The sequence below is a fragment of the Juglans regia genome, chromosome 1 (assembly GCF_001411555.2).
Source record: "Juglans regia cultivar Chandler chromosome 1, Walnut 2.0, whole genome shotgun sequence".
In the NCBI taxonomy this organism is placed as follows: domain Eukaryota; kingdom Viridiplantae; phylum Streptophyta; class Magnoliopsida; order Fagales; family Juglandaceae; genus Juglans; species Juglans regia.
In genome coordinates this window covers 11492298-11564386 of record NC_049901.1, presented here as the reverse complement: position 1 = coordinate 11564386, position 72089 = coordinate 11492298, and the positions used below count along the sequence as shown (strand labels likewise).

General features: G+C 36.3%; 5 protein-coding genes and 1 pseudogene across 6 annotated transcripts; 4 read left to right on the top strand and 2 right to left on the bottom strand.

The window, feature by feature from the left end:
* Positions 1-1973: 1973 nt before the first annotated feature.
* On the bottom strand, positions 1974-12354 carry LOC108996362 (histone deacetylase 14). Of its 2 annotated transcripts, none has more exons than XM_018972223.1 (9): positions 12249-12354; positions 10897-11171; positions 9589-9663; positions 8521-8622; positions 6769-6840; positions 4765-4821; positions 4244-4495; positions 3192-3373; positions 1974-2452 (listed from the first exon to the last, which is right to left on the bottom strand). In XM_018972223.1, exons 1-9 carry the CDS (start codon positions 12286-12288, stop codon positions 2152-2154), a joined length of 1356 nt encoding a protein of 451 aa, XP_018827768.1. In that variant the 5' UTR covers positions 12289-12354; the 3' UTR covers positions 1974-2151. The 2 variants fall into 2 exon arrangements, with proteins under 2 accessions (XP_018827768.1, XP_018827769.1); XM_018972224.2 differs by lacking the exon at positions 12249-12354 and adding an exon at positions 12075-12197.
* A 7257-nt stretch (positions 12355-19611) lies between these two features.
* LOC108996305 (ABC transporter G family member 5-like) lies at positions 19612-22024 on the top strand. Its single transcript, XM_018972123.2, has one exon. The coding sequence runs from the start codon at positions 19863-19865 to the stop codon at positions 21807-21809; it is 1947 nt and encodes a 648-aa protein (XP_018827668.1). The 5' UTR covers positions 19612-19862; the 3' UTR covers positions 21810-22024.
* An 878-nt stretch (positions 22025-22902) lies between these two features.
* On the bottom strand, positions 22903-25615 carry LOC108996304 (pentatricopeptide repeat-containing protein At2g13600). The gene has a single exon (XM_018972122.2). It carries the CDS (start codon positions 25391-25393, stop codon positions 23279-23281), a length of 2115 nt encoding a protein of 704 aa, XP_018827667.1. The 5' UTR covers positions 25394-25615; the 3' UTR covers positions 22903-23278.
* Positions 25616-26525: 910 nt separating this feature from the next.
* LOC108996411 (pentatricopeptide repeat-containing protein At2g13600-like) lies at positions 26526-28726 on the top strand. The gene has a single exon (XM_018972301.2). The coding sequence runs from the start codon at positions 26638-26640 to the stop codon at positions 28372-28374; it is 1737 nt and encodes a 578-aa protein (XP_018827846.1). The 5' UTR covers positions 26526-26637; the 3' UTR covers positions 28375-28726.
* A 5877-nt stretch (positions 28727-34603) lies between these two features.
* On the top strand, positions 34604-36473 carry LOC108996412. The gene is made up of 2 exons (XM_018972302.2): positions 34604-35551; positions 35666-36473. Exons 1-2 carry the CDS (start codon positions 34752-34754, stop codon positions 35763-35765), a joined length of 900 nt encoding a protein of 299 aa, XP_018827847.1. The 5' UTR covers positions 34604-34751; the 3' UTR covers positions 35766-36473.
* Positions 36474-40766: 4293 nt separating this feature from the next.
* On the top strand, positions 40767-46020 carry LOC108996238 (annotated as a pseudogene).
* The last annotated feature ends 26069 nt before the right edge of the window (positions 46021-72089 follow it).

Genomic DNA, 72089 nt, shown 5'->3' with positions numbered 1-72089 from the left:
AATATAAGCTTTTGGTTCAATGTGTATGCCCTAAATGAACAGAGGCACTTTTGGAACCCATCCCTCATTGCTTACTGAATCTCCATTGGCCACTTTTACCTGCACCTTCACATCCCCTTCTATGGGTAGCAAGGCCTTCCTCAACACCTCGGGGTCTAGAAAATTATGTGTATTGTCTATGTCAACCAGTACTACAACCCAACAATTCCCAATCATGGCCTTAATTTGCATGGTTCTGGGATTCACTGAGCCAATGATGCATGCAGTAATATTTCAGGATTTCCCTTGAAACTTCCTATATCCACCAATATGCTCTCAAACTCATTCTCCTTTTCTTTTTCCTTATTCGGAGTTTCATTCACATGGGCCTCATAGATTTCTTCAGGTATAACTTGGGTTTTTGACATTTGTGGCCCGAATCCACTTGGATTCACAATAGTAACATAGACCTTTTCCCCTTCTATCTCGCATTTGATGTTGGTTAATTTTCTGGACTGGTAGGGTTCTTTGTGGTTGTTTGGGAAGGTCAGGTGGTCTAGTGGGGGGTTTAAGTAATCCAGGCTCAGGGGTGAGGTTGAAGAATTTGGGACATTATTTTGTAAGGTTAACTGTTTCTTCCTAGATCTTGGCTAGGCTGTATGCAGTGAGTAGGTTATGTGGATTAAACATGCGCATGGGGAGGCGAATGTGATCACGAATTCTGCTAAGGAAAAAGCTCAATTTGCAATTCTCAGACAGTCCCCATAACTGGTTGGAAAAGTTTTCAAACTGTGACTTATATTCTTCTACCGATCCTATTTGTTTCAACCTAGTTAGTGTTTCCATTAGGTCATCATAACAACTAGGACCAAAATGAATGAGTAAGGCCTTTACAAAAGAATCTCAATCACCTAACACTCCAAATTCATCAAGGTTCTAAAACCATGTGAGTGCTTTCCTTTCCATGTGAAAGGAAGTCAGTCGTAGTCTATGCTGGGGTAGGGTATTATGGAAGGAGAAAAACTGTGATACCTTATACAGCCACCCGTTAGGGTCTTCTCTATTGAAAGTTGGAAAATCCAGTCTGACTGAACAGGTCAATACATCACCAGAAGATACTAAGGATAGCTCAGGGTGAGACTGATTACCTGATGAAGATTCCGTATGGGTCTGCTGATTATTTTTTCTTTGCAACTCCAAGGTCAACGCGGCCATCTATAGGTGCACTGCCTCAAACTATTGTCACACGACTGTCATTTCAAATTCCAGGGACTTATATTGGGTTTCTTTATGTTTGAATTGAAATTCGGTGGATTTCTTAAGGGAATTCAATCCCTCTAGTAACTATGTAATACGAGCACCTTCAACCATTAGGATTGTGAACCCAATGTAATGGGGAATCAAAGGCTCTAGATACCACTTGTAACAACTGTGTACCAATTAAGAACATATAGACTCACTTCGAGGGTGAGGAACCTCCAAAATCTGAGAGAAAGAATAACTTTTCATTAACAATTTGCATAAAAGAAAACAGCTCTGTCATGAGCAACAAATATATGACGTCTCTAACAAACTTCAAGTAAAATGACTACTAAGCCCTCGTACAACAACCAATAGAAGATTACTTAATAATTCGCTTATTACAATTATTATAAGAATGTAGCCTTCTAGAACTTCAAGTCTTCTTCTCATCCCTTAAATGCGCTGACACAATCTACACCATTCCTCATCAACAGCCTTCCTGATCCCACGTCCACTTCATCTGCCAAACCCTAACATTAGACAAAACACTTCACTCCTTTACTGCCTCTTCAGCCCGATGTGTAAAATAATGTTGCCTGCATTATATTTTCAAGTAGGGCAGGCCCCCACAAAAGCATTTAATGTTGTGTCTACCTCTCTCAGTATTAGACTATCCAATTCGTTCAAGAAATTAGAATGACATTTTCCAAGGACGAGATACTTCGGTAACTTGTGCTTTAAGCTGTCAATCATATATTTGAAAATGCAATAAAAGAAATTTTTCTTCTTCAATATTTGTATACCAATTTACAGAGTTGGAAGTGAGACATTGTTATGGGAATATCGGATATAGACAACTTCCAAATGTACATGGACCTAGGTGAACAACTTAAAAAGTAGTTAATACATATCATACAGGTTTGGACATCCTCACAAGGAATGTATATGTTTCACCCTCTGAATCGCTTGCTTAACCTTGGTTGATGGTTCCTCATACAAAATGGCAGGGTTGTCAAACTCAGACGCCAAGCTCTGCTCCCCAAGAAAAGCGCGGAATGAATCTGCCACCGAGTATGAAAGTGACTTGAGGTTGTATCCTCCTTCCAAGAAACACACACAGCGACCCCCACATAGATCTTTAGCAAGGAGTTTGATTTTGGATGCAAGCATGTAGTATGTTCCTGTGGTGAACTGCAGACTGGCCAGTGGATCCAATACATGACCATCATACCTAACAAGTTCAGTTGCAAGATATGCAAGTGTCAAATCCCAATTTCAATTCTGGTGAATCTCTAAAATGTCTATCCAGAGCTAAGCCTAAGCTTCATTTCTCCCACCAGCAAAGTCAAGAAAAGGAGAAAAAGGCGAGCCATATTTTGAAAACTGAACTACTTAGTGCATTTGCCTCAGATGTGTTCATTGTCATTGAGAAAGAAAAATTAAAAGTTAAATTGCAAATTCAACACAGCCATACAACTTCGAATCAGATGGCATAGGATAAAAAGTATACTTAACTTTGTTAAACACATTGTAAAATTACTTTCCAGAAATTTCATTATCCATTGTTATTTTTTATTTAAGTGCAGTGGTTAGAATTATTTTCCTTCAACCTCTTTAATAATTAGATAGGTTAGAAGTTGGGGTATGAACAGTGGTTACTAACAGACGTTAATTCAATGAATCAATCCACCATCCTCCCTTCTTTACGAAGGTTCTAGCTCCACCTATAGCCTCCTTTTGGGATTTCTCCCGTATTAATGGGTCAACATGCACAACAGTTTATTTTAGATTCAATGAAATAGAAAACGAAATAATTTAGAAATTCCTTCATACTGACATGACATCTACAACTCAACAAGAGACAGTTAAATATTGAAAAAAAAAAAGGATGGTGGATTGATTAGGTCTTTGAGCAAACATTGTTTTTCATGAGAAGCATGCATTTCTTTCAAAAGAAATAGGATTCTCACCCAGCAGAGACAAGAATTATGTCTGGTTTAAACCTTTGAGCACAAGGTGCAATGACTTCATCAAACACAGTTGTCATGGCAATGTCACCTGAGCCTCCTGGTAGAGGCAGATTTAGTGTTGTTCCTTCACCATCTCCGCGGCCTACCTCATCAATTTTACCAGTACCAGGGTAGCTTCCGTCCTGTATTAAACAAGACCAAAATTGGACTAGATTGGTTGGTGAGAAATGAACTTTCAAGATGTTAGCCATCCAACGGAAATAGTAATTATTAAATAACTGAAAACAGAACATCTATTATGCAGTCTTATTCGGATCTGGATAGTATAATAGAACAGAAACGTACAGCAGAAAAGTATTTTGAAGATGGAATATTTTGGAGTCAAGAAGAAGTTAGCATGATCCTTTTCACCACAGTCACTCAAAGATGCATATTATTTAGACTCTTATATATGCATAGCTACATATGTACCATTATCAAGGGTTGATCCAGATATATAGAACCTTCCAACAAGATAGTACCTTCTCAACTCTCTCAAAATAGAATCTATCTAAACACATATGACATGGTTCCTTACTTTGACACGGTACAAATATCATTCCTATTTTGGTAAGTTCCAGGCTATATATATCTAAATGGATACTTTTATGTACTTTTTCTTGCCGATACTAAGAGGCAGCCAAATTTTGGCATTCATTTTTTCATATTAGGCATGGAAAGATATACCATGGAGAATTCTTCACAAGAAGTTGTCTTTCACAATGGAATCTGGAATTTTAAGTGTTTACATAATCTTCTTCTGTTAAAAGAAATGATTCATTGAAATAATGACTTCAAACAATGGCCACTCTATGGACACATACAAATATATTTAAGTCCTATCTAAGAGTCTTTAGACACTGCAACTGATGAAATTTCATAATTGGTGAGAAATATGAAGCTGCTCAAAGATTAAGCAATTAAGAAGTATCAAAGATTAAGCAATTAAGAAGTTTGGGACCAAATGGCAGGGCAAAACATAAAAAACAGTTCAAGGCCAAATTATTGCTTACTTGGTGAGTTGAAAGGAAAAATATATCTGGATCATCATAAAAAGCATCATTTGTCCCATTCCCATGGTGAACGTCAAAATCAATGATAAACACACGCTTTAACCCATGTGCACGTTGGGCATAACGAGCTGCAATGGCCACATTTCCAAAAACACAAAACCCCATAGGCCCCAACGGAATAGCATGATGTCCTGGAGGTCTTATCAAAGCAAAGCCCACAGGTGGATCCCGGCGGTTCTTTGATGCAGCAACCTGAAATAAGAAATATAAAAATTGGAAACATCGCTAGAACTAAACTGTCCAACAATCTAGAAGAACTTAAAACTAGAAACTACTTCCACAATCAATTAAACTCCAGTGCAAGTATAAACATTTGAAGGAGCAAACATTAAGATTCCATCCCCTTCTCCTAAACCACATTGCATTGAAGCAAAAAGAAATGCTTAGTTTCAGCAGAGCGCATAAAATTTTAAATATAATCAGTATCATTAAGAGACTGACGTGCCAGGTCGAGACATCACCACTGAATCAACTAAGGCAATTCCTGCTCCAGCTGCAACTAATGACTCGTGAAAAGTCTGCACCAACAATTTCATCATAAGAAAGAGTGGAATGAGCAACATATTGCTTGCAAATGGATGCATCAATATTCAACTCAAACATACACGAAACAGTTATCAATAAAATCACAAACCATTGATATCAGAATTTTCAAATTCATGGAAAGAATATGGACAAAACGGAGATGCTTAAAACTGAATATGTTATCAGAACTTGCTTCCAACAGCAGCATTTTTTTTTTTTATCTGAATATGTTATCATTGGGAAATGCTTAAAACTGAGCATACTAATAAGAAAACCTCGAATCACACAAAAAGCAAGTATACATCATAAAGTAGATTACTTCCAACCCTTGAAATAAAAATTGCAGACCTGCCTCCCAAATATTGTGAGACACTCTTTTCAATGTGTTAATTCTACAGAAAATTATTACACTTGTAAATCTACTGATCTAATGTAATCCTCGCTGTTTCAGCTCCCTTTGAGATTGGAGTGCATGCTTCTTTAAGGGGAAAAAATCACTGGTATTTGATGTTGAAGTACCTTTGTTTTTATTTTTGTTTTTGATGATGGGGAACCTCTCCAAGGCAAGGCCCTTCGGACCCACCCCTGCAGAGTAAACCCCGATCCCGTGCACCGCACCCTTGGAAGTCTCCCTACACAGAACTGGTTAAATTGGTGGCTTTTCACCGGGGGGTGTGACCCCAAAGGATTGTTTGCACCTATGAGGTGTTGAACCTTAGACCTTGAAGGGAGTGATTCCCCAAGACCAAGGCCTTCACCACTTGGGCCAACCCCTTGGGGTTATGTTGAAGTAACTTAGTAAAAAAGCTTTGCGGCATTAGTGTTCTAGGTTTCTCCACACGAGAGAACTCTCTCTCTCTCTACTGTAACAAAGATACAATTACATATTGGGAAAGCACGAGTTTTTTTATCCCAATGATTTCAAGGGGCCATGACAAAAGCCACTCAAGAGTTAGTTGCTAGAGCATGACTGCAATACAATTGTAAGTTAATATTTCAATAAAATTTAGGGATTTTGAATCAGCTTATGAAGTTTGATTGTCAAACCACATGGCAGTACAGTTTTAACTCATTTTCTTTTTAATATCTTCACCAGTTTTTTTTTTTCTATTTCCCAACATAAATCTAATATATTCTATTCAAACCATTCACTTTTCTAGGGATTGATCATAAAGTTTAACTCAATTCATACTGAAAAAAGTAGTAAAGTTCATCAATTTAACCACATCCTCTTTGAGCTCCATTATATTTTTAACTGCAGATACATTTTCTAGATAGAGAATGCTTGGATCAGCTTTTCTAGGTTAAGAAGAAACATCATTGAATTTTAAAATGAACAGATGCCTAATTTATTGACTTGTGATTCATGTGTAATAGGAATGATGAGTTTGTTGATCATCTTTTACATCATTGCAAGATTGTTTGTGCCTTGTGGAGTGACATCTTCAGTCAGGTTGATTTGGTTTGGGTCTTGCCAAGAAGAAATTGTGGACCTATTTAATCCTAGAGAAGGTTAGGTGGAAGCCCACAGATTGCAACAATATGGGAGATGGTTTCTATTTGCCTCATTTGGTGTATTTAGAAAGAAATGAATCATAAATCTTTGAGGACTGCGAACAGACATTGGAAGAGCTCAAAACTTTCTTTTTCAATACTGTCTTCTATGGACAGTCTCAAAAGGCTTTAATGGGTTAAAATTTCATGGTTTCTTATATCTTTTCTCCTTCAAGATAGGCATCTCTCTTGTACGCACCCAGTGCACTTGGTTAAACCTTTAGCATTTTCTAACGAAAATTTCTTGCTGATCAAAAAAGTTGGATCTGTTCAGGATACCATCAATTAATGATGACTTGCAACTTCTAGAACGGATATCTCTAAATAACCCCAGGCTCAAGATAGAAAAGAAAAAACATCCAAAGTAATCCAAAGTATTCACTTACAGTGGCAGTTGCATATGTTGGTCCAGAACCATCAATGAATATAATACCCTGTTGAGAAGCCTGATCCATAGCCTATAAACACACACCAAGAAAATAATATAGAACTTTAGGAAAGGAATTTTTCCTGATTGATATCAGGTTCTTCTATGTACCATATGAGCATATGATATTTACAGAGCACCAGCTTAACATAACAATATGTACTGTATAGGGAATGTGGAAGAAACAATGGAGCATGGGCTTTGTGGAAGTCAGATATTTGAAACCTAGAAAAGTCAATAATAGAAGGAGCACCAAAAACTTTACGACTCAATGTTAAGGATACTCAAAAAGTCACTTCTATAATATGGTTAATGTCTTCAAGAGATGATACATACAGAGTATCCAACCACTCTAGGAGAAAATATTTTCTCTTAGGTAGGTATCTCTCTTCCTCCAGGAGTCTCCCACCATATTGCTTGACACTTCTTAATAGTCCAAGATACCATAGAGAATAGTAGGTCTTTGCAACAGTCATATCTAACTTCTCATCTTTCTCTAATTCTATGGGCAATGTTCTTCCCAATCTCCTCATTCTGCCAAGTGGTTACCTTTCTTTCTATATCTGTATTCTAAGCTTTATGAATTATTAATGCAACTCAGTATATAACGACCATTACTTTCTACCATCCCCTCATCTCCATTTTTATATTTATGAAACTCACATCTTAGAAGTGGCTTTCAATCTAGACTCGTGAACCTATCAATTAACACATCATCCACAAATAACCTAACTTAAAGGAATGTATCTAAATCAAGTAAGCTCATTTATGACCGACAGAATCACATGTTGTCAGGCAGATTCTCTCTAGGCTTTCCTGTGACCATGAGAAGCATTACTACTATATGAACCAGTCAAAAGATATGAAGATTCAATACTAGATCTTGGTGGGAACCTATTGGCATTCAAAATGCTTGTGATTACTGCACTAGTTTTTAGACTAGTTACTACATTCAGTTTTAGTAAGTCCCAACTCTCAAGCTCGCCATCAACATATGGCATCCTTCCTCCATTCTTTGGACTGAATGCCAATTCAAGAGAGTTATTGCTTTGCTTAGCTAATTATCAAGAATAAATCCAATGTATCCTTTATTTGAACAATATTTCATCACTTTGCTTCTAAAGGACAAAATAAAGGTTCTGAAATGTAACTGTACAAAACTTTTAGGAAAAAAAAAAGAACTTTCATGAAGTCTAAGGCCTCGTTTGTTTTCACAACTCCTCTCAACTCATCTCATTTCATCTAATCATTACAACTTTCCTAAATTTCCACACAAAATAAAATAAACAATTCAACTTTTTCAAATCCTAAAACAAAAATAATATTAAAAAAATATATTCTAAGAATATTTTATTCAACTTTTAATTTTAATCTCAATTCATCTCATCTCATCTGTGAAAACAAACGAGGCCTAAAAGTTGGAAATACATACAAAAAAGTATATGAAGGATCACTGTATACTTCTCATGTACCCGGGTGCAGTTCTTATGCTTTTTAATAAAGTTTAACTATTCATCAAAATAGAAGATACAGAAAGAACACTAGAAGCTAGACAGTAAAGATAAAAAAAAAAAAAAAAAGGGCAAAAAACATATGGCATCATATCCTTCCTTTCCTTGAATCCATATAAAATTAGGCTGTTTTTTGACACATTATAGTCTGATACAAGGAACAGAACCGGAAAAACTAAGATATCAAACTTTGATGCTACCTTTTCAAGGCCTGACACATAGGCTCTGGCATGAACACTTGCAATATCATCTACTGAAGCCGGCTTGAAACTCTGAAGTTCAATAATCTCTGAGCCACGGAACTGGGTTATACAAAAAAACACGATTAAGCATATACAAACAAGAAATTGTCTTATCCATAATATCATTATAATTATAATTTGTTTTCCATAAACAAAAATAGAAAAGATTGAGCTTTTCTCCAGTCTAACAGGATACAGAATGGGAGACGTCCTCACCTACCCATTTACACTCACTCCTTTCTGAAGATAAGATTCGACCATGTCTTTGGAATTCATCTTTAGTTGGGTTTTGTGCATAGAAAGAGTGAAAATATAGCAATCTTTTCAGGGCAATTGAGTTGTGAAGGCAAGAAAAACTTGAGAAATATATGGAAGAGACGAAAAAACGTAGGCAATATATAAAAGAGAGGAAAGTACGTTCTTATAGACAGTGTGGTGATAAGTCGCATAGGTGAAGCTAAAAAGGGTTGTAAACACATATCTATAGAACGCCTTGACAATCCACAAAATCTGAGTTGCACGCATGCCACTCTGAATTTAAAATCATAATCTCCTTGTATGTACAGGCTAATTAATTATAGAGATGATAATTGAAGGTTGGAGGCCGTGGTTCCGTCATTGACCATCAACACCATCTTGTTATCAGTTTTTATTTTATAGGTAAAAGAAATTTTTATCAATAAAATGAATAAATAAGGGTAACCCAAGTATACGGTACTTGTATAAGAGAAAAACACCTAATCAAGAGCAAGAAATAGATGCAAGAAAATCATAAAAGCTTAGCCCATTAAAATCTATAGCAACTGCCAAGAGAAATAAAGCCTATAATTGGGCCAACAGCTTCTCAGTGCTCTCATTTAATCTGCATCTATACTCTTGCTTATGGAGTTTGTTATTCAAACTTGTTAAAGCCTACGAATACTGAAGAAAAATAATTCAGGCATGAAATTCAAAAATAACTAGGGAATCATCAAAGTCCACACAGTTTATGAGGCCTAGCAGTTGCAGGGACTCTAAAATAAATACCTTCGGAGTCATCTCCATCTTCTCAAGGGCATTAACAATAGCAGGAACTCTAAAATGAGATTCTGGATGTGATTCCTGTTAGCAGTTATACACCCAGAGTACAATTAGAGGTATATACTCAGCTTCAAACAAATAAGTAACACCATGACTGATAATAATAATAATAGGTAATAGGATCGGTATGCTAAAAACAAAACTGAAGATGAAATTACTTATTTTAATTATAAATTGAAGTGATTGAGCTTGAGAACCAGTTGCATCAAAAGATCTCTTTCCTCTTATGTTCCTTTGTATGCTCAAGAAAAAAAGAACTGGAATTTCTTATTACTAATTGAAGCGAGCTCGAAATCTACATGAAATAAATATATCCTCCTCTCTTCTTTTCTTCACTCCATCCATTTCCTCTGAAAGTACAAACATGCATATGAAACTTTTTGTAATTGAATACTTTCAACACTGATGCTATTTGAAAGAGCTTTCAACAAGGCGTGAAGACTCCATAATCTACACAATCTGATCTACGAATATAATCCTAGTTCAGGTCCTCTTTCACACGAAAATGGATAAGTAACCTCAACTAGTTTGTAGTGAAAAGCCTCCATGATTTAATCATTATTTTTCATTCGCTAGAAGTAGAACCCTGAGTATCATGTTCCAGCCCTCTCGGCAAAGCAGGAAAAAGAAGTCATATCAATGGTGCTTAGCAGGAAGTACTCTTTCTTGGCCACTCGATCAGCAAGGCGATGAAGGATCAAAGAGGCGATCAGGTAATTTTTGGACCAAGAAAGGCCTATGGAACTTCTGAAATGACGAAATAATCATCCGATTTCCCAGAGTGGTTGATATTAGATACTTCAATAATAGAGCACTTAAGCAACATTTCAAATTTTAGACAAAGTGCATGAGTAATCTTCTGGAATTAGTCTGCAGGAGGAACAGAGAGCAGTATTTTTCCTATTTGAAAAATTTTACATACAAACTATAACTTAACTTTAATGATTTCAGAAGCTAAATAGCTTTTTAAGAGAGTTAGTAGTCCAAAGAATATGGGCAAATAATGATGACAATAATTAACAAGTGAGGCTGATTAGTGAGGTCTTAAAAAACTTCCTACAATGAATGATCAGCCATTCCATTTGTGCTTTCAGAAAGTAGGGGATGTGAATCTATGCTTTCTATCTTTCAATCGGATACCAATTGCTTGGATATATTTGAAATCCTTGAGATAACTTGCAGAATAGGGATCATATATTCTGCTTGTATGATATTATTCAGCATATTAGGGTTTGATACAAAACAGCTACACACCTGGTTATGACCCATGGCAGGAGCTACAGCATAAATCAGCCTTGCATCACTGATCTTTTCATTAGATAGAATATACGGATCCTTCCCTATGCCATTTGAACAAGTAATGGAAGCTCCAATACTTCTTAAAAATCTCCTTCCACTTCTCAAATTCTTTGGGAAAAATTGATCCTCCACAAATTTTCCATCCGCATCAATTCTAAAATGACTCTTCCACTTGTATAAATGATGCCGCACCAAAAACATGTTCCCTGGCACATGCACAATTCCTTGATCTGGAAAAAAATAAAGGTTAGACAATTGTGGGATATTACAACATTATCATATGCATTAATCAAGACTGTTTTATTTTTTTCTTTTTCGGTAAGTACTAATCAAGAGAATTCCAAAAGGTAAATCTAGCAAAAAAGCGTGAGGATATGCCATATCCACATTAAAGTACAGAGAAATTAGTTTGGGAACCATAATATCTGTAAACCTCTTCCCTAGATCATGTACTCAACAAGAAAATTAACAGCACAAATCTGTGCCATAGGCTATCAATATATTTTTTTTCCCAGCTCATTGTACAACTATTCAGTTGCTAACTAAGCCAGGCTCAAATTTAGGTTTCATGCCAACCCTGAGCATTTACTTGAGTGGACAAGTGAACAGTGAAGGTGGTGATCATGAAACATGGCGCCATATCTTTCTCTAACCACCAAAAGAAAACAGTTCAAAGAAGTCAGAATCTGAAAACATTACAAACAATATAAATCCTGTAATTAGATTGGACCATGGATTGCACATATTCCTCAACTAGTCTTAGGTAGAAATGGAAGTGCTCAGACTAGTAATTTGAAATTGGCATCAGGGTAGTCACAGTTCATCAATCTTTTACAGAGTCGTAATTCTTCCAATTTTTGTATATTAATGAGACACAAAAGAGAAGTAATAAAATCTAATCCAAACAATTTCATAACTGCGCCACTTCTTCCTAGCTAGGTGTTTCCTTTTATATACGTCCTGTGTACTTAGACAGTGTTCTTTTAATACTAGTAAAATTCTTACATATAAAAAAAAATAACTGCAATACTTGAACTAACTTCTGCCATTTAAAGCTAGGCTTAGATAAAAGTTATCAATTTTGGATTAAGATTTGCATCATTGTCCAACGTACAAGACTAAATCACAAGAACCTGTCAAGAAAACTAATCTAGTATCCTGCATCACATTTGCACCAGAGCCCACTGTTCGTTGTCCTGCACTATACTCTATGATTTCTTCTCCTAAAAAGCTGTATGACCATAAATCCGGAACACCAAACTATTCAAGTATTCAAAGACACCCTAATGGGGGGTGGGGGTGTTTACCGGCAGAAGATGGAGAACAAGGGAATGCTTGGAGCTGCATAGGGACGAATGAGCAACGAACGATAGAAATTTAGCTATTCAGTTCTAGCTTTTATTTTTAAAAGAAATCATTTTATGTGGACTGGAAATAATTTTCCGCTCGATCCATTTTTGCAGTATAATACATTTAAATGAAAAATATATTTGTGACATAATTTCAATGGTCAAACCTTTTTCACAGTGTCAACATCTCATCTAAAGATTATTGACGCTCGATTTCGATGTTGAGATAAATAAGTTAAGTTGAGATAAAAAAAAAATTATAAATAATAATAAAATTATTTAAATTAAGATGTTTTAAGAGATTTTAAAAAATGAGAGAATATGATTTTTTTTTAATATTTTTTTCAACTATATGGTATTTGTTTTGTTTTCTTATACATGTTTTTTAATAACCTTATGCTTTTTTAATTTATTTTTAATTTTATTTCTGTTTTATTTTTATGTTTAGTTTTTTATTACTCTTACTTCATTTTTTGAGGTTTTTAATGTGTTTTTTTTTTTTTTTTTCAAAATGATTTAGGACTTTAAATGGTCTTTTAATTTTTAATTTTTCTTTAAAAGTGCACGTCCATCCTCACGTGACATATATATGGATATATGTATATGAATATTTTAAGAGAAATAATATATGCAATCCTAATATATAGGGGTATAACCTGTTCGATTCAGCCTAATTTTAGACATATTTTAGAATCAGGCCAGTATACACCAATTTTGAAATTTAAAGAATCGATATCGTACCAATTACACTCATAAATCGGTACTTTCGATTTTATCGATTTCGGCTTAGTTTTTTCGGTATATTATATATATATATATATAGTATATATTATATGTTATATATATTATAGTATATAATAATATAGTGATAATATATTTTAGTATATTATAATATATATTATAATTGTATTATAGACTATAGTGATATATTATAGTATATTATAATATATAGTGATATTGTATTAGCATAACTACTAATACTATAGACTATAGTGATAATATATAGTTATTTATATATGATTTCAAATTTTAATTAGTAATTTAGCACATAATACAATATTATTTTATATATAATTATATATATTAGATATCAAAATTATATATAACATAAAATTTATATAAAAAATATTTTATAGAATAAAAAAAAATTAAAAATATATATATTTATATGAACCGGTTCAGTGATAGAAAAGGAAAAATTGAAACCAGACCGACTTCGACCGGTTTTGAACCAGTACCGAATCGAACCAATTTAGAACCGGACCAAACTCATCGGTTCGGTTCATTCCGGTTTGCCAGTTCACCGGTTTTTTTCATCCCTACTAATATATTCATTTGAAAAAAAGTGAATAAATATAAGATTTACTTGAAATTTTTTTTTAATAATGGACCCCTTTTTTTTACAAGGAATGTGCAGGAATTAGTATTGTATCAAGCATTACTCATTTCTACAATATATATTATCTCAATTTTTTTTGTAAACAATAAAAAGAATTGATTATGCAATTAAGTATTAAACATATTTAAAACATAAACCTAACGATTAAAACAAAACTTTTACAAACCCAAAAACCATTTTTGAACAAGATATGTTCAAAGGCTTGGTTTGGATAGAGAAATGTTTCCATCTCATCTTAATATTTAAATATCATAAATATAAAACAATTTTCAATTTTAAATCTTTAACTTTTTTATCTAATTATTACTTAATTATTAAAGCTTTCTCAAAATTTCAAGTAAAACACAAAAAACAATTCAACTTTTTCAAATTTCAATACAAAATTTTATTAAAAATTATATTCTAATAATATTTTAATTTTATAATATTTTTATTTAATAGTTTCTCTTCCCTTTCTCAAAATCTCATAAAATATTTTAACTCAAATAATTTTTAATTCATCTCATCTCAACTCAAATATTTCATTCTTATTCACAAATTATCTCAACTCATCTCATCTTATCTTAACTCACTATCCAAACTAGGCTAATGGTATGGACCCCCTATTGGCCTGCATTAAAGTCCATAGACTATCGTTAGAGATTATCATCACGATGTGTTAAGAATATATAATATAAATAATTAAATATACATATTCCTATCAATTTCATTTTTGGGATAAGTGGTGATTTCACTTGATATCAAAGCAAAAGTCCTGAAATCGAATCCTAAATCAATACTCTACTTTATTTAATTAAATATTTCACGTGTTAGGTCCACTCATTGATGGAGAGTATGACTCACACATAAAGAGGAATGTTAAAAATATATAATACAAATGATTAAATTTACAACTTATCGTCAACTTAAACTTTTGAAATAAGTGATGATTTCTGGCTAGTGGTTTAGCCAGAAAGAGAAATAATATATACAAGCTTCAAATGCATAAGTCTGGCGCAAGCTTTTTTATAAAAAAAATAGACCCTACCATAAAAAAATGTAAAAAAAATTTACTATTTTTTTTATAGGACCTATATTTTTACAAAAAACTTGTATAAGGCTTGTACATTTAAGATTTGTACCTTGCATTAATTGGGCACAAAATGGTGCCTTTGATAAAGATTGCAATATTGTGGGACACGTGCATGCTAAAATTGGCTAGATGTGCATACATAAGAGAAAAACAAAGGAAAAATACCCCAATATCTTATGGTGTCGGAGGAAGGTGGCCGAGAAGGGAATTAAAAGGGATGACTCCTCCCCCTTGGTGCTAGCAAACTGGATCCTCTCTTATATAAGAGGTGCATCATGGGAGGAACATGCTTACAGGTTCAAATAGGGAATTTGGGTGCTGGACCGAATACAAGAAAGTGTTTGCTTACAAGTTTCCATGATTCCATCCGCTCCAGATCAACATATTTGATTTTTTTTTTGTTCAATACGTAGTTTTTTTTTTTTTTCCTGTCTACGTACTTGCCTCGTAGACTTGTGCACAAGCCATGGACAATTTGCAAATTGTTCTTACACAAGGTTGGAACATATATAGTTACATGCCAAAAGCTTGTTGGTTCTTCAGTTTATATTTTGCGCTTTGGGAAATGAGAAAACCAGCATATTTATCAACCCATGGACACATAGTAGAGAGAGAGAGAGAGAGAGAACTCAAGTTTTTGGACGATTATATGGGGCCTGAAAACAAGAATGGTCAATTATCCAATACACAAATAAAATGACAAGATCAGAAGAAATCGCAAATATCTTCTGCATCCAACAGGTCTGATGACCTTTTATCGCTGCAGGCTTCACTGGAAACTCTTTCAGGCCTCGTGCATTGAATAGCTAAAAGGCCACCACTCATCTTAAACAGCATTAGTCTACATACATGCTGCTTACCATTTTTTTAAGCCTGCATTCTTGTTTTCTTGTTCTCAATGGAAAGAAAAAGAAAGATCTTGGTATTGAATTGGGCTTTAAATATTGCATGGAGGATCTGATTTCGAATTTTCTTTTTTGGGTTCTTAATATGAGTTTAGAAGTACTGGCATTGTACGTACGTACTCTACTAGTTTCAAATGTCCAATGCCATGCATGATCCATTAATTTCAGATTTTAAAAAAAATGAATATATTGAGATTTCAGGAACATCACATGATCACGTGATCATATTCATCGGACATCGATCGAATTGTCATTTCAAGATTGTAGATAATAGTCAATATTAAACAATAAATAAATCCTCATCTCTGTGATCTTGGTATAAGGACTAGTCAATTTACTTGTGATTTAGGGAATCCTCTAACCCAAGTCATGTCAGTAAGGCCATAGAGTTAATTAACTAATAATTAGCACCGTCATGGCTGGTGAAGACGATCTTAAATTAATACATCTTTTCCTAATCCAAATCCGACCGGCCTTGATGAACATGTTATACATCAAGAGGTCAACAAATCGTGGACACCAATACCTACCACTAGATCCCTAATAGGCTAGCTAGAACTATATATAGAAACTTTCGAGTCGATCAATAATGGGAGGAGGCACTAGCCACATTAGGGCCATATTTCAAAATGATTAATTAATGGTATAATTGAAATTAGTTAAAATTATTATAAAGAGTAAGAACTTATTTTTCTCAAACTACACCACTTACGCTCATTTGTTAGTATGGAATATCACACATACAGGCAATGAGCAAGCCAACAGTTTCTTATAAACCTCATCACAAAACTAAAAAAAATAGATCGATATAACAATTATAAACTTGACTAATCATCCCAAGAAGTCTCAAATACTCTTGTAAAAACTTGATATGTATATTGTAATAAAGGGTCTAAGCTCTTAGCTGGGGCAATCAGTAATCAATATGACATCTGATGGTCACTTTGTATATATTCCCTCCTATAAATTTTGACTTATATTTAGCTATTTTTTTCATCGGATGCTAGTCATTTTGTACAATATTGACCATTCACTTTTGTCTGAACGTGCATTACATTTGGGATTTAATCTAAACTCTAATAAAACTCTCTCTTTGCTTATACACAGTGTCCGAGTCTGATCTTGATCCTTTGTTGTAATATATATATATGCTCTATCTAACATCTTATTACTTTTCAAAAAAGGAGAAAAAGTATTTGACACGTAAGTTGAATGATTGGTGGGAGAGAAAATTAAAGGAGCAAGCTACGGGGGTGTGGGTTCACGGGCAAAACTGTGGTAGGAAATGAGTTGTTGAAAGTGGGGTTCACATCTCAGCTGGGCTCTAATTGACCACAGAGATGAGAGTTCACGGGCTACGTAAATAACATAAAAAAATAACACTTGGTGACAAAAAACAGCTGATGAAATCATGGAATAAGATAAATATTATTCAGAAAGAACAAAAAAAAAAATGGAAAACATTACTGAAAGTAAAAGTATAGGACAAGAACAAGAAAGCTCCTTGAAAGCCATCACATACAGAACTTCTCTTTTGCTCTCATCCACAAAAAAGATTCTCCACACGTTAACCATTTGCAGCCACTAATTAAGATTAACCCTCTGGGCCCTAACACTGAAGAAGCTACAGCATCTTTGATGGCCATCACCGAAGTAAAGAGACTTTATTTGCAAAAAATAACCTTGGAAGGGGACTCTAGCATTATCATTGAAGCAATATCCAACTCACATTACAAAGGACTGGATCGTGACTCCTATCATCAGTAATATCAAACACCATCTGCTCTTCTTCAAAGGATGAAAGACTAGAAAAATTCATCGATCAAAAAATCGATACGCACATGATTTGGTACAATGGACAACGACAACGCAAACTTTTTGACAACATTCTCCAAATTCTATTACCACCTTCCTTGTTTAATTTCTATAATGGGAAAGACCGACCTTTCCTATCTGTATAATTCATCACTATTAATTACTGTGTACCTTTGCTTCTAATATATGAAAGTAGTAATCTTGCTCTTAAAAAAAAAAGAAAAGAAGAAGAAGCTCCTTGCAGAAAGCCATCACAAAGCTGTGATCAGCTTCTCTTTTGCTCTCATCCACAAAAAAGATTCACCACATGACGTTAACCATCTGCAGCCACTAATTAAGATTAACCCTTTGGGGCCCTAGCTAGCTAGTTTATTGTGTGGGGGCACTTGTAATTAGAGGCTGTAATTTCTTTGGCTGGCGACTCGGAAAGGTATATATGTTAGCTTGAAACGTGCATTACCTTGATGCCAAAGATGCGCACATCATGATGATTGCAGTACTGCTGCTTGACATGAAATGTCGCGCAATGAGTTGTCTGTGGAACTTACTAAATTGTATAATTAACGTTTGCAAAGTTAGTAGTGTCATAAGAAACATTATTTTTTCGAACACTCGACAAAAGAGTGAAATATGATGTCCTGTATAAATTGCAAAGATCACTTCAAAGGTTTTTGATGGTTTTGAGCCACAAACAATGTTTAATGTGATTTCAGCCACAAGTTCGGGCATGAATGGGGGCCACTGCAGTACTTGTTATCATCCCATACCCAAGCTGGGCCCTACACAAAATGCCAACTGTGATTCACGTAATGACATGCTTAACCCTAATATTCTTTTGTATTCTGATCAGAGATGTATTCAAACCCTTTTTTTCGATTGTATATATGCATCGATCCTCAACATGTTGATATATAATGCATGTTCCAAGGTGGGAAAGAACAATCGTTTGATAATAAAATATCTCTTACGTAGACGTACTACCTGTACTGAAACTTCGATCTGAGTAATTTTGTGTGTATATACATATACATATATATATATATATATTATATATGCTCGCAGCCCAGGTACAGACAAATTAAAAGGAGAAGTGCTGTCATAATAACGAAAAAATTCTATAAAACTAAATTTATAAACTAATAATTAAACTATTTCATATGCTACGCTAGATATATTTTATAATAAAAAATAATTTTACAATTCAACGTACTATATAAATCATATCAATTTATGAGTTTATTTTTATATAATCTCTTTATAACTAAAACATATCTTAATAAAAATAACATAAAAATCCGAACCACACCCTCAAATTACCAGCCACAAAGGTAAAATATTCTACGTTGTACGTACGTTTATAAGTTGGTTTTGTAGCCTAAAAATCTTTATTGTATGCTTCTACATTTCAATTTAAAAGTTAACTTGATTAATCCATTTCACTATGGCTCAAAATTAACCTTGATGGAAGATTAGGACAAAAGACATAATGAGTTTGTTTACCAACTTTGAGATATATATTAATAGTTGTGTCTTAACAAATTGATCGGTAATGCTATATATAATTTTAGATTATATAAATTTCGTATATTCTTTTTGAAAAAAAAAAAAAAAAAAAAAAGATCCGTCATTAATAAATTACTATTTTTAAGTCTTATGTTTATTTTTTTTTAAATACGTAGCGCTTACACAATCTATAATTATAAATATCATTTCTCTAACAAATTAGATGCGAAGGTTTTTCATTGTTCCAATAATCATAGTAATCGTTCCATGCTTTTGGAAACGCATATTTCCCTACCCGACCCATGTAATTTCTTTCAATTTGTACAAAAATAATATAAAAAATAGTGGGCAGTCATGGCAAATTAGGTCCCATGGGCCATGCATGCATCCATAGACAAAGCTCAAAGTCTTTTTTTTTTTTTTTTTTTAATAATCCTCAAAATTTATCAATATAATTATTGTATAAATTTGTATGAAATTAATGTTACATATTATTTGGTTTTGTTAACAAACCTCATGAGTCATGACGACCAGAAACAAGAGGGTTTCTCTTACCATTGCCACGTGAACTATACAATTTTCCATGACAAAAAAATATCTATACAGAAGTAGCAATAACAGGTGCACGTGAACCATATATACAAACACGAGGAGCCAAGTGTCTTTGCAGTTGATCCCTAGCTTTGAACCACTCGCTCACTGTTTACACAGTGCAGTTGGAGCCAAAACCAGGGATTAAATAAAGTTTATAAACAAGAAAGAAAATGAGTTGGGAGTAGTTGTTTTAGCAGTAGACCAGGCTGTGCTAGAGAAGCCAAAGCTTTGAGGTAAAACGAGAGAGAGAGAGAGAGAGAGAGAGAGAGAAGATTGCATCCTCAATGAAGAAACAAGGGTGTGAGATTGAAGCAATAGGCATTAACTACCAGATTCAAACACAAAGTAGAGAGCACCCTTTTAAGATCTTCAGCAAAGGGCCACAAGAGAATCAACAGAAGGTTGATCAAGAACCAGATCAAGAACAAGCCAAGGTTGAAGAACCATGCCCCAGGGTGCGCCAAGTCCTGAAAGGCGTGAACTGCAGCGCAAAACCATGGGAGATTCTGGCCATTGTGGGTCCAAGTGGAGCTGGAAAGTCATCCCTGCTAGAAATCCTAGCAGGGAAAGTCACACCACAAAGTGGCTCCATTTTTGTGAACCAAAAGCCCATAGACAAAGTTCATTTCAAGAAAATCTCAGGCTATGTCACTCAAAAGGATACCCTCTTTCCCTTACTTACGGTGGAAGAAACCTTAATGTTTAGCGCAAAGCTAAGGTTAAGGCTTCCAGCAGCTGAGCTGAGATCCAGAGTGAAGTCATTGATTCAGGAGCTTGGCCTGAATCATGTAGCTGGAGCTCGTGTCGGAGACGACAGGGTTCGAGGGATATCCGGTGGAGAAAGACGCCGCGTTTCTATTGGTGTGGACGTAATACATGATCCGAAAGTGCTGATTCTTGATGAGCCAACTTCAGGGCTCGACAGTACATCAGCGCTCCAAATCCTTGACATGCTTAAGACCATGGCTGAAACCCGGGGCAGAACCATAATCCTCAGTATCCACCAACCTGGGTACCGGATTGTAAAGTTGTTCAATTCAATTCTACTGTTGGCTAATGGCTGTGTCTTGCACCATGGCACCGTGGATCAGCTTGGCGTGAACTTAAGGCTGATGGGACTAGAGCTTCCTCTTCATGTCAATGTCGTTGAATTCGCCATTGAATCCATTGAAACCCTTCAACAGCAGCGAAAGTTTCAACCAGTTCAACAAAAAATGCTACCAAAGTTGCCATCAACACTGCAACAAAAGAAAGGAGACGATCTAGGTGAGAGTAGATCAAGTGGTAATTTTACTCTACAACAGCTCTTTCAACAATCCAAGGTTATTGATGAAGAAATCATCAATACTGGAATTGATTTCCCTCCCGACTTTGCAAATTCTAGATTGCGAGAAACCATAGTTCTCACTCATAGATTCTCCAAAAACATCTTTCGGTCGAAGGAACTCTTTGCTTGTAGGACGATTCAAATGCTGATCTCAGGGCTTGTCCTTGGCTCGATCTTTTATAATCTCAAAGATGACTTGGTTGGAGCCCAAGAAAGGGTAGGTCTATTCGCATTCATTTTGACATTTCTGTTATCATGCACCACAGAAGCTCTGCCAATCTTTTTGCAAGAGAGGGAGATTCTTATGAGGGAGACATCCTGCGGAAGCTACAGAGTCTCATCCTATGCCATAGCCAATGGACTTGTTTACTTGCCATTTCTGCTCATCCTATCCTTTATATTCACAGTACCATTATACTGGCTTGTTGGACTCAATCAGAGTTTCATGGCCTTTCTACACTTCTTGTTGTTAATTTGGCTAATTCTGTATACAGCAAATTCGGTTGTGGTATGTTTCAGTGCTCTGGTGCCGAATTTCATCGTAGGGAATTCAGTGATCGCAGGCGTCATGGGGTCCTTCTTTCTGTTCTCAGGTTACTTCATATCAAAACATGGGATTCCAAGTTACTGGATTTTCATGCATTACATATCGCTGTTCAAGTATCCGTTTGAAGGGTTTTTGATAAATGAGTTCTCCAACTCAGGAAAGTGCCTGGAGTACATGTTTGGGAAATGTGTGGTGAGTGGTGAAGATGTGCTTAGAGAAGAAGGCTATGGTGGGGAGGAAAGTAGGTGGAGAAATTTGATGGTTATGGTATGCTTCATATTGGTTTACAGGTTTAGTTCTTATGTGATTCTTCGATGTAGATGCTCTCAGAGAGGGCTCAAGGATGCCCTCGTCTGATGAACATGGTGAAAAGTTCTCTCTGTCCTCGTTTGTGTTCGTTCACATGTCTTGGTGTTTACTTAAAATAGCACCCGAAGATGAACAGCCATAAAAAATAAAGAGAAGATGTGTAATTTCATTTCTGCCACCAGGTTGTACAGACAAGATATCTTTCTTTTCTTTTTTTTTGTTTTTGCTTTGGAAAAAAACTGAAGGTTGGTTGTTGTGTTCCATATTTTTAACTCTCTCTCTCTCTCGCCATAACACACACAAAGATATCCCAGCTTCCTTTTTTTTTTCTTCTCTTCACGGTTACTGTTTGTTACTCAGTTACATATGCTTGCTGGACACTACAAAATGTGCTGGTTTGTTCTGAACATGTCAAGAAACTGGTCGAAAGAGGTTATGGCAAGCTTGATGGTTCAGGTAACAAGGTTTCTAAAGGATTGGTCCACTTATCTTTCCAAGGCCCCTGAATGCTTAATTTTCTTAATAACAGGAGGCCTCGGAGCATTTTGTAACAATGTGCAACTGTAAAGTGGAGTAAATTGACTGGCCACAGTAATCACCAGTGTGAGCACACGTGATTGTAAATGTAGCACAGATGAAACAATGCAGAACTTAGCGGCACGTAAGTAGTCTAAAACCATAATTAATTTATTAATCTAAGCAGCCGGTCGAATCATACCATGATGTGCCATAGTTAACAGCAATAAAACTGGGCCCAATTGGCTCGATTGCACTACGTACCAACTGCAGATGAGCATGCCACCAAAGCCTTGGAGCTCTGCCCTCAATATTGTGAATTGGCCCGGCGAATGTAAGTGATAACAGTTCATTACAGGATAAATTATACCGACCAACCTCCTTCATGGTTTGGAGGGAATTACGTCTTTTTTTAGAAGAAGAAGAAGAAGAGAACAGTAGCCTATAGTTTTATCAAGAGCAGACTCGGGCCTGTCTTTAATCTACCGTTCATAGAATGTATCTAGGTGTTCTTTTGTATACCTCTTGTGTACACGGGCTATTACCTATTTCATGTGTATCAATAAAATTTATCTCTTACTTATCATTAAAAAAAAAATAATAATAATAATAATAATAATAATAATAATAAAAAGAGCATACTCGGGCCTTCATCTATTTCATGCTCAATAAAATTTTGTTTATCGGCCAAAAAAAAAAGTTTTATTAATAGCCATCACTTATGGTGGAAGAATGACATGGTTACATTAAGACTGCCTTGACAACAAAAAAATCAAGGTCAAGATTGAAACTCGAGGGGAAGTGTGACATTTTCGAAAACCTCAAGGAAGATCAGGATAGTCCTGAATAGCAAGGGAGGATTTTGGTTTGTTGTATAATGGTAAGACACGTAAGTGTAACAATTATGAGAACTACTGATAACTGTTACTAACCTTTTTTGTTCTGCAAAATTGAGGAACAGATCTATCAGATGTTGGTTGAAGAGAAGAAAGCATTTGAATTCAACCAACAGCAGCATCTGCTGGCATATCCGTTTCGTAACCTAAGATTAATTCAGATTCACTGTGCCCATCATAGGCCTCATGATCACCAGCATTGGGCACATAACCAGCTCTCTTCATCTGTCCCATGAGCATCTTCAGAAGTGAATAGATCTCCTTTCTCTGAGGATGCTTTTTATCTTTAGCCATGAAAACATGCAAATCACTCTTGAGTTTAATCCAACTGCAACCTGGCTGCTTGATAACTCCCTCTCGCCTCATCAGCTTCCTTACCTTCCTAACATCCCTCCATTTTCCAAGTTCAGCGTACATGTTTGAGAGAAGAACATAGGGTCCAGAGTTCCAAGGCTCAATCTCTAAAAGCTTATCTGCAACAAATTTCCCTAACATTATGTTCTTGTGGACCTTACAAGCAGCAAGCAAAGATCCCCAGACAACACCATCAGGCTGCATCGGCATTGTGTCTATTAAGCTCTTTGCTTCATCGAGGCATCCAGCTCGGCCAAGTATATCAACCATACATGTATAATGGTCCTTCAGTGGTGTCAAACTATGTTCCGTTGTCATTGAGTGGAAATAATGGCGTCCCTCTTCAACCAGCCCTGCATGACTGCAAGCACACAAAACACCAATCATTGTGACATGGTCTGGTTTCTCTCCAGATGCCAGCATTTTCTGGAAAAGTTGAAGAGCTTCAGCTCCATAACCATTTTGTGCATATCCCACTATCATAGCATTCCAAGAGACATAATCCCTTTCCACCATATTTTTGAATACCCGGCTGGCATCTTCAATTGATCCACATTTCATGTACATGTCGATGAGAGAGTTTCCTACAAAAATATCACTCTCCTCTTCAGATTTAAAGAGAAATCCATGCTTCAAAACATGACAGTGAGCCTGTCTCCCCAATTGCAGTTCAGCAAGATTCGCACAAGCATTGAGTAGATTTCCAAAGGTGTAATGGGTCGGCCAAATGGATTCCCTCTTTAGAAGGAGGAAGAGTCTGAGAGCCTCTTCATTCTCCCCACTCTGTGTATACCCTGCAATAAGTGAATTCCAAGACACTATATTCCGCTCCATCATTTTTGCAAACATTAACCTTGCAACTTTCACACTTGATGCCCTTGCATACCCACTTACCATGGAGGTTTCAGACACCACACTCCTAATAGGCATCCTATCAAAAACCCCTCTAGCATCATTAATTTTACTACATTTTGCATACATATCAACCAGTGCATTTCCCAAAATGAGGTCATCCTCAAAGCATTTCACAACGCGGGCATGAATCTGTAAACCCTCTCTAATTGCTAACAAACTCGCACAAGCACTGACCACACTAGCTAGAGTGACCTCATCTGGTACAAATCCACAAGCCATCATCCTCGCAAAAACTTCCAAAGCCTCACTAGCCGGACCATTTTGCTCATAGCATGTGATCAAGCTATTCCAAGAAACTATGTTCCGTTGACCCATCCCATCAAAAACCCTGTGAGCACAAGCCATGCTCCCACACTTAGAATACATGTCGATAAGAGCAGAACCCACGTAAACATTGGACGAGTACTGGGACTTCGAAACCAAAGCATGAATTTGAATACCCATTTTCAAATCCGTCACGCCTGAACAAGCACTAAGAGCACTGCCAAACGAGTATCCGCTAAGTACAAAATTCTCCCTATGCGTCATAACAAAATACTCTAAAGCCTCTGTAAAACGATCATGTTGTGCAAAACCTGATACCATTGAGTTCCACGAGCACTGGTCCGGATCAGGCATGGACCAGAAGACCTCCGAAGCCTCATCAAGGTAACCCGATCTAGTTAACGCATTTATAATTGAATTCCAACTGAAAGTGTTCTTGTCAAGCATTCGATCAAACAAGTTGCGCGCATCTTCCAAACAACCGCATTTTCCATAAGAATCAATAAGCCTATTCTGGATAAAAATTTCAGAAGAAAACTGGGTTTTGATGATACGGGCGTGGATGCGGCGCACGTCACCCGCCGACCTCGATTTGACGCACGAGTCCAAGAGCTTTGCGAAGGGAGAGGAGTCGAAAAAAGAGAGGTCGCCCACCACGAGGTTCTTGACCAAGCCATGTCTAGCCATTCAAATATCTTTAGAGAAGACAAGTTCGAAGGCATGTTTCGTTGAGGTTTGTAGATGCTCCGAAAGAATATGAAATCAGAATAGAAACAGAGGAAGAAGAATAAGATGAATGAAAGTGTGGCTCTTGAGCTTCCATTTACGTATCGAAAGATTTTGAATTGCCGTTGGCTTTATGGTTACCTAAGAATTAGGATGCTTCAAATATCTCAAAAGATGTTTGGAAATATGCCTCCCTTGCCCTGTTCTTAAAAAAAAAAAAAAAAATGAATCACTGTATATGTTACACGAGCTTTGCTATTCATAATTTTCACACACCTTAAATCATAATTATTTTTATTCTTAAATTTTTAAATGTTTTTATTTTATTTTTTTTAAAAAAATTAAATTATTCTACTCATCATCTATATATCACACATTTAATAAGAAAAAAATTAAAAAAATAACAAAAAAAATAATATATAGTGTGTGAAGTTTATGAATATAATTTTTCATTTTACATATATTCTTCATTAATAATCCCATCATTCCAAACAGTCGTCCTTTTTCTCATTTTTTTTTCTAATTTTTGTCCAGAAAACTTTGATATCTGGAAGATCTGAGGTAATTTCAATCCATTCATTGTTTGGTACCAAAGAAAAATAAAAAGATGGGTTTACGTTAAACATTACAATGGCAAAGACTTCAGTCAATTTCACAAGTGGTTATCAAAAGTGTCTCGTGGAATATGGATGTTGGTCCAATGCACTAGTAATTTTCAGGCTAAATTTCAGGATTTTAATTCTTCTCAAAAAAAAAAATGAAATTCAGGAATTTAATTTGTTTTTGTTTTCTGGCATCAATTTATCAACCTCTAAAACTAGGAAAGATTCTCACTCTTGTTCCAGAATTCAGATTAGCTCAACGAGAGATAATAATTGCATTAAGTCCTGTTTAGATTTATAAATAATTTCATTTCATCTCATTATTATAATTTTTTAAAATTTTTATATAAAATATAATAAATAATTTAATTTTAATAATATTAAAAAATAATAATTTTTTTAACTCATTTAAAATTATTTTATACCCTAAAATCTTATCTTGTCTCATCGTATTAAAATAGTGCATCGTACGCACATGTTTTATCTTCTCAGTCCTCTCCCTTCGATGCGAACTATTTCACTGACAGGCGCCACATTAGCGGTCATGTTCTCTCTCACTTCCCCTCTCCATGTTCCGTCCACCTACTGAAATAGCCATTGCTCATGCTTCCTAGTGATATCGTCTCAGCCGTGGGTCATTGCGCATCACTCATTTCAAGATGCACCACAACCAGGAACCTAAAACTGGGCATGGCCCTGCACTCACACCTCATCAAAACAGCACTTTTCTTCAACCCCTTCCCAATCAATGCTCTCATAGACATGTACTCTAAATGCAACTCCGTAGAAAGTGCCCAAAAGGCCTTTGATGACCTTCCCTTCAAAACTACCCGTTCTTGGAACGTCATGGTCTCCGTGTACTCTGGAAGAGGTCTATTTAGTAAAGCTCATAAACTGTTTTATGAAATGCCAAGACCAAACCTTGTTAGTTATAACTCGTTGATATCTGGTTTATCATATCATGGATTTCACAAAGAATCTATTCATTTCTTTCTAGACATGCAGAAGGAATATCATTGTTTAACCATGGATGAGTTCACTCTAGTCAGTGTAGTTGGTGCTTGTGCCTGCTTGGGTGCTTTAGCTTTATTGGGCCAAGTTCACGGAGCAGCAATTGTTTTAGGCTTAGAGTTGAACATTATTATTCATAATGCCTTAGTTGATGCTTATGGAAAATGTGGTGTACCCAATACGTCATATTCTATTTTTAGTCTAATGCCGGTAAGGGATGTTGTGTCTTGGACTTCGATGATTGTTGCTTTTTCTCGGGCGTCTAGACTCAATGATGCTTGTCGAGTATTTAATGAAATGCCAGTTAAGAACACTGTCTCTTGGACTGCTTTGCTATCTGGGTTTACTCAAAATGGTCATGCGAGAGAAGCATTGATTCTTTTTCAGCAAATGCTGGAAGAAGGAATCTGGCCTGTTGCTCATACTTTTGTTACCGTTTTAAGTGCTTTTGCAGATTTAGCACTCACTGAAAAAGGTAAACAGATTCATGGGCACATCATTCGAAGGAGCACCAGTAGCAACTTTGTTAATGTGTTTATGCTGAATGCTTTAATTGACATGTATTGCAAGTGTGGAGACATGAAATCGGCTGAAACATTGTTTGAATCGATGCCTGGAAAGGACATTGTCTCTTGGAATTCAGTAATAACTGGTTTCTCTCAGAATGGGCTTGGGGAAAAGTCACTTCTTCTATTTCAGAGAATGATAGAAGCAGAGATAAAACCAAATGCCGTCACATTTCTAGGGGTGCTATCCGCCTGCAGCCATACTGGTCTAGTATCTGAAGGAATTGAAATTCTTGACTCGATGGAGAAGGACTATGACATAAGTCCAAGACCGGAGCACCATGCAATCTTGATTGATTTGCTTGGGAGGAAAAATAGACTCGAGGTAGCAATGGAGTTGATTGGGAAAGCGACTAATGGCTCGGATCATGTTGGGATGTGGGGTGCAGTATTGGGCGCTTGTCGAGTCCACGGGAATTTGGGTCTTGCCAGAAGAGCTGCAGAAGCTCTGTTTGAGTTGGAACCCAGCAATGCTGCAAGATATGTTATGCTATCAAATATTTATGCTGCATCTGGTAGATGGGTTGATGTCAATAGAGTGAGAAGGCTCATGGAGGAGAGAGGTTTGAAGAAAGAAGTGGCTTATAGTTGGATTGAGGTGAGGAATGCAAGACATGAATTTGTGGCCAAAGACAAGTTACATAGTCAGATAGGAGAGATATACGAAGTGATTTGGAAGTTGGTAGATCACATGAAGGATGCTGGATATCAGCCTTATATCGACAGTATTTTTCTTCAAGACGAGGATGATGGCCTTTCTTGATTTTATTAATTACGTTAGAACTTGCAAAAGCATGGATACTTATTGCCACTTGCATATTAACTTATCAAAAACATTGCAAATGCATGGATGCAAGCCTACTCAACAAGATTAAGAGAGAAAAAAAAAAAAAAAAAACTTTAGCCAAATGTCACAATCCTTTTAGTATGAGCTGGAGGCGCTGAGGTGTGGCATCCATTGCATAGAAGATCCAGATTTACTGCCGATTCAAACCATGAAAAAAAAAAAAAAAACTTTAGCCAAATGTCACAATCCTTTTAGTATGAGCTGGAGGCGCTGAGGTGTGGCATCCATTGCATAGAAGATCCAGATTTACTGCCGATTCAAACCATGGGGGCATCAGCATATCGCACTGAAAAGGGGGCCTAGTGCATCATGAAGAATAAAGTTTTTGTAAAATGTCAGAGTTTTGCAATAAGTTCTTGTTATACGTTGGAACCAGCCATGAGACTGCATAAATTCCAGAGCATACAACACCATTCCACAGGAGAGTCTTACTTGATATTAACGAACGGTAATTTTTGTCAGGTAACTTTTTATTTTGGAAAAATATACTTTTTCACCCTACAGTTGTCGTATGCCTTACACTCCAAATTAACAAAATTGACTCGTTACATTATCAAACTATCAAAAGGTTTGACTGATAATGTAATGTGCATTGTGCACTCTTGGATAATATCCTACCGTCAAAATTGTATCACATCACCCATTTCGATCCATCTCAATGGATATAATTGGACGATGGGGCTGCTTGTCGCTTTGCAGTGTGTGAGCTGAAATTAATTTTGGGGGGCGGGGGCAGAAAATGTAACAAGCCGAGTAACGTGGCCCCAATCCAAGCCATTACTATCCTTCATTTTACTACTTTTACCTTTGTGTGTTAGGGCCTTAGACTATGTTACTAGATCTTTGAATTGTAATAGGTAGTGAGTTTAGGCCCGTAGCATAAACTAGTTGTAGATTCTAATCTTATTATCTTGTTGTTACTGTTAGCCCAAGCCCAATACGTGGGTTATATGTACTGAGCAAGTTGGCTCTGAAGAGGCATCTAGAACTTTAATACAATATATTCTTATTTCTGATATCTATCTCTTTCTCTTGGAAGTTAGGTTAATCTCGAATCTGACAATTTTCTTTACATTTTCTCTCATATTTTTTAGTTATCTAAACACTACCTATCCAGTGTGTTAAAAGCAGTATCTAGAGCTAGTCTTTCCTTGGCATCGGCTTCATCAATCCATAGAAATAGAAAAAATTATTTCATCATTGCTCAACATCAGAGAATAAGTCGAACAATCACAACAACATTTGGATGTTATTTTGCAAACATTCAAAGATGTCAAGAACAATCTTGAAGATTTTCAGAACAACTTCAATGAAGAGTTCTCAAATCTGGAAAACCAACTCTATTGTCAACAAGAAGAGGAAAAATATACAGCAATAATGGAAGAAAAGGAAGTAGTCATCACCGCTCGGCTTACTCTTTCTCATGTTTTCATAAATCTCGTTAAAAACCAAAAATCATTTCCTCCATTCTCTGATTTCTCCCTTCGAATCTCGTGTCCTTCCCTTCCTCTTATAAATTGTTGTTCATTTTCTTCATTTCTTTCAGTTGTCCCTGGCAACAAAGACTCATTAATAGTAAGAAGGCCGACTCATTAATAGTAAGAAGGCCTAGCCATTAGATGGAAATTTGATCCCAGTGGTGTCGAGTTTCAAATTCCCGACTCCTCACCATCAACCCATAAACCCACGCCATTTTCATGTTATCTATTAACTCTTTTTTCTCATCTCCTAGGGCTAAGGATAAGATTTTTTCTCATCCTCTCCACACTCGATCGTGTCGACAAGGATGCAGTTGCCAATTGGGTTTTATCCTTTCGAGTTCTCCAAAAAATATGAGAGTTTGCGTAGTTGAAGGTTCTGAAGCCAACAAGGAGACATCATACTCAAAGGGACTTGTCGAGAAAGTAGCTACAGATCCCGTGTATACAAAAATGGAGCAATGCATGGACAAGAGAGCATTGAAATCAAGTTTGGATGGAGAGTTGCTAAAGAAATCGACGCAGTAAGAGTTGCCGGAGGAACAACTCATAAAAAATTTTCTTTCTGGCTCGTCCTCCCAGGAACAAGCCGACGATGATAGTTCCAATTCCACCCATTTCTCTGGAGCCGTTGACTCTGAGTCTCATCTCACCAGTGAACTTGCCGTAACTGATGATGATTTGGCAGAGCTTGAATGGGTTTCCCACTTTGTTGACGACTCCCCTCAGGCTTCTCTCTTTCGTATGTCGCCGAAAAACAGAAAGCTAAAACTCTTACTACGAACCTATTCGTGCAGACCAAGATCGAGCTCAACAACAAGCCAGGCGACAACAGCAATGGTGGAAATGATAGAAGTAGCAACTGTTGCAAACTTTTCTGGGATGGATTTAGATCTAACCATGGATCCAAATGAACCTATTGACTGTTTATGTAACTGTAACGCCCCAATAGAAGGCCCATACCACATGGCCTATACTCCAAAATGACTAGTCAATGATACAATTGGAGTCCCATTAAAACCTTATAAAGAGCAAGAACTTCTCATTCCCAAGCAATGTGAGATCTCATACACTACCTACCCTTATCCATATCATATGGGGTATCACAGTAACCAAGTTAGCTATGGTGAGATGGTTGCTTGTGATAATCCTAATTACAAAATAGAATGGTTCCATTTTTGGTGTGTTGGTCTGAAAGAACAACTAAAAGGAAAATGGAAGATGTGTCTGGGGTTGCTGGTTTCAGTAGATACAAATCTTGCCCCTCAACTGCTTGATTTTTTGCCACTTAAAATTGTTTTGAAGCCTTTTGACAGAGGAAGAGAAAGAAATCATTTGGGAATGAATTGTAATGGACAGGACACCATCGAGCTACTGAAAGAGCCTCGTAAATTTTGAGTGGTGGAGAAGGGGTTGGAAAAGAATTTAGAGAGTGGAGGGGAAAGTGGGTTTGATGTGAGAAATTTAGATGATAAGAACTTTGTTTCTCAACTGCTTGATCTTTTCCCAACTCAATGAATTTTTGAGCCCTTTGATAGAGGAAGAGAGCATAGCCATGTTTACACACTAGACATGGAGGGTTGTAACCTCCTGGAACTTGTGAGGTTGGAAACGAACCTCCCAATTCCTGGGTTGTCTGACCATGCTGCTCATATCTTCTTCAATGGGCAATGTTCTGGATCAGCTGTTGGGACTAGGGGACAGAGGCAATTCACAATTGTAGGACCAGTCAACTAGCATGCAAGAAGAAATAGAATTGCACTACTCAACATAGTTGTGGGGTTACCAAACTTTGGTTGCATTATGAGATGTGGAAAACATGAATCCTTGGTCCAATTTTTCTTTATGGTCTTGATGAAACCTCGTTGCAAAAATAGTCCTATCAGGTTGGTCTAAAAGGAGAGGCAATGAATTTGGTCTATCCTGATAGAGTCCCATTTGTTGATTGGATCCGTGGGTTACTTGTTGTTCGAAAGCTAATTACATAGGGATTGAAATGGATTAAAGAAGAGTGACAAAATTAGGAAAAATAGCATTCTCGTTTTTTACCCTGGTGGTGGTCGCATGTATCTCACAATGGGTTGTTATGAGAATGATTGCTCCTTGTTGGTAGCCTTGTGTAGAGATAAACTAGAGACTATTGGTGGTATTGATGCCACCCTTGTGCCTTACAAGGCTGTTGATGAGACGGTCAAGTTGATTCTTGATGCAATAGAGCAAGAGGGAGGATTTCATTTGGGATTACGGAATAAAATATGGAAAAGTTTGTTACAAGGACTGAGTAGTAGAGTTGCATCCGTGCTTCCAACCTTGAGGACAAGGTTCTTGAAAGGAACGGCAATGTAACAAGCCGAGTAACGTGGGCCCAATCCAAGCCATTGACTATCCTTCTATCATTTTACTACTTTTATCTTTGTGTGTTAGGCCTTAGACTATGTTACTAGATCTTTAGATTGTAATAGGTAGTAGGCTTAGGCCCATAGCATAAACTAGTTGCAGATTCTAGTCTTATTATCTTGTTGTTACTGTTAGCCCAAGTCCAATACGTGGGCTATATGTATTGAGCAACCTGGCTCTGAAGAGGCATCCAAAACCTTAATACAATATTTTCTTATTTCTAATCTCTATCTCTTTTTTCTTGGAAACTAGGTCAACCTCGAATCTGACCATTTTCTTTACATTTTCTCTCATATTTTTTAGTTATCCAAACACTACCTATCAGGTGTGTTACAGAAAATGTGATTCCCTATATTTTCCATCTAATGTTTGCTCTAGGTCGACAACCTTAGCCTCGCACCAATCTCTAGTGTCCGTTAGGCTGGAAAATTATGTGTGTGTAGTAAGATTATCAAGCAAAGTTTTGAGTACCGTTTCGGTGACGGTTTCAGTTAAGGTACTGGAATGAAATATTTCAGTATTGGTACCGTTTCGAGATAGTCTATATATAGATAAATTAATTATATATGTATAAATTATATTTCAAAATAACATCAATGCAAATCTTGAAAAGTTAAAACACATATTTATAAAACTTAATAATACTTCTAAGTTCTCAATCCAACTATAAAAAAAACATTCACTTATCTTCATCATGAAAATGAGAGTAGGGATTTGATTTTCAATTCTCAAGAAAATAGGATTAAAAAAGTTTAAAAAAATAGTTTTCATATGTGAGAATTAAAGTAAAAATTATGAAAATACACGAAAAATACAAAAATATAAAATTTCGGTCAGTACACTAAAAATTGGTCGATACACCAAAAATCGACTGGTATTAACTGAAACGCACCAAAATGGTCTATATTTGATCTGGTACAAAACACCTATCTCCTCCATGTCAATTACCAGATATGGTAAATACCGACCGTACTGACCGGTACGACACGGTATTCAAAACCTTATTACCAAGTGACATATCATGACTAGAGGTCGTTGGAGAGAGAGATTGATGTAATCCAAGTTAATGACTCACTTTGTGCCTGCTTCCTTATAAATAACTAGCTTTTTATTTCGTATAAAAATTATTAAATACTTTAAGGGTAGGTTTGGGGGTGAGATGAGAATTTTGTATTTTGTTTTGAAATTTAAAATATTATGGTTTAATATTATTATTGTTTTGGACTTTGAAAAAAGTGTATTGAGATGTGAAAAAGTTGAATTGTTTATTATATTTTTTATGAGGATTTGAAAAATGTGTAATGATGAGATGATATGAGATGAGATGAAAATTTTATGTTTTGTCTTGTACCCCAAACCTGCCCTAAGAGTACTTATGGCGAGATATTCTCTTTCTATCACAAAATGTCATATAATTAAAATTGCTCATATAAACATCAATTCTAATTAATATAGCATCCTATAATAAAAGTATGGCGTGATTGCACTTCAAGAATACCTTATATTATTTATTTCATATTTCATATTAAATATTTTGGTTGTCTCTAAGGCATTTTTGTAAATTTCCCCAATTATTTCTTGAAACAAAATCTCTTTTTTAAACATTTTATTCTCTTTCCAAAGATCCCTAGGGGGGCTTACCAATTGTATCAATTACTTGCTATTACCTGGCATAAATCCCTCTAGCCATATTTTTGCTCTATTTCGTTGGATTGAATTTTGAGCAGACAACAAATAGTCATACTAACTAGGACACATGCTGCTTGTGTTAATGTCGGTCCATAAAACTTTGTAACAGACAACGTGACCCATGACTAACACTAAAAGCATCATCCAAAGAAATTAAGGAAAATGTTCCCCACCAAAGCTTCTTTAAATGCCAGAGCATCCAAAACACAACAGATGGGTCTGTCCTCGATTCAGCCGTACCGAAGACGCATGGCACGTTGAACAACGGCCAGAAAGCAGGTACCACATAATGCACGCCATGTCGATATCTCATGCAACTCAAGTCAAAATTCAAAGCTAATAATTCCAAGTAACATCAAAATCAGCTTTGGCATCGGAGTCAATCTGTCAAGACATGTGGAGGAAATCATGGAAATCTGTAAGGATTGAGAGGAGAGTAAAACCTAACAAGACAAAGAAAATGGACTAAAATAAAAAGTAAAAACTCAAATTGGATTTAATAAGTCAGTCATAATCAGAGTTTTTGAAGAAGATGTGTGGTGGAAAAGTGGAAGTTGGACCATGTGGCATGTGCCTGCTTCCCCCCATCTTAGACGGCAATGACTTGAAGAAAATGACCCTGACTAATTTTCCCTATGATAATGCCCCTCCCATGGCCATTTTTCTCACATTCAATTCAAAACTACCAACTACTTTCTCCTTTCACTTCCCACTCCTCTAACCATAACCATGTTTGATCACCGGCAAAGGTTCGCCGGGAAACCACTCTCTCCTGTGAGTCCAACCTACCAAATACGTAGCAGTCATGACAGTGAAGGAGATATAGAATTCGATTTCTGGGGTGCATGTCAGAATGGAGATCATGACAGTTTTAGCGGTCGGTTTGATGGCACTGACGTAGAGTTTCAATCTCAAGCAAGCCTTGTTGAAGAAGGGTTTGGAGCTTCCTCACCAGCCTTGTGGGAGAGAAACACATCAGGAAGTACTGATTATGAATCTTCTCCTCTGCTCCCCCATGACCATCGTTCTAGCAATCTTTCCCCCACTTCAAGAAAAAAAGCAATTGCAGAAGGTAGAAGGCAGTTTATGGAAATGGTTCGAGACATGTCCGAGTCTTGTTACGAGCTATCTCTAAAAGATATTGTTGATGAGAAGCATATCTCGGCAGTTCAAGAGGGAACTGTCGTTGAAAAGAGCAGCGCCTTTCATCCCGAAACTGAACCTCAGATGAAGAAGCAAAAGAAGAAAAAGAAAGGCATTAATAAGGCACGTCAGGTGTCGAGAATTAGAAGTATGGACAGTGAAACTTTCCTTCTCAAGATGTTCTTTCCAACGTCTCTAGCTTTGAAGAAGAAATCAAAGGCAGGAGAGTGCTCAAAAGTCTCTCCAACTCCATCTTTTGTGGAAACCAAGCATCATACTGACAAGGAATGGTGGATTAAAAGGTTTTTTCTTGTAGGAGATAGTAAAAGAAGTCGAGGGAATATCATGAGTGGAAGCACGAGTAGCAGCAACAGCAGCACAAGCAGGTATTTGTTTAATTTAGTACTGATGGTACATGGGTCAATTTATGCTCCCATGGAAATGAATTCGAAGTATGCTTTCCATATCTAATCTTTTACACGTCTTCCAATTTCATGCAGGCAAGATGATGCCAGTTTCATACCTGGTTGCTGGTGCTTCTTCCACACCAAGAAAAACAAAGCTAAGAGACAGAAGGGATGCCTCTTGGAATGCAATTGACAACGGCATAAGATCTATGATTGCAGCAGAATTATGATGGTGTAATGCTTTTGTTCCTATATCCATCAGGTGCAAATCTCTCAAACCTAGTCAATCTGCACATCTTATTGCTGCTGGATAATTTGGAGGAACTATATAGGTGGAGCAGGAATGGCCAGATGCAGCTTTTGTGCTGGAAAAGCTAGTACTGAAATCTCAGGCTGCAAATTAACATTTTCCACCAGTTTTGTGATTGGCCATAGTTCTCAGCATAATAGCTGGAACAGAGGTTAATATTTTAGTCTGAATCTTGGGTAGCTAGAACCTGTTGAATATTGTACAATAAGAATATCCTGGAACAGATCATGTATATTTCCTTGTTTCCAGGTTCACTAACCTGATATGCAATTCCTTGCCCAAGAGATGGATTAAAAACAGAGAGGCCAGCAAATAGATAATCTTGGGAACAAAATTTAAGGCTCTCTACTATGTTGTTTTGTGAATTTGAATGAGGATCATTAAAAAAGAAAGCAGAAGTATAATCAGCCATGAGTTCTTCCAAGTTTTCTTAGGACAGAAACCTTTGTCAACAGGGCACCAAGGGGAGGCAACAAGGTCGCATATGTGAACAGGTTGTGCTTTTGCTCATTGCGTATAAATGTCACTTCCTATGTTTATTGCAATAATAATTTTTCTAATCCGCCACTATTCAATAACTGTTTATTGCAATAACTGTTTCGGAGTTTTCATTTACCCCCAAATCAAAATGCTAAGTGGAAGGAAACCTTTGTTAGTTTTTTTTTTTTTCTCAGCAAGTTAAGCATTATATAGATAAACTAAACGATTACAAGGATACAAGATTCAATAAGGTGGGATTCTCCAACAATCATCCCAAACACAACAAAAGCAGCACCAAAAATAAAAATAAAAATGAAAAGGCGGGTTATTAAGCCAAAAACTTGACTCCAACCCAATCTCACAGGGGGACGCCGCTTTAAAGCAGTTTTAATATAGCCTGATAAACAAACTATAAACCTACGACTAAAAGCACCAATCGAGAGGGGTGTGCTGCATTTTGTTGATCCAATCCAACTGTAAGTGACTATCACGATCACATCGTCTTGATCGCTGGTTAGGAAAAGTAAGAACATATGGGAATAGCAACCTAAAGATGATCTGATACACCGGTAAAGGACCACCATCGACGGTGGTGGCATGACACGCGCCACACTGACAACAAAACGAGCATGTGGATCTGAAAGATCCGAAGCCCCTGGCCCCAGTGGCACAGCGCATGGTGGCAGGAATCTCCTTCTAGTGCGGCAGCAGGTAAGGCCCACTTGCACTGTAAGCTAGCAGTCGGAGACACTTTATAGCAGTGGAAACCTTTGTCAATTTTATTTAATCTAATCACTAAAATTATGAAAATCTATGAAAATTGAGAATATTTTTTTTCATTATAAATTTTATTATCTTCAAACATGCTAATTAATACCGCTTATGTTGAGAATGATAAATTTAAAATAAAGAGTTAACATTATTTTATAATAAAGAAACAAAGAAATAAATATGAAAAATTGTTAATTTATGAGCCTCCATTTATCTCCCATTGATCTTCTCCAATTTATTATCAATAATAGCAAGAATTTGAGATTTGGTCCATAGTGATTTGTGAATGCAGGATTCTGTAGCAGTATGACTTTAGAAAATATTTTTTCAGAAAAATATTTTTATTTCTTAGCTTGTTTGGAAAGAGCGAAAAAGAGCGGCAGTTCCTTTTGGGCAGGTCCATCCTATAGATAAGAAATTTACACATGCTCACCTACTCACAGCCACCCTTCCCTCCCTTCGATGGAAACACAAAATCCCTTCGACAGAAACCCTTCGTGAAAGCACCCATGACCCAACCCTCTCTTACTTCTTGATTTGAATCTTTATTCAAGAATCAACCGCCAAACTTAGAAATCCATCAATTTCAGGCAGATAAATAGAAGGGAAAAAAAAAAGAGAAGAGAGAGAGAAAAATATTTATTAATTTTTGCGCTGTGTCGAGGGGATCGGACACCCTGTCGGAACTGATTCATATTAGCGAATCATGGAGGGGGTGGAGACCCGACTGGATTATGTACAAAAGAACAAGCTCGATTTACTTCTTGCTAGTTTCTGCTATATCCAAATTGCAATGAATAGTCAACTTATCCCAATCTGGAATGCTCTTCCCTTCTTCGTGATTATTCAAGCATCCACATCTACACATACAATTCATGAGAAGTTGTCGTGAACTGGCAATAAACTATACATAAGCCTCGATAAGTCTCATCCATCCTCCCACACAACTCATCTTTGCGATCCATCTCAATAAGAACCTGTTAACAATCAAACGATCAAGCTTGTTCAAGATGTGTGTGCATTAGTGAGAGAGAGGGGGGAGAAGAATTTTTCCTCTGAAATGCATACATGTTTCCTGAATGGGGTACATAGCACGTTTTTATTGGACTCTATTATATGGGAAAAAAAGGATTATCCTATGTGAAGTTATTCTCAAAGAGCTGTTCGGGGCAAATAATATTGGCATCAACCACTATTTGGGATCATCCAAAACAGATCATAGTAAAATGACAAAAAGATCCTCACAACAAAACCTACTTCCCTCTCATTTCACACATTTTTTTTTTGAAAATGTTCACTTCCTCTCTCTCCTCCTCCGTCGCCCACCCCCACTCCCATCACTCGAATTCGAAACACTATCGGGCGGGCTATGAGAGAGAGCTGATGAAGGAGTGAGAGAGGGAGTGAGAGAGCTGATGAGAGAGAGAGAGAGAGAGAGCTGATAGATGAGAGGTGGAGAGCGAGAAAGAGGTGGAGGGCAAGACAAGGAGACCGAGAGAGAGGTGGAGGGCTTGGCTAGCTCGGAGGAGCTTGGGGAGGAGTCGTGATGGTCAAGGGAGGTGCTTGGTCGGGCTAGAACCAACTCACGGCGATGATAGGGCCGTCGGTGGCCCCGAGCTAGTGTGAAACCCATTTTATGGGTAGTTTGCGTGTGTGCGATGGAGAGGGAGAGGAAGGTTCGTGGTGGCTGGGTTTGCGAGATGTGGTTGCCGATGTGAGGTGGTGGAGGTGCGGTGGCTTGGGTGGCCACGTAAGGCGGCGCAAGTGGAGAGAAATGGGTCGGTTGGGTTACTGCAGGGGAGAGAGAGCTGTGCATGGGGAAGATCGGTGGTGGCTGGCTTGGTTGCCAGCGTGAAGGGAGTCACCAGTGGTGGCAGTGAGGCTGGGTGGCACATGGTGGCGCCAGGCTTGGCTAAAAGAGAATCTGGTGAGAGGAGAGAGAGAGAGAGAGAGAGAGAGAGAGAGAGAGAGTGAGGAAAGAGACTGGTGTTTTGCAATAAAAATATATATATATAGACACGTCATGTGTGCTACGATTCAGCCATGAATAGTGGCTGATCCGTAGCACTACTTCGTTTGGGGAGGCTCTTCGGATCGGATGGGTGTAAATTTGAGATTTAATTTACACCCTCCAATAAAACACAACCACGTCACTTGATAATTTTGTTATTGTGAACACATATGCAGCATATCAGCAAAATGACTTGAGCCCGTCTCCATCACTCTCAAGGGCTCTCTCTCTCTCAAGTGGTCTCTCTCCTCAAGCGACATTTGACAAAGAGCTTTATATATTATCTCTTTTTTGCTCTTAAGTAATTTTTCTCTCTCTCTCTCCTAAATCTTTTTTTTTCAGTTGGTGATGGTTCAAAAAAAAAAAGTCGTAAATCAGCCTGATCTTGAGCTTTTATTAAAATCCTAAGCAGTTTGTTGAGAGTGAGAAGAGAGAGATTATTGAGAGTGAGGAGAGAGAAAGCTTGGAGAGAGAGAGAGAGAGGGAGAGAGAGAGTTTGCAATAGGGAGAGAGAGAGTGACTGAAATTAATATGTGATTCTACGGTAAGTTTTATGAAATCGTTGGGGTGTCTTTTTCTGGTTGAAGGGTGTAAATATTGAACGAGACGAAGATAAAATCTAAAAAAGGAGATGTAACATGAAGATGGCCTCTGTTAAAGGAGACGAAGATGGATTCGAGGGAAAGCTTCAGGAAGAAAAGAGAAGAGAGATAGGAGAAGAGAGAAGATAGAATGGATGTGATTTTACCGTAACTTTAATTAAGTCTACTACGTGTTACAATTTTATTGGCAGTTGTAAGAGTGAAATCCACGCCCAACCGATCTGAAGTTTTTCCACAAAATGCATAAACAAATCATGTTTAAAATGACTTATTTTTGGTCCCAATAAAGTCTTCTCCAGAAAGTTTCATTAAATAATCTTAAAAATTATTAGATTAATTTTCTATTTTTTAGATTAAATTAATATTATGAATCAAAATTAGTCTTATGTGAAGTTATATAAATACAGTCATAGTTTTCGATGCAACTAAATCCCAGAAATTCATTTTTCATATCATTTTTCAAGTAGAAAATCAGTAATTTTTTTCAAAAATATTATTATTTAATTAGATTTTTAAATAATTATATTTAAAAAATTTTACATTATATATCAGATGACATAATTTAATTAAAAATTTTTATTTAGTATTCTCATACACCGTACATTATATATTTTTTTTCTTTTACTAAATGTATATTATATAGAGATGTGTAGAATAGTTTAATAAATTTAAGAAAAAAAAAAGTATGGTGCGTATAAATAATGAATAGCAAAATTTAATTTAATTTAAAAAATAAATTTTAACAATAAAATATATTAAAATATTCTCTAATTTTAATAAAGTATGTGTGTTCCTAACTTTTTAATATATAAATCTATATATTAATATATATAAATATATTATATATATTATTAGGATTGAATTTTGGATGGGTTACCGCGATGGTATCTCTCTCCACTTTTTTTCTCCATTTCCATCTCCTTCTTGTTTCTTCTTATTCTTCTTCAAATTCCTGCGAAGAAGCTGAAACCCTAAAATACGCAGAGATAGGGAGAGGGACAATCACATTAAGGGATCAAGATGAGGATAATGATAAAGGGAGGCGTGTGTAAGAATACGGAGGATGAGATCCTCAAGGCGGCGGTGATGAAGTATGGGAAGAACCAGTGGGCTCGTATCTCCTCTCTCCTCGTTCGCAAGTCCGCCAAGCAGTGCAAGGCTCTCTAGTATGAGTGTCTTGACCCTCCATAAAAAATGTGATATCTATCAATTTCTCATCTTTTTTCCTTCCTGTTTAGTTACTCTGAACATTCATGAAAATCTTTAGAAAAACTCATGCCGGCATTATAAAGCGGAACCCGAGGTTTGGTGCTTCATGTTTTTTCCCTTTTACTTCAGGGGGCGGGTCATAAAAATACTAAAGATATATTTTTTTGGTGTTGAGAAAAGCGACGCAGAATTAGAATTTGAGTGGTGGTTCATTAAGGGATTTTTGTTTGGTTTTGTATATTCTATTTCTGGGGTTATGTTGGTTTGTATACGTCTATTGTTATTGTTGGGAGTCAAATCAGTTTCAGTATGGTTGTTTAGAAGAGTATGTGAAGAGTAGGGTTATAGACTAAATAAAGAAGCAAATTAAGGTTTGGGTGGCTGTTCCAGGGCTGTGAAAAGTAGCTAGGTATTAGCGTTTTGGCCTTTTCTGTGGTCGCTTTGGAGTTGAGGGATGGGCGGTTTAGGGCTCTAAAGATAAGGTTTTATACTTTTTCATTTAGATGTAGTCTTGATTGAAATTTGATGGAAAACTACTGAAAATACTCAGAGAAAAATAGAAAGGAGAAAGGATAGATACACTAGCAAAAATGATGGATGCAATCGGCCTGGGGAACCCCCGTAGCGTTGCGTCCGATGTGGCATTAATAAAAAATGATGTCGTTTCGGTTTTGCTTCAAACACAAGCGCAAAGGCCTCCCATCCCCACGAGTCTTCGTTTGTGTTCTTTATGAAATTCGCAAGTCTTCTCCATCGACGAATGCAACGCCCCCACGGTTGCCAAAGACGACGACGTCTGAGGCTTCGCTCCAGTTGTTATCGTCTTCTCCATCGACGACCTCCATCCCCCACGGTTACCAACTCAATGTCCCTCTCCACCGGGCCCGGCTTAGACTAGTCAGTGCTCATCTTCTCCGAGGGCGACATCAAGCTTCGAGTTTCGCTAACGAAACCCTACCCTCCATCACTCCCAATGCACCAGATTGTCCATACACTAACTCCTCCACACGTTGCCTCCACCAAGAACACAAAAAAATACTGCAATTCGACACCTATATTCACATCTCCTCGAAACTCAATTCGGTGAAAGTTTGAGCTCGGATTTGAGCTAACTCTCAGTGGAAAATGGAAGATGAACTCTGCAAAAGAATCCACTTCGAAGAAAAATATGAGCAGTGGCGGTGAAGAAGGCTAAGTTTTTGGAAGCGACGAGAGAACGTGACAAAAACAAAATGAGGTTTTGAGAATTTCAAAGTTTCTTCGGGCCGTTTGGTTCGAGGAATTGCTTTTTATTTTTCTTTTCTCGTGTGTATATGGCTGAGAAAAAGAACATTAAAACGGAAAAAAATGTGAGAAAGTGCTAGGAAGAGAGGGAAAAACCAGTAAGTGGAGTGTTGATGAAAGCGATTCATGGATAGGTGGAAAGAAAGCCGTAGAGAAATTAGCCAGCAGCTTAGAGTGAAATATTAGGGTTTTTTTTTTTTTAATAAATAAATTGGTTGACATGGCATTATACCACGTCAGCTGATTCCCCAAAGGGTGCGCGGCTCGGTTGCCTGTAGGAACTAGTAAAATCCATCAATAAATACACGGTAACATAAAAATTCAAAATAAGACAGTGGACCAACAACACATCCCATGTTCAGAAATACATCTGGGTGATTCTCCCTTGATTGGTTAAGCTTCCTTTTCAGGGAGAGTTTAGTTGCCTGCATCAATGCATGAGATGTGGCGTTGGTCTTGTTTTGTATTTCCATGGAATCTTAGTAGAAAATGGATCTATGAGTGCTTGTGCATGTTAATTTCTTCATTGTGAATTTCAGAAGCTGCCTACTTCTTCATTCTTAGGGTTGTTTTTACCTTGCACATTGGATTTTAATCTCCAACTTTGTTCAGTTTACATTTTCTGAGCGCTTTTCATTTTCCATTATTTGAAAACTTTTTGGAAGATGTTGGGACTTATGATTTGATCTCCTTGATTATTGTAGACTGAGTGGACCTGAGAGGAGGATGAGAAACGGCTAAATATTGATAAACTCATGCCCACACAGTGGAGAACAATTGCCCCGATTGTTGGTCATACTCCATCCCAATGCCTTAAGCGGTACGAGAAACTTCTTGATGCAGCCTGTGGTAAGGATAACTATGAACAAGGTGATAACCCTTGAAAATTGCGTCCAGGAGAGATTGACCCAAACCCAGAGTCAAAGCCTGCACGTCCAGATCCTGTTGATATGGATGAGGATGAGAAAGAGATGCTTTCAGAGGCACGGGCCCGGTTAGCCAACACCAAGGGCAAGAAGGCAAAGAGGAAAGCTAGGGAGAAACAGCTTGAGAAGGCCAGGAGGCTCGCTTCTTTACAGAAAAGGAGAGAACTGAAGGCTGCTGGAATTGACACTAGGCAGTGCATGAGGAAGAGGAAGGGAATAGACTATAACTCGGAGATTCCCTTTGAGAAAAAGTCTCCTCCAGGCTTTTTTGATGAAACTGATGAGGATAGGCCAGTGGAACAGACCCAGTTCCAACCACAATTCAAGAACTTGAAGGAAAAAGAAGAATGTTTGTGGAAGTACAACTAAGAAAGCAAGATATTGCAAAGAACAAAATTGCACAAAGGCAGGATGCCCCATCAGCTATACTGCAAGCTAACACCAGAAACAGTCAGAAAAAGGTCAAAACTTATGCTTCCTGCACCCCAAATTTCAGACCATGAATTGGAGGAAATCACAAAGATGGGTTATGCTAGTGATCTTCTTGCGGGGAATGAGGAACTTATAGAAGGGAGTGCTACAACATGTTCTCTTCTTTCAAATTATGCCCAGACCACAAAGAACACCGGCCGGTAAGGGAGATGCTATTATGATGGAAGCAAAAAATCTAGCCAGATTAAGGGAGTCTCAGACACCATTATTAATCCAGAATTATACCCTTCTGATTTCACGGGGGTCACACTTAAGAAAAGGGAGGTGCAAACACCATACCCTATGCTATCTCCTTCGGCAATTCCTGGAGGTGTTGGTCTTACTCCTAGGATTGGCATGACACCATCAAGAGATGGCTATTTTATGACCCCCAAAGGGAACTCCCGTCTGGGATGAGCTCCATATTAATGAAGATATGGATACGCACGGTAGTACAAAACTTGATCAAAGGAGACAAGCTGATTTGAGAAGGAACTTGCATTCAGGTCTAAGCAATCTTCCGCGGCCGAAGAATGAGTACCAAATAGTCATGCAACCAGTTCTAGAGAAGATAATGAAGAACAGGAAGAGAAGATTGAAGACTATATGTCTAGTAGGATAGCTAGAGAAAAGGCTGCAGAAGAGGCACAACAGCAAGCATTACTTAGGAAGAGAACAAAAGTACTGCAGAGGGAGCTCCCTGGACCTCCTGCTGCTTCCTTGGATCTAATTAGAAATTCTCATATTAGAGCGGATGAAGACAAGATCTCCTTTGTTCCTCCGACTTCCATTGAGCAGGTTGATGAAATGATAAGAAAGGAGCTTCTAAGCTTACTAGATCATGACAATGCTAAGTATCCACTTGACAAAAAGTTGAACAAGGAGAAAAAGAAAAGTGTCAAGCGCTCTGCAAATGGATCTGGCTTATGTTCCTGAGATAGATGATTTTCTTGAAGATGAGCTGAAAGAGGTATGAAGTCAATTTAGCTGTATCCTCATAGGTTCTTTTCATCACAGCTTCTCTAGTCATGTCACTTTGTCTCCTTTTTATAGCTTTGGTTATTGTAGCAAATTGTTTAAGTGTTACCATGCCCATCTTCAAAGCTCTCTCTTGTTACTATGGAAGTGAAACTGTCTTTTATGTTTCGATTAGTAGAAGTGTCAAGCGCAAATGCTTCTATGAAGGAGCTGTATTTGGTACCTCCCTTATAGATTATTATCTGTATCTTATAAGATATACTCAAAAAGGATAAAATTTTGGGAATGTATTCAATATATTTTGGGGATTAGTCGGGACATTATTCCTGGACACCTGGTGCCAATAAAAAAAATATTTTGGAGGTCTCAGAAGCATGTATTGATCACACTTTGGAAGCTCGGGTGGAAATCAGGGAAAACATAAGATGGACGTATAACATGCTTCTTTCTGTCTTTGGATCTAAATTATGTGTGCTTCAGAATTTTCTTTAAACAGATAGCTAAGTATATTCCTGTTGCATCAGTATTTTGTTTTTTGAGATAGGACCTTATGAGCATGTATATTAATGAGTGACTTACAAAATTCTAAGAAACGTTGTTGTTGGCAGGCTGATTCTTTGATAGAGGAAGAGGTTTGGTATCTTTGTCTGGCAATGGGGCATGAAAATCAATCCTTTGATGAATTTGTTGAAGCACACAAAACTTGCCTAAATGATATCATGTACTTCCCCACCCGTAATGCTTACGGTCTTTCAAGTGTTGCGGGAAACATGGAGAAACTTGCAGCCTTGCAGAATGAGTTTGAAAATGTGAAAAAGAAGATGGACGGTGATAAAGCCAAGGCAGAAAGCCTTGAGAATAAGGTCAAAGTTCTCACACATGGTTATGAGGTATGCTGTGGCCTGTGAGAAACCCACTAGATCTTTGTTTTTGGCATCTACTTAATTTTATCATAATGCGACTTCTTAAGGAGTATTTTTTTATTTCTCTAGCTTGTTGCTAATTTCATAGGCTTCCATGCTAACTGAAGCTCACTTCTATCAGAAGATAGAGAAAAAAAATTCTATTGCAGTTTTTGCATTGAAGGAAAAAAAATATGGCTAAACTGAAATGGTTGTATGCCATGTCCTCTAAAACACAATTTTGGCAGAAATATTTCTGGGCTTGTTCCCTGAAAAAATTAGAATGTATATTGTAACTTCACATAAATGTACTTGCTCACATATATGCAGGGAAGTCCTCTGTTAACGATATGGGGGCAGAAGTGTCTAATTGAGGAGATTGCAGCCAAGAATCGTGTCTAGATAGGATACAACACCTCTCGGATGAATAGAGTTCAAGCACAAAATTAAGAGGAGATTGCAGCCAAGAATCATGTTCTTGAGTTGGCTAAGGCTGCAGAAGATCAGACTGTTGTGCAAAGCATTGCTACTCATACACCTATCCCCTCTATGGATCCAGTTCTATCATCTTAGCAAGGAAATGCCAGCCAGCAAATGGATGCTGAACATGAACATGCTTATGAGAGTCCAAAACCTGATATGGATGTTGATGCCAACAATGAGCATGCTCAACTGTGCATGGTGGAAAACTTTACTAGTAAAATCGCTGGTGCTGTGGAGGGAGAGACCACAACACCAGTACCAGGAGATAGATTTGAAGGTACTGATATTCAACTCTCCTGACACGGTGCTTGTGGAGAAAAAAAGACGGTTATTGACACGGTTGATGGGGCTGCTGAAGACTATATAGCTACTGAGGTTACTAAAGAGAATCCAAAATTTGTGGATCAACAAAACTTAGTGGAAGCCACAAATGTAGATGGTGGCTTGAGCAAGCCAGAAGATTTTGTCCCAGAAACGGCTGCCAATGATGATTTTATCTCACTATTTAAATTGCACTTTTTCAATTTGGTCTCTTATTTGTGATGCCACGTCACATCATTGGCCATTGATGCAACCTTTCTCTTTCCTCTTTGGCTAGCCATTAAAATAGCATATAATTAAACTAGTGAATGATTTTAAACCTTGTTATTAAAGAAATTAATCACATGAGTTGTTAATTCATCTTCGGTTTCAAATATTTAATCATAATTGTGCGATATGTAGTACATGATGGTATGTATTATCCATTAAGGCTCCTAAAATTCTAATTAATTGCCATAAAAAGGAAAATATATTAATATTTTACAATAGTAATGATCATCATCTCTTACAATACATGATGAGTTCAAATCAAGTAATACAAACATGTTATTTCACTAAAAATCATGTCTCTCAGTTTTACAAAACTACTAGACTTGTAAGAGATCGACTCGTAATTAAGTTAATCCATCATTTTCCTTTTTACAAACCCTCTATATGCCAAATCTATCAGACTATCTCATTCTAGTACTCCCGATCGAGATCAATTCATTATCCCCTAAATCATCCAGATTGCAAGCCGATCCCTTCAAGATTTTGATAAAAGTAGTACTTAAGGGTCTCAAGTGAAAGAAAGTCTAAAGATAGAGTCACTTAAAAACGACTTTACAATATAATTTATTGTTGCCCCGAAATATATATTTATATAGACAACAATAAATTATTAGGTAGAGTCCACGTCATTATATATCTACCAGTCTTCCACTTGAGACTCTCAAGTCATTAATTGTTGGATTTTTTTTTTTTCAATTCACCATCGGAAGTATTCATTCAAATTAAAAGTAGTTTGTTATTGAACGGTGATGGTGAAATTTATGTTTATAGGATAAGAAGAGCGTAGGGAAATTATGGTTTTTAATCTGATCATATTTTAGTAGGAGTAGTTGAAGATTAGGACCAGATCATCATATTTATTTTGCTTTTTCCATGTTAAACGGCAGGCTGACTCGGAAAGTCGTTGCGGTTCATGCACGCTTTTATAAATTCGTAATGTTGAATATTTTTGTCCTTAAACCGTAACCTGCACATTTTCATGCACATTAGCCTTAATTCTCCAAGTCAACCCTTTTTTCCTGATCTGATCTCGTCACGTCGATTCAATTGTGTCAAAGAATCTATCAAGTTGACAATGTTTGATTACTAATTTTCCTCAAACTTTGTGATCTTCTTTTCTCAACGTCTGCAATAAGTTTTAGGGAAAGGACTAAAAAGACTGGATTACCACAAAGCTAGAAAACTCTCGATAGAACTAAGGCAAACCTTTGGATTTTGTCTCATGCAAATATTCCAACGTCTATTAAAGAGGAGATATGGTTTAAGAAAATAAAAATATATAAACGTACAATAGTAGCTAGCTAGCTAGCTTGGTTTCCAAGCTCCAAATTGATAAGAAACACATCAGATAAAATTAAAGCGATTTTGGGGTTTTTTTCAAAGAAGCTAGTCATTCCCTATAAGAAACGGAACATGATAAAACCAAGTACCAAAATAGAGCATTAAACTAACATAATATAAGATGAGAAAAACTCCAAAACTAGGAGCTAAGGGGAGGGAGAGAGAGAGAGAGAGAGAGAGAGTTGGGGGCACATACACCAAAAGTGGTAGTAACACGTTATTAAGGGATCATGTTGTTTGTTAGTGTGGATGGATACTGGGTCATGATCGTGGAAGAAAGGGAAGAAGACATGGTATGTAGAAGAAATCCATAAAGTACTCTATGGAGAAGGAAAATAAAGATTTCCAAAGCATTCATACTTTGTCAAACATGGGTATAAGTTTTCTTTAGGAGTTGGGCAGTGGGAAAAATCCAAAATAGAGACAATCGATATTGGAGATAGATAATAGAATTAAGCTTATAAAGTCAAAGACACATTGCATGACTAATTTTCATGTACTATCTCTTAGGTACACAAGGTGGTGTCCCACACGTTTTGCTAGCTAGCTTATTTTTACGCATACCTAGCTATGTATCGACAATATTGCATGTCTCTGTTTCTGTCTGCTCCGGATAGATATCAATATTTCCGGCATCGTATGTTGGGAAAATGCACGTAGCTAGCAAGTTATAAGGCCATTTCATTTTATTAATTAATTACTTGTTTATTTGCTTCTTATATCTAACCAGCATATTTTTGTTTATTGTTAAGCAATTAAGCAGTACTAAAAATCGATCAAAACACTGTCTTATAATATTATAATCGAACGTAAACAAAAGGAAACGCTCTGGAAACAAAAGTAGCTAGTGGACGCTCGATCGGAACAATATGCTCCAGTATTAACACATGACACACACACTGAAAGAAGATTCTGATATGAAAGCTTTAGAAATTGAATCTTCGACAAGATCAGGATATATATTTTACAAATAATATAGCATTAAACCTGCAGCTGCTTCCTTTGTGGAGGACAGAGTCACAGACCTAATAACCCTCTCTAATAGATGATCAGTACGATGGAGGCTTTGATCGGTTAATGATCTTCATCAACTTGTGGACAAAGCATGTGAAAATCCGACGCTTGATTGATCCTCTCCTGGGGGGCAGGACTCTTTCTCTGGTGTTGCACTTTTTTGTTTTCATTTTTGGCTCTTGAAGTTGGAAACTGGTGCTGGCTACTCTTCTTTGATCCATCTTGAAAGACCGATCAAGATGTTCAAATTTATGTATGTGTATGAGAATATTGACTACTGAGAATATATCGATCTCAGAAATTGTGTCTTATATATAGGAAATTAAATTGAAGAAAAAATGTAAACTTGGTGGGTGTTTGACAATTTCCCGGCCAGTACAAGACAAGATGACACAACATGAGTGGTACTACGTAATGCTTCGAGAAGGACAAGGAAATAACGTGGTAGAGCAGTCGTAGGACCTCGACAAGTACTGATCTAGCTAGCTATAGGAGGGTATCTAGCTAGCCAGGGAAAGTGATTACTTTACCCCCAAAAGAGAAAACCCTAGCTAGGGAATGTCATTGAAATGATCTTGATTAAACAAATTAAGGTGTTGGATTGATGATGTTAAATTGGGCGCATGCAGCGCCATAACATGAATGGGATTGGGTTTCTTTATAATGAAAAATAAAATATAAAGAAGAAAGACTTGGTATATATAATACATGTTTGGAAATTACTCCACACACACATATATACATATATATATATATATAAAGTACTACATGAGCTAGCTAGCATGAAAATTAAAGAGTGATGATTAAAATAACCCTGTGATCAATTGGTCATCATGAGGAAATTACTCGAAGACCCTTTCCAATTATACTTTGATGGACCATCATTTACCAAATTTAACACTGATATCTAGCTAGAGAACCCATCATGTCAACCATATAATATACCAGATAAATGCAACCAATATTTATAGAAAAATGCATGCATGTACAAAAGTCACCGACAGATAGATACTGTTCATGTGACTCCTCTCGATCCATTCATGAATATTATGATCAGGGCTGGCTCTAATGTCAATCCGTGGAAGGCATGGAAAATTACTGGTTGACTAACTTGACTTGGAGGGGAAATTCGACGCGTACAAACCCAATTATAAGGAAGAGAAATTCTAGAAGCTAGGCTAGCTAGCTATATAGAAGACCAGCTGGATAAATTTAATGACTTCTATGCGCATGCAAAACAATCGGCATATATATATATATTAATATTAATATGACTGGCAGTGAAAGAATGAAATTTCAAAGAATCCTTGAAACGTACAATTTATAACAGTATTTCAGATGACGTAGCTGGATCCTCCTATATTTTTCCCCTCTACCGGTGGGGACTACGTACCCAAAAAGCCCAAAGTCGTGCATCTATCTTTTGCAATATACGTACATCATGTGTCAGATCATGATCTATATAGCTGGCCACTTAATTATACGGCCTATTAATTAACTCGTTTTCTATATTGTATGTACTTGTTTATATATATGTTATTATATTCTAAAACTGAAGTATTTGCACACCAATTTAAAAATAGAACTAACTTTATCTACATATAGTATACATCATGATGCATATTTATGAAAGAGTAATGCCAATTTTCATTTAATTAGAACTCATCATCTTCAATTTAATTTATACTGTATTTATTGAGACGACGTAACTTAGATCGATTATGTCATGTAAATAATTTTCTCGTGAAAATAATGCTAAAAAGTAATGTTTTCTTTGAGAAATAAGTTGTCATAATTATGTGCTATGTACAGTGATAGATCGAAATCATTTGATTGGTGGGCAAAGTCCTGTTGGGTGGTTGGCTTGTGGCGATTTATTTTATTTATATAGGTCATGGACCATTTATAGTTATTAAGAATATATGAGATGTTTTTTATTTTACTGTTTGATTAAGTTGACAGCAGGTCAGTATTTATAGTTGTGTTGGACACAGTACCTATAAACGCGTTAATTAATTTCTTGATATTGACTGCTAAATGTCCAAATTAAAGCAAAATCACTGCCAATAGCTAGGCTAGGGTTGTAGGTCCATCGGATTTCAAATGCACTTGTACGCGTCCTTGTCATGTTATATATTATGCACAAATCCACACAGATACATCTTTGAATAATAAGTCGTAACATTTCACTGATAAAGACAACGGTTCAAAGTTGGTTGTAGAAAATTTTATTTTTTAAATTACATTATGTTACGTAAATGACGTTTGGTGTTAAGACTTTTAAATAAAATTATTAATCATCGTATAAATAAAATAAATATTGTTTAACAGAGCATATTCATCAAAACATTTGTCAAACATATATAAACTCTTACTTTTTGGCAATATATTTTGGTTGTCCATCTAATCTTTGAAGAAACGAAGGGAAGAATGCAATAATCACAATGTCTAGATCAGATATATTATATATATATATATATATGCATACATATATAATATTTTTATCTTTTTACGTGATGTTATATTATTAAAATTTAAAATTAATAATATAAATACTAATTATTTCAGGAGAATTAATATTATGTATATGCATTTTAAAACTACCTAAATAATAATATGCAAAATATGCAAATTATCACACGTCATTTGTCGCCATGACAGTTCAGCATCTACATAAATCCATATAATTTATTGCTTTAAAACTTCTAATGAGTAATGATTATACCTCACAATAACAGCATATTTCATAATTAATATATTTTTAGACTATTTTAATTATAAAATGACTATTTTATAAAAATATCTTTTATTTTAAAATAAGTAAAATATTATAAAAAATATATATATTGTGTGATTTTTCTTATCACTTTAAAATGGGGTACGAATCTGAAAGGGAAAAATTTTCCATGGAAAGGGACAAAAAGACCTTTTTGCATTAATTAAAGTTGGGACGTGGAAATCCCAGGAAAGGGTTAGCGTTCACATGATACGAGTTTGACAATTTAAAGAGTAAGCTTGATATAATTATCAATTATTAAAAGAAAAATTTTATTTATAAACCGCATACATTATATATTATATTTTTTTTGTAATTTTTTTCTTATTAAATATATAATATATATATATATATATAAATGATGAGTAGAAGAATTTAATTATTTAAAAAAAATAAAATCAAAAATAAATTTAAAAAAAACTTTAAAAAATAAAAATATTTATGATATGTAATGTTTCGACTTATAAATAACAATACTCTTATTAAAATGGCGTACGAATCTGAAACAGTAAATGGAAGAGGGCCAAATACCTTTTGGCGTTAATTAAAGTTGGGACGTGAAAATTCCATGGAAGGTTAGCGTTCACATGATACGAGTTTGACAAATAATTTCGTGCCGCATTTTTTTTTCTTTTTTTTTTTTAAAAAAAGTGGTATTTATAATTATAAAATTAAAATTTTTTATATAATTTTTATATTTATTTATTCTTTTGAACAGAAATAATTTGGCAAGTCTCGGTTCCTTTCAGCACTCCCAACTGTACATATGTGACGTCATGATGAAACTATGCATGCAACTCCATCGTTATTTTTTGAATCAAAACAAACAAGCTTGTATTCATTTTTCTTTAACTGTTACATTTGTATCCTTTAGAACATAATATTGTATACCTATAGGACCTTCTTCTATCCAAATTCTTTCCGCATGTACATGAAGTAAAGTGAAAAAACTTTTGCTAGAAAATGAGCTACACAATTACATTCCCTATATGTGTATGTCTGTCCAGTTAGATCTATTTTTTAAAATCCCTTTAATATCTTCAACCAGTTGACCATGCCATTTTCAACTAGATTCAATACCATTCACTACTTTAACCACACTCAAAGCATCCCCTTTAAATATCATTTCTGATAAGTTCATCTCTGCACACAACTGCATAGCATACTAGAGAGCCTGTAACTCAGCTACTAGAGGAGTAGTTGCATTCCCCTTCTAAGCACACAAGGAGGCCAACACATCTCTCTACATATCCCTTATCACTACACCAATCCCCATCCTACCTTCATTAACCTTCAGTGCAACATTCTAATTAACCTTCACTTGGCCTTTTACAGGAACCTTCCATCTGCATAACCTTCTTGCCTGAGTTCTATCAATCTGGTTCCTGGGTTCTTTTTGTTGAGCTTATTGAAACTGAAGTAAACAGTCAGTAGCTTGTCAGCTATGCATTATCTTTTGAAAAATGATTCGAATTGTCAGCTATTTTCTTATTAAATCTGTAACATCCAGCCCAACACCAAGTACAGGTCAAATTCGCGCATTATTAATTTATTGAGGTTAATATGTGTAGAAAGCTCACTTGAAATTCAATGAGTAAGTTTGAATAGGCCACATGCCAAAGTTTATTTGGGTAGAGTATGGATTTTTGGGCATAAATTGCGTGTAACGGGTCAATATTTTGGAAACCTCATTTGAGATTTAAGGGAGAATCTTGTAAAAGCCCATGCGCTATAACCTTTGGTTAGCTGGAATTTTAATTACGCCCGAGAGTTAAAAAGTTTATTTTAAGGCCTGTTGGGGTTTAATAGATGATTTTAGACACAATAAGTTAAAGTCCATTTAATAATTTATAGACCAAGTAGGTCCTCTTTAATTAGTAGTGGCCCAAGATATTATTCTAGAAACTCAGCTGAATTGGGTTAATTTTAGACCTGAGAAGAGGCCCATTGAAAATTATTGAGAACTTGGCCCATAAAAGTATAGGTAAGCACAGGAGATTCTTGGATCAGTTAAAATGGACCCAAAATTCAAAGACCACAAACTAAACCCACAAACTAAGCCCAAAAGCACTTATTTAGACCCGTGCATAACTCCATGCACGTTGATTTCTCCTTTTTCTTTCGTTAGGGTTTCTACTAGCGTGTATATATAGATAAAGGCTAGAGCAGTTTCTTACCCATTACCACAGTACTTCAGAGCTATTTCTTCCTCACTACCTTAGCCCTCTCCAGTGAAGATGCAACTGCCCATTCACGCATGCCAAGCTCTCCCTAAGGCCTCATCTTTCCCCTACCGAGAGACCATGGCCAGCCTCACCACCAGTACGCAGCAACAACCATCTCTCAAGCCCTCCCCACGTACAACAGGCCGCCCTCCAGCCCTTCATGTTGCCAACCAAAGGTCCAACTGAGGTGGCGCAGCACCACCATTCGCACGGTCAAGCTAAGAATAACCACCACAGAAAGCCCCATTGTGCGTCAACGTGACAAACGGAGACCGAGCAACACCCGACACACCGTGACTACCCAACCCCTCTACATTGCCAACCTGTACCATGACCCACGCTACCCAGCCAACACTCGAGGCAAAACACCATAGAAACCACCACAACTACCACATTCACAACCCCTGTTTTGCACTCACGAAAACAGAGCATGGCTCTTCCGTTAAGCACAGCTCCACCCACTTGCCGTTCGTGCACCGTAGCCCACCCGTGAACCACCCTCCACCACCAAAGCAGTCAACATCTCCAAGCACTGCAGCACCACCCCAGAACACACGGTGAAAATATCACTCCCTCTCCACGTAAGTGACCTCTCTCTCTCTCTCTCTCTCTCTCTCTCTCAGCACAGCCCCACCGTAAACATCTCCTCTCCTCATATCACTGTAATATTGTTTCATATTTGAAGATCTTACTTTTACTTTAATTTTTGTTTTCAAATATTGTATACGTTAACAGTTAGCACATTTTAATGTAACACAAACGGAGATACAAATGGAAGATTGAACAACAAACAAGAGCGGTGAACCACAGACAATTTCGATTATTCCTATTGTTTGGCTTTGTTTTGTTTGGCCTTATAATGTTTTTCATACATTTGTAGGAGCCTATGTATTTATTTATTTTTTATTTTTTTACATCTAAGTGCTCTGTGAGCAAAATATGTAATAAGCAATAAAAAAAACTTAACTCAGAATAAGGTGAAAATATCACTCCCTCTCCACGTAAGTGACCTCTCTCTCTCTCTCTCTCTCTCACAGCACAGCCCCACCGTAAACATCTCCTCTCCTCCACGCCGTAGCAATCACAGACGGCCACCCGCGATCAGGCCATTGCACCATGCACGAATCAATGGCAGGGACAACACAACGTGGCCACGGTGTTGTGAACCAACCAACCTCCACAGAGACTGTCACTAGAAGCTTCCCGTCAACCTAGATCTGTCGCACGTCCTCTCTCTATGCCATCACGCACAAAAATTTCCTCCACCATCAGTTTGGCCATAACTTCGGCGTTCCTGTCTCTACGTAATCTCTCTCTCTCTCTCATTTTCATGTTCTGCCGCCCAAGACAACCATTGTCGCTCACCCACGCCGGAAGTTGATGGACAAACCAACAACCCACGTCGCATGGTTACTCTGTCGTTAGCCACTCTCCTCCACTTCACTAGTTCATAGTTAAGAGTAAATCTACTCTTAAGCCGGTCGATTACTCCAACACCACACACCGAACCCGGTCTGGTTGTCATGTATTGAGATTAAAGGATGCAGTTGGACATACGATACCCACGGTTCCACCTGATACCGCGATCACATGAGGCCGTTCGGTTATACATTATGAGCTGTCAATTATTCTTTAATTTATTTTTATACATTTTGTAATCTATAAATAGCAGCACGTTGCTTGTACAGACGTGTGATAACAAGAATACAATTCTGTTATTTTCATTTTTAGCTTTATGTTATCTTCATCATCTTTTACACTCTGCTCTCTCTTTCGTTACAAGTGCTACTGTTAATATGGTATCCTGAGCCATGACAGAAACACCTCCAACCCAAACCAACGATACAAATATGTTCTCCAATCCTGAGACCAACCCACACCACCCAGCTAGTCCCTACCACATCCAACCCGGTGAAGGAGATTCTTCCCCATTGGTTCCAGACCTTCTAACTACAGAGAACTATGTAACATGGGCAAGGACCATGCGCCAAGCCTTGAATATCAAAAATAAATTAGGATTCATTGATGGCAAACATCTCAAACCATCAAATGCTTCAGACGCTCTCTACATTGCTTGGGAACGTTGTAATGATGTGGAAATTGCTTGGATTCAACATTCCGTGTGCATCGAACATAGATCGAGCATCGCTCATGCGAACACTGTTGCGGCTATTTGGAACGACCTCCGTGAGCGATTCTATATTCAAAACGCTCCACGAATTTTTCAACTCCTAAATCGATCTCAACACTTACTCAAGATGATGAATCGATTAGTCAATACTATAATAAACTCAAAACGTTATGGGATGAATTGGAAATATATGAACCCATGCCTTCTTGTACATGTGGAGCATTGAAAACTCTGATGGATTACACCCACCGAAGCAAGGTTATGCAGTTTCTCATGGGATTGCATGACTCCCTCGATGTCGTTCGAGCACAGATCTTGCTTTATGACCCTCTCCAAGCATTAAATCGAGTTTTATCTCTTATACAACAAGAGGAGAGGCACCAACAACTTAATTCCACTCTAGCACCGATTGCAATGACAGTAAGAGGACCTGATCAACGCAGCCAATCTTCCTCGTGTAAAGATCGACTGTTTTATACTCACTGCAACAATCAGGGACACTCATTGGAACGGTGCTTCAATGCAAATCCTAATCTCCCTTTGTGTTCCCATTGTCGCATACCAGGACACGCTAGAGACAAATGCTACAAGCTAAATGGATTTCCTCCAGGTCACAAAAATATTTCCAAGTTTAAATCCCATGCTAATCAATCTTCACTTGTGTAGGAACAAATCGGCAATGGCTCACCTATTACTCAAGAACAGTACGCTCATCTCCTTGCCTTACTCCAATCTCCTTAACTTCTCGCTGCTACATTTGCTGCAAATCAAACTTGTTCAAATTTGTCAACCACTGCAATTTCCCCTGTTTCTGGTATTCTTTATTGCAATTCTACAAACACATCACACATAATCCCAAAATCCACTCACTCGTGGATAATAGACACCGGAGCTACAGATCACATGATCTGTAGCCCTACTCTCTTCACCCATAATGTAACCCTCATCTCACACACAATCAAACTTCCAAATGGCACAACAACACCCGCCACACACGTTGGTGATATCCATCTTTCTGACCAACTCATCCTCAAACATGTGCTTTGTGTACCTATTTTCTCATTCAATTTACCATCTGCCAAATCTTTGTCCAATCATTCAAATTGTTGTCTTATTTTCTTCTCTAACTCTTGCTATATTCAAGACCTTTCATCCTGGAAGACGACTGGCATGGGAACAGTGCATAATGGACTTTATCACCTCCAAAATACCAAACCAGATCCCACGACTTTACAATCTTTTTTTTCTTCTTTTACTTTCTATTCCAGCTATGTTAACACTACACATATTTCAAAGTTTGATGAATTCACATTATGGCATTACAGACTTGGACATAGTTCCATGACACAGCATGTATTGAATGATATCCAAAAATCAAGTTCAAAACCCACGGGTTTATCAAATATTCTCTGTGAAATTTGCCCACTCACAAAACAGCACAAACTCCCATTTCCCCAATCAAATATCACGGCTTCCAAACCATTTGAATTAATTTATGTTGACATTTGGGGCCCCAATCTGATCCAAGCTCACAATAATGTCAAGTATTTCCTCACAATTGTGGACCAATTCACCAGATGCACATGGATATACTTACTTCAAAATACATCTGAAGCTTGCACATCCATTCAAAATTTCTTTTCCCTTGTAGCTACTCAATTCAACACAAAAATCCAAATAATCATGTCTGATAACGGTGCCGAGTTTAATATGCCCTCATTCTATGCTTCCAAAGGAACATTACATCAACTTACTTGTGTCGCTACGTCACAACAAAACGCCCTTGCTGAGCGTAAACATCAGCACATATTAAACATCGCCAAAGTATTGAAATTTCAGTCCGGCCTACCTATAAAATACTGGACAGAATTCATCAACACTGCCGTCTACTTAATTAACCGCACCCCTTCTCCAAACCTTCAAGGAAAGTCTCCATTTCAAATTCTCTATGACAAGAAACCATCATATTTCCACCTCAAAACATTCGGATGCCTCTGTTTTGCCTCCACATTAACCCATGGCCGTTCCAAATTTTGTTGCCTGCGCCAGAAAATGCTTGTTTATCGGCTATCCTTATGGAGTTAAAGGATACAAGCTTCTTGACACCACCATAAACCAAATATTCATTTCTCGTGACTTTATCTTTCATGAAGACATTTTCTCTCTCCAACAAGCCAAGATCGAACCACAAGATTTGTATATATCCCTTCCACTTAACTCACCCATGCCACTTATTGACAACACCCATCAAACACCTCATGTGCACATTGATTCTACACCACCCATCGAAACCCAAGACCTTCAAACCTCCCTTTCGCTTCACTCACCCACAACACTTATTGACGCCTCTCATCAAACTCCTTCACAATTCCACACCTCACATTGACAATTGCAACATTACGCAAACTAAATTGCCCTTACGACGATCTACCAGAACTCGGACAGCTCCTGTCTACCTCAAAGAATTCCATTGTAATGCATTGTCTCCATCTCCATCCTATTCCGAGTTGAAAGCTACTAGATCCACTGACAGCACAGGCTCGAACATTCTATTTCCTCTCTCTTCTGTGTTGTCTTACAATTTTCTATCTATCACCATCATTCAAAGCATTTATAGCTTCCATCTCTCTTTATCGATGTCATTTCTTCGAGTTCCAAGTTTCGACTGGAACCCATTCCCTCACTTTTACAGGTACAAGAAAAAAATTTATATTTTCATCTATTCCAGTTCCGTAGGGTCCACTATTTGAATATTTTGGAATTTTCTTTTTCTATTTATATATACTGATTTCTCTAACTCAAGATGAACACAACAATTCAGCTTTGTATGAAAATCATGGGTTTACCTTTTCTTCTTAGAGATTTTGAAACAAATAATGGTTGTTGGAAGTTGGGTTTTATCTAAATGCTGGAGTATAGTCATAAAAGTAACGATTAGAGCTAGAGTTTTGTTTCAAAGCTCGGTGATTGAAAGCTTTAGTTTTTGTACTGTGAGAGAATAGTGTGGTTTGCTTGCATATTAAGCCATCTACTTCAAGTTTTGGGTTTTAATAACTAGAAGACGTGGAAAGATTCAGCAGATCCAGTTTCCTTTTGCCCTCAATTAGAATTTTGTGAAGATACTTAAAACATTGTTGTGCATTCCCTCATGTCATCTTGATAGGCTGATCAACAATTTCTTGCTCTGAAAACAATGAATTGCTATTAGGAGGTTCACTTGATTTTGTGTAGAAATGCAACTGCCATTCATGCTTTTATCTTTCATTTAAACCAATGTTTATGTTTCATTGCGAAATGGTGATTGTAACGAAAATAATATGTTTTGCAGAATTTTCTATTACAACATTCATTTTCCCATGATAATTCTTTTTTTGGGGTGGGGTGGGGGAGGGTTGTTCGCATGATATGGAAAATGGCTCCTCAGTTTAGTAATGTACATTTTAGAATCAGCTTTAGAAGTAGATAAACCTTTTTCAAGTCCTCTGATGATTTCATGAGCGATCATTGTCTTTTTAGACCATTCTACCCAACTTGAAATACCTTTTATGTTGTTTCAATTAGATAGATATGGTGCCGCTAGCATGTCGCCTTGTAGTTATGACTCCAAGATTTCAAATGTTTTCTTTGGGTACTCAAGGTTTTAATCTTGAGTTTTTTACAAGTATATTAAAGACTTTGACTGCACTTTTTTTTTCTTATTTGGTTATGGAAAAACTAGTGGTATTCCTTTGGCTCTAAACTGCCAATTTATTTTCAAGTGGTATGTAGGGAGAAGCAAGATGCCAATTCTTCATATAGAAAAATATACTTCAACTAGTAGAAGAGAATATTCTAACAAGAGAAAATGCAGTTTGGAAGAGGAAATATGATTTATTGTTGCTCGAGTATGAAGTTCAAAAAAGGAAAGATAGACTAATTGAGAGAGCGAATGCTATTCACAAGCAAGAGGATGAAGTTCGAAACCGGACCGCAAAAAATAGATATGCACGTGTATTATTGTGTATACTGGATGTTATCTATGGTAATAGTTTTTGGTTGGTTCAGACTATAAATGTATCATTACTATTAATTGTAAATGGATGGTTCGAACTAAGTTTCTAACAGATATTGCTAATTTGATTATGTGGTTATGGTCCATTAATATTCATCATTTTCTAATAACACGTATATATAGAATTCTAATGGGATACGAAGGTGTCCACAACAATTATCTACATGCCTGGAACTGAAGTGGCACAAGTATGCGATTATCAACATGATTTAAATTCTCAGTTCTTTAAACTACATATTACAAATCACAACAAGCAATCATTTGCTATGTTACATTCTTTACAGCAAATTCTACGGTCTAACAATAAGAGAAATTCACACCCACAACATATTTCATTACAAAGTCTCACAGCCACAACAATAACCATAGTTACAACCATAGCCTCACACTTATTCATTGCTCGTTGGCATTGGTAGTGTGACATTACTACAGTGTGTTCCGACAATATCATCAACGTTAGCACCAAGTTGAGCTTCCGAGACCTCACCATGTAGGTAGAAAGGAATCTACCTGCATGGTTGGTTGTTGAACCCGTCCTGACTCCTCTGCAGTATTCGATGGAGGGTATAACATCGTTGGTCCAAAAGGTGACACTGAGAGAGGCTGTAATTAGGCACAATGTTAGAATGGCTCGAATGCACATAACAAAAAAATTTTAAAAAGTTTAGAAGGAATCTACATGGCTACCCCATGCATATGTATATGAATTTGGATATGCATATGGATGTATTATAAATAGCGGGTAGTACGAATTTCTTGGACCATAATACCCCTAAAGTATACGAATAAAAACATTAACTAAATGGAAATATCAGACACAACGACATTTCTAAATGACCAATGTGTATCATATCCGAGTTGATGAAATCGATGTAGAAGGCCTGGGTGGCTTTTCATCTTCTTCTTTGTTCATCACGCTGTTTCAACTTAGTTTTGAGAACGAAATTACTAAATAGAAATGCATAAATCATTTAACACCTATACATTTAAAATATGTATATTTTAAAAAGGTTGACAATTAAACAGTTGAATAAATATGGAGGAAAACATTGTCCCTAAGATAAGCTATCCAGAACTTTTCTCACTAAATCTTAATTTATTAAAAAAAAGATAGCCTATGCGGCAAATGCTTTTGGTGAAAAGGAGAAAAGTATATCTGCAACTAATTGGGGAAGAGTTATGGACCAAACATTGAATAATCTAAAAAGCTAGAAATATAAGGGCTATTATATGCAAACTTGCATTGGGTGCCATGGCGTACCACATATGGTTGCAAAGGAATTGCAAGATTTTTGGAGGCCTAGTTCGTTCCGAAGAGTGCAGATTCAAAAACCATCTCATCGCATGTAAAGACTGTCTATATTGAATAGGACCTTTTGTTTTCTATGGTAAATTCCACTTTCTGTACTTAGCAAATGAGGTTTGTTTATATCCCTACTTAAGGTTCATTGCCTCTCTTACTGGTTGGTTGACTGAGTCTGTATAGATGTGTTTTAAACTTCCATACTTTGGAATGACCTCATTCATCCAAAGAAAAAAAACAAAACACAAAAAAAAAAAAAAAGGCATAAAAAAAGGTGCTTCGTGTTTTAGTAGCTACACATAATGGATAATGCACTATTAAAATCACCTAATGTTTTTAGATTATAGACATTCCATTCTCAATATATTGATATGCATATATAAATAATGGCCAGCAAAGAATAACAAGAAGATCAATACAAAAACGTAAGAATGGTAATGAATGCACAGGAATGCTAACGCTAGATTGGAAGCAGATGGATATTATGCTACACAAGCACGCTTAATGACTTCTTATTATCCTGCAAATTTTCAAGCAACTGCAGGTATATACATGGTTAATACTTATTTTTTCAATGTTTGGCATTCAATCTGTATAAAGAATAATAATCAATATAGTGGTTGAGAAATATCTTGCCTTATCAATCGAGAGAGCTCAGGCTCTGCTAGTAGCATATCTTGTAGCAGTTTTACATTCATTTCTCTTTCATTGTAGCTACAGAATCAAAGAAGAAACCCAATTCTATTTTCCTCAATAGCAAGTAGGTTTTTCACATTCATTTTCTCAATTTTGGAAACACAATAGATTCTCAATTAAAATGACAGAGAATCTACTACATTTAATTTGGAGGTCAAAAGGACAAAATATATAGATTGTTGAGTGTTAATGCCTGTGTGCTGCAGATTCTCGTGTGTCATTGTAAGATATTGCCGCATAGGCTACGTTACCAGATCAAAAGCATATATGCCACATAGAGTTGAGATATCTCATAAAATATTAATTTATTAAAATATTAATTTATTAAAATCTTAATTTAAATGGTACCAACTTTTGTTCAATTGCCTTTAATCGGTCAGTTAAAAAAAAAAAAAAAAAAACCCACCCACCATCGATCTCTAGTAAAAATTAAAAACTCTTGGAGGAAAACCCAAAGAAAAAAATGGGTCAGTCACCTTCAGCTTCCATATTGCAAAGAAAAAAATCTAATCTTTCTATATAGAGCTACGAAAGAAATCTATTACTCTGTATTTGAGGAAAACCCAAACAAAGAGGACAGAGTTGGGCCAGAAAATCTGCCATGTTCACGATAAGAACTCAACCATGTACAAACAAACACAAACACGTCAAAGAAAAAAGAGAAAGCCTGTAAAACAAGTGTAAGAATAACTCAGCCATGTACATCGAGAGAGAGCCCAACCTGGGTATGAGTTTGTTCGGTCGGTCGGTTGTCTTCAGTTGGGCCATACAGTGCCGGACGTAGTCCAAGGACGGCAAATGTGACCTGGACTCCGTGGGTGAAGGCGGGCGTTGGGGCGAAGCGGGAGGAGGGAGAATGTAGGGGAGGGGAAAAATTCGAAATGGGAATGATTTGGAATAGAGTTCGGATAAAACGTGTGTTTTACTGTGTAGGAGGGAGGAAAAAAAAAAAAGAAGAAAAAGCCATGTCACCATGGTATGGGGAGCAGGAAAAGGATGGTAGCTGAGTAGATTTACTCAATAGTTAATACACATCTATTGTTAATTCCTTGGAAATTTAAATTACATGTATGCCCATACACAGAAAATGGTGGTAGCATTTGGTAGCATATTCTCGTGATTAAACTAAGACAAATTAAATGCTTTGAATTTAAGGATATTTTAGGCTTTAATTACATGATCATTTGGAGAAATTATATGAAAATCAAAGTATTTTGTGGAGTGACAATATTTTAAGATTTCGATGATTTTTAGACATTAAGAAAATATAGATTTTGCAGTTTTTACTTATGAAGTATGTGTTCAATTGAAAATTTATGCAAGTTACGTGACTATTTTATAAGTAATAATTGATATTTGATAAATGGTCAATTATGCTTTATTAATATTCTTAATATCTTAGGTTAAATAATTTTTAGTTGTTAAAATAAGAGTATTAATAAGATAATATGAATTAATTGATTTTTAGCATGTGAAATAATATTTTTCCTCTAATTAAATATAGATGAGTTAATGTTTTTTTTAGACTAGCTAACATTTAACTAAAGTTAAGATTTATTTTGGTTCATGCAGATTTGTGGCCCACAAATGACATCTATTAATACAGCAACCATGAGAAGCTCAAGTCAATTGCTGAAGTTAAAGCTTGTTACAAGTAGCTAATACGTGACTTTATTTGAAGCCCATGTGGAGAAGGCAACCTAAGAAGGAATTGATTTGAAGGCCACGTGAAGGACCAACTCACTACCAGACCCGATAGACACGAATCACTACCACGTGAAGGCCCAATTGATTTGCTGTTGTGCTGTGCTTTGGGAGTGGAACATGCGGTAGGTGGGGAATGCATTTGGCAGCTAGACGTGCAGGCGTGAAGAGGCAGGACGGACTGCACGGGGAAAGAGATATAAAAAGGAAAGAAAAAAATGAGGCGGCTGGCTCATTTTTTTTTTTGGAACTTTATCTTTCAGTTTTCATTTCTTTTGTGCGCTGGGGTGCTCATTTTCGGTTATGTTTAGTTGTTAAAGTGAGTTGAGTTGAGTTGAGTTGAGATGATAAAATATTATTAAAATATTATTTTTTAATATTATTATTATTTTGAGATTTGAAAAAGTTGAATTATTTATTATATTTTGTATTGGAATTTGAAAAAGTTGTAATGATGAGTTAAGATGAGTTGAGATGAGTTTGGTAACCAAACTCACCCCAAACATTTTGTGGGTTTTCTTTTGGGCTGCATTTGGACTACGTGGTTTTCCTAGTTGTTTTGTTTAGCAGTTTTTTTTTTTTTTTTTCATTTTCATTTTCTCCGTAGCGTTTTCTCTGAGAAGCTACAAGATTTAATCCATTTGAGTTTCTTTTACTCTCAGATTTTGTGATGACTTTATTTAGAATAACTTTTTGCTGTTAGAAATATCATATGTAGCTAATTTATGAAGCTTGGATTGTGGAATGAGACTTGATTTATTTTTGGATTATAGTTTAATGCAATATTTTGTTGATGAATACTGATTTCACTTGTTGCTAGTTAGATTTGAATTGAAAATAGATTGTGGCTCTTGCTCTTGCTCTTGATTTATTGTTGACGAAGGCATAACAAAAACTTAAAAATTATCAAAACTTCTCTCAGTTGATTGTTAATGTGTGTTTGGTTAGTAATGTTGTGAATTCCTTAGGGAAATATTACAAAACTTGAGCATAACTTTTTATCTTCCGTTTCTCAATGCCTTGACTGGATTGTTAATCGAGGAAGTTTTCTAGAAACCGAAACAAAAAGAGTCTCATACCCAATTTTCAGCTTTATATTAAAAATTCTGTTTGTTACTTGTAAGAATTGGAATTACAGTTTTTTATCATTTAGAATACTAAATTTTCAGCAGCTATTCCTTTTATGATTTAATCCATCTTTTTTAAGATTTACAAAATCGAGATCCTCAAAGCACAACCATATATTCCGTTTTCAATAAACCTTTCTTTGTGAATTTATTAAAATCCATTTTGCTCATTGTTCATACATACATAAAAAAAATACAAAAAGAAAGAAATTCATACATCATTTTACTTTTTCACACTTCACATACATCATCATACTTTCCAATTAAATTTCACAAATGTTTTGATAATCCTTTGTCCCTGTGGAATATGATCGTGGACTTATCCTTGATACAACTTGACACTTCTACACTTGGTAGCACATTTTACACCGAGTCAATATTCCCTTAGCACTGTTGTAAAGAAATTCAGAGAAGTTAAAATGTACAAGTAAGTGGGGTTCCTATGCTAGAATTTACATAAAAGAAAAGAAATAGATTGATGTTGATTTGTTAAAATATGCAAGTTTGTTTTGAAAACAAATATGAAAACAACCTTAATTATGTGTTCTGCATTCTCATGAAATATGTATAAAAGAGAAAGCATTTTCTGTCATAACTGGCGTAGACATGAACAAATTTTTGGCATTCTGCTTCTGAACTGTACAAAAAGAGCAAAATGAAATCTAAAAGTTTTTGCATGTTAAGTGAGGATGCTTTGAATCTCTTTTGATAATGTGAAAATGATATGATTCTGTGCAGTACTCTGTTTGATATGATGTGACATCTAGAAAACCTTTCGCATGACATTCTAATTCTATATCTAGCTCTAGTTCTGCTCTGCTCTAACCTTATTACGGGTGTAAAACAGTGACCTTTGTTTGAGTTAGTACCAACTTCTCTGTCTCTGAATGCATCCGCTTTGAAAGTAAAGTGATTTTTTGTGTGGCTTTTTTTGTGTGCACATTAGGGCTCCAAGAATGATAAAGAAAACCCTAGGGAATGTCATGAAATCTTTATTAAACTAAGGTGTTGGATTGATGATGTTAACTTGGGCGCAGCGCCATAACATGAACGATTTCTTTATAATGAAAAATAAAATATAAAGAAGAAAGATTTGGTATATAATACATGTTTGGAAATTACTCCACATATATATATATATATATAAATATATAAAGTACTACATGAGCTAGCTAGCATGAAAATGAAAGAGTGATGATTAAAATAACCCTGTGATCAATTGGTCATCATGAGGAAATTACTCGAAGACCCTTTCCAATTATACTTTGATGGACCATCATTTACCGAATTGTTTTTTTTTTTAAACTTCAAAATTCATTCAACAAACACTATAACCCTCAGCCATTACATAGTTGAAGCCAGGAACAGAGACTACAATACTAGAGAGCTATAACTGCATTGACATCAGAATGTACTAAGTTAGGAACAGACACTACATAACAAGAGTTTACAGCATTGACATTAGACTATACTGCAGCTATCACACTTTCACGAAAACCTGCTCTTTGTTTTTCAATCATAACTTGAGCACTTATATCAGGATTGATATAATCAATATCAATAATCTCATAACTTTGATAAAGTACTTTCTATGCTAATTGGCGAGCCACTTAATTTGCATTCTTTTTGACATGTGATATCTTCCAAATAATACCTGCCAAGATCGAATGCACATCATTCACAAGACATTGAAGCAAACCATTGTTTTGAACCTTCTGTTTTATTGCATTTACAACTTGTAGGGAATCACCTTCAAAATCTATTCTATGCAAACTGAGCTCATTACACAACTTAGCTACTGATATTAAACTTCTAACTTCTGCTATATCAGCTTGTGGGTAGAATTGTAGTGATTGCAAGCATGAAGCCAGGATGTACAAAAGTCACCCATCATGTCTAGCTAGCTAGGCATTATTATTAATTAACACTGATATCTATCTAGGAAACCCATCATGTCAACCATATAATATACCAGATAAATGCAACCAATATTTATAGAAAAATGCATGCACGTACAAAAGTCACCGACAGGTAGATACTGTTCATGTGACTCCTCTCGATCCATTCATGAATATTATGATCAAGGCTGGCTCGAATCATGTCAATCACTGGCATGAGAAAAGGCCCTCTTAATTAATCTTCTCTCTTAATCTCTTAGAGGCAATGAATGTTGACCTATTTTCTTACACTTTGTCTCACATTCTCTATTCATCCGAACACCAACAATCTGCATGTGTTACACAACTTGACTATTTTCTTACATTATTGGATTTGCGTATTTGTTCACATTCTCTATTTACATCCACGTGGTACGTACGCGTTCACATGTCGTTCTAGATTGGAAACTTTGGCATGAAATTTTGTCTGAACTCGTATATATGAACGTGCGAATTGGCTCTTCTTTTTTTTGTTTCTCGTAATTAAACGCGTTAATTAATTTCTTGATATTGACTGTTAAATGAGCAAAGCAAAAGCACTGCCTATAGCTAGGCTAGGGTTGTATGTCCATCGGATTTCAAATGCACTTGTACGTACGCGTCCTTCATGTCATGTTATGAAAGCACAAATCCAGATCAAAGACAGGTCGATACATATACATCTTTGAATAATAAGTCATTATAACATTTCACTGATAATCACAACTGTTCAAAGTAGGTTGTAGAAAATTATATATCGAACACCAACGACCATATATACATTTGAAATCACTTTTTGAATTTTGTATTGGAACTCAATCTTATCTTGTACAACCGTCAAATCATGACTGAATGACATGTACTGGTGTTAAGATTTTTAAATAAAATTATTCATAATATAAATAAAATAAATATTATTTAAGAAAGCATATTCACCCCAACATTTGTCAAACATAAACTCTTACTTTTTGAAAATATATTGTTTTTGTCCGTCATATCTTGAAGAAAAGAAAGGAAGAATGCAATATTAATTAATCACAATGTCTAGACATTTTCTTTATATATATATATATATATATGCATACATATATAATATTTTTTTAAAATTTAAAATTTAAAATTAATTATATAAATACAAATTTTTTCAGGAGAATATTATGTATATGCATTTTAACATGCCAAATATGCAAATCACACGTCATTCGTTGTCATATATGACACCTCAGCATAAATGCATATAATTTCTCGCTTTAAACCTTCTGAATGACTATTCATAATTAATATATTTTTAGACTATTTTAATTATAAAATGACTATTTTATAAAAATATCTTTTATTTTAAAACGAGTAAAATATTATAAAAAAATATTGTATAATTATTCTTATCACATTAAAATGGGGTACGAATCTGAAAGGGAAAATGGAAGAGGACAAAAATAATTATCAATTTAAGAGTGGCTTAATATAATTTTCAATTATTTAATGGCAAACGAATCTGAAACGGTAAATGGAAGAGGACAAAACACCTTTTCGCGTTAGTTAAAGTTGGGACGTGAAAATTCCATGGAAGGGTTAGCGTTCACACGATACGAGTTTGACAAATAAATATTTCGTGTCGTATATATTTTTGGAAAAAAAAAAAAAAGAGTTGTGTTTATAATTAAGAAACTAAATTTTTTATATAATGTTCATATTTATTTATTCTTTTCAAAAAAATAATTTGGCAAGTCTCGGTTCCTTCGGCACTCCCAACTGTACATATCGGACTTCATGATGATACTATGCATGCAACTGATCCATCTATGAATTCCTCATTAATTTTTAACAGTTCTTCTACGTATAACCGCCAGTTGCAACCGTGGAGGAATCGGCACTTGCCATGTCAGTAAATATATTAAAAAAATAAAAAACAACACCGAGAAAAGGAAAAAAAAGAAGTCTTGGTTCTGGAAGATAAAGTATTGATTCTGGAAGATAAAACCTCAAGATCATTTTGTCTGTATCTTCCCAGCAATGGCTGTCCTTTGGAGCGTTATTTTCAATATTAGCCACACTAACAATATCATTTTGCTTGGAACTGGTCAACAATGGCCGTCCTTTGAAAAGTCATTTCATTTTCTCTCCCTTCCGCCATTTTTTGAATTTCTTTAACAACTCTTACTAGTACGATAACATGGGTTTTTTTTTTTTTGTCTTTATGTTCGATCTCTTTCTTTGACCCTATCACTCTCAAGTTGGCTTGAGTTTTCATCAGATATATACTAGTTAACTATAGAGAATAGGGCGCTGGATTTTGGCCATTTCTTGTTGCTCTATTTGAAAGTTCCTTTGCGTCCAGAAATCAACCGGGGCCTCTTAAGTGTCAGGAAATGGGGGGAAATGTTGTATTTTTACCGCCCAAACTCATTTTTGCAGAGCATTTCGAGTGAAAAGAAGAAGACCATTGACTGAAAAATGCCCAATCCCATTTCGACTGCAGAGCATTTAGATTGGAAAGAAGAAACTAACCATTCTACTCCTTTTTCCTCTTCCAATCCCATGTGGTTGCGCTTCGACGAGGATTTTTTATTCCTCTTTTTCATGAATTTTTCTAGATTTTTATTTCTCTTTTTTTCTTCCATTTGCTAATTTCTCCTCTAATTCTTGGGTATGAGTTGTTGTCCCCTTTGTGGGTTCTAGAGAACGAAAGAGCTTTGTTGTTTCGTGCTGCTACTCAGACTTGAAGCTCTCTAGCGGATGTTCAGGTTGCCCAGCGACGTAATCGAGGAGTCCCTCTCCGGCCTTGTCGTCGCCATGGACGTCTGTGCCCTTTACAAAAGTCTGCCCTAAGAAGATCACAGGGAAGAGGAAGAGTGCGGAGGAGAAAAAGAGGGGCCAAAAGTAAGCCAAGATGGTGATGAAAATGGGTGCTACGAGGACAATGGTGAGAGAGAGAGTGAGAGCAAAGATGATGGGGAACTTGTGCTCGAGAAGCTTTTCCGGGATCTCCATGGCTTCTTGGGTTTGGCAGAGAGGGCGAGAGAAAGAGGAGGTGTGTTGGAGTGGAGAAGCGAAGGGAAGGAAAGGGGTTGGCTTCGCGGAGAAGCCCAACGGTGAGTGCGTTTTGAGTTATCAAATGAAACGGGACGTTTCATCTCCACGTGGACTACGGTTTCTCAAAGATTTCCCAAGACGGTTGTCTATAGCATTTTTCAATTTTTAAACACTAAATTATCTCTTGAAAAATTATTCGGATTGTCAGCTATTTTCTGATTAAATCAGTAACATCCAGACGCAATACCAAGTTCAGACCAAACCTGCATATTATTAATTTATTGAGATTAATATATCTGGAAAGCCCACTTGAGATAAGGTCTTTATTTTTAAAGATGAGATGAGATGAGTTTGAATAGGTCATAGGCCCAAAATTCATTTTGGTGGAATATGAGGTGAGCTTGGGCCTCCACCAGATCTTGTGCCACCAACCCAGTTTGGGGCTGGTGTTGCTCTTCACAACGGGAGTACTAGTGGGGAGATGATGGATGGAGCTACAAGAGATGCGTGTACTGCCACAACAGATATTATTGCCCAAGTCGACTGACAGATTGGGTCTGTTTGGGCATCAGTAGAGGACATTATGTCCTCAATTGACCATCATTTAGATATTCAAAATGAAAAGGTCATTCAAAATGAAAAGGTCAACACGTTGTCAGAAGAATTTTATACATATAAATTTAAACAACGCAACCTCGTTCATGTTTATAATGTATTACAGTTATCATTGGAACTGGTCAACAATGGCCGTCCTTTGAAAAGTCATTTCATTTTCTCTCCCTTCCGCCATTTTTTGAATTTCTTTAACAACTCTTACTAGTACGATAACATGGGCTTTTTTTTTTTTGTCTTTATGTTCGATCTCTTTCTTTGACCCTATCACTCTCAAGTTGGCTTGAGTTTTCATCAGATATATACTAGTTAACTATAGAGAATAGGGCGCTGGATTTTGGCCATTTCTTGTTGCTCTATTTGAAAGTTCCTTTGCGTCCAGAAATCAACCGGGGCCTCTTAAGTGTCAGGAAATGGGGGGAAATGTTGTATTTTTACCGCCCAAACTCATTTTTGCAGAGCATTTCGAGTGAAAAGAAGAAGACCATTGACTGAAAAATGCCCAATCCCATTTCGATTGCAGAGCATTTAGATTGGAAAGAAGAAACTGACCATTCTACTCCTTTTTCCTCTTCCAATCCCATGTGGTTGCGCTTCGACGAGGATTTTTTATTCCTCTTTTTCATGAATTTTTCTAGATTTTTATTTCTCTTTTTTTCTTCCATTTGCTAATTTCTCCTCTAATTCTTGGGTATGAGTTGTTGTCCGCTTTGTGGGTTCTAGAGAACGAAAGAGCTTTGTTGTTTCGTGCTGCTACTCAGACTTGACTAATTTTTTATAAAGGGGTGGGTCCCACCAATGATTGAGTAATATTTATGAATATATTGATAAAAAAAATAATATTTAATTAAAAATTCTATCATAAACAAAATTTAAATCCCAAAATATATTAGAAAGTTGTTGGCCGAAATTTATAATTTCTTTTTTTTAAAAGATATTTTTATCTATTTATTTTTCTATATATAAGAAATTAGTCATTTTTTATTCTAATTATAAATTATAATAATCTTGATTATTGTAATATATAAGTATATGAATTATGTTGTAGATTTGTTTTAAATAATTTATTAATTTCGGATTTTCTAATAAAACCCCAAAATGCACAGCTTGTATTCAATAATCACAAAATTAGCAATTTCTTTGTGAAAATATATTATTCTAATAGAGATGAGTTTGAAAACTCCAAAACAAAATAGAGATATATATAAAATTAACCGCTTGGATTGACAAAAATAACTCATTTGTACAGAACAGATTCTCCATATATATTTTCAAAATTATTAATATTATTAATTATAATAATTTAACATTAGCGTACGTGCATATGGCCAGAGTTGTTCAAGCTTCAAACCAATGAAATATCAAGATCTTTCTTCGATCGACTTTGAAACTTTGACTTTAGGTGATCTTGAGATCATATTTCAAACCAATGAAATATGAAGATCTCCATATATATTTTCTGACATTGTAAGAATATTGATGCAAGAATACACGTGTACTCCTTTTGGAAAAGCGGTCCCCTCGTTTTCTAACACCATTCATGCATGTTAGGATTGGCATTTAATTGCCG

Coding starts and splice junctions, on each gene's coding strand:
- LOC108996411 (XM_018972301.2), top strand. CDS start 26,638: ATGCTTCCTAGTGATATCGTCTCAGCCGTGGGTCATTGCGCATCACTC.
- LOC108996412 (XM_018972302.2), top strand. CDS start 34,752: ATGTTTGATCACCGGCAAAGGTTCGCCGGGAAACCACTCTCTCCTGTG. Junction 35,552..35,665: donor AGCAACAGCAGCACAAGCAG/GTATTTGTTTAA, acceptor AATTTCATGCAG/GCAAGATGATGCCAGTTTCA.
- LOC108996362 (XM_018972223.1), bottom strand. CDS start 12,288: ATGCAGCTCCAAGCATTCCCTTGTTCTCCATCTTCTGCCG. Junction 9,664..10,896: donor CTGCCATGGGTCATAACCAG/GTGTGTAGCTGT, acceptor AACTGCTAACAG/GAATCACATCCAGAATCTCA. Junction 8,623..9,588: donor AGATGGAGATGACTCCGAAG/GTATTTATTTTA, acceptor TGTATAACCCAG/TTCCGTGGCTCAGAGATTAT.
- LOC108996305 (XM_018972123.2), top strand. CDS start 19,863: ATGAAGAAACAAGGGTGTGAGATTGAAGCAATAGGCATTAACTACCAG.
- LOC108996304 (XM_018972122.2), bottom strand. CDS start 25,393: ATGGCTAGACATGGCTTGGTCAAGAACCTCGTGGTGGGCGACCTCTCT.